The 71953-nt window shown below is 35.1% G+C and overlaps 4 protein-coding genes across 17 annotated transcripts in view; 2 read left to right on the top strand and 2 right to left on the bottom strand.

Annotated features, from left to right (window-relative positions):
- The first annotated feature begins 2115 nt into the window (after positions 1 to 2115).
- Positions 2116 to 3204, top strand: fabp10a (fatty acid binding protein 10a, liver basic). The gene is made up of 4 exons (XM_026283336.1): positions 2116 to 2266; positions 2433 to 2605; positions 2949 to 3038; positions 3115 to 3204. Exons 1-4 carry the CDS (start codon positions 2200 to 2202, stop codon positions 3163 to 3165), a joined length of 381 nt encoding a protein of 126 aa, XP_026139121.1. The 5' UTR covers positions 2116 to 2199; the 3' UTR covers positions 3166 to 3204.
- A 673-nt stretch (positions 3205 to 3877) lies between these two features.
- On the top strand, positions 3878 to 12689 carry srsf10a (serine and arginine rich splicing factor 10a). 2 transcript variants are annotated; one of them, XM_026283344.1, is made up of 6 exons: positions 3878 to 4048; positions 5411 to 5515; positions 7778 to 7881; positions 8045 to 8216; positions 10016 to 10066; positions 11957 to 12689. In XM_026283344.1, the coding sequence occupies exons 1-6, from the start codon at positions 3984 to 3986 to the stop codon at positions 12207 to 12209; spliced, it is 750 nt and encodes a 249-aa protein (XP_026139129.1). In that variant the 5' UTR covers positions 3878 to 3983; the 3' UTR covers positions 12210 to 12689. The 2 variants fall into 2 exon arrangements, with proteins under 2 accessions (XP_026139129.1, XP_026139130.1); XM_026283345.1 differs by lacking the exon at positions 5411 to 5515 and adding an exon at positions 5911 to 6178 and having other exon boundaries at positions 3885 to 4048; positions 7742 to 7881.
- A 939-nt stretch (positions 12690 to 13628) lies between these two features.
- Positions 13629 to 60625, bottom strand: ubr5 (ubiquitin protein ligase E3 component n-recognin 5). 6 transcript variants are annotated; one of them, XM_026283341.1, is made up of 58 exons: positions 60390 to 60625; positions 56503 to 56547; positions 56304 to 56385; positions 55600 to 55676; positions 54465 to 54584; positions 53289 to 53559; positions 51672 to 51831; positions 51431 to 51580; positions 50237 to 50430; positions 48855 to 48974; positions 48671 to 48781; positions 48380 to 48534; positions 48182 to 48299; positions 46857 to 47041; positions 46668 to 46777; positions 42031 to 42143; positions 41673 to 41816; positions 41382 to 41493; positions 41140 to 41294; positions 40863 to 41060; positions 39824 to 40034; positions 38801 to 38927; positions 37553 to 37704; positions 37372 to 37467; positions 37168 to 37291; positions 36987 to 37084; positions 35946 to 36100; positions 35764 to 35855; positions 34568 to 34714; positions 34342 to 34460; positions 32307 to 32433; positions 32087 to 32216; positions 31246 to 31406; positions 30415 to 30654; positions 29111 to 29234; positions 28913 to 29024; positions 28004 to 28135; positions 26778 to 27035; positions 25333 to 25601; positions 24935 to 25146; positions 23767 to 24000; positions 22862 to 22935; positions 22579 to 22751; positions 22383 to 22496; positions 20716 to 20933; positions 20516 to 20636; positions 19937 to 20282; positions 19705 to 19792; positions 18684 to 18828; positions 18459 to 18589; positions 17697 to 17757; positions 17404 to 17585; positions 17240 to 17324; positions 16080 to 16235; positions 15882 to 15995; positions 15566 to 15710; positions 14536 to 14621; positions 13629 to 14332 (listed from the first exon to the last, which is right to left on the bottom strand). In XM_026283341.1, the coding sequence occupies exons 1-58, from the start codon at positions 60449 to 60451 to the stop codon at positions 14120 to 14122; spliced, it is 8454 nt and encodes a 2817-aa protein (XP_026139126.1). In that variant the 5' UTR covers positions 60452 to 60625; the 3' UTR covers positions 13629 to 14119. The 6 variants fall into 6 exon arrangements, with proteins under 6 accessions (XP_026139126.1, XP_026139124.1, XP_026139127.1 ...); XM_026283339.1 differs by having other exon boundaries at positions 38801 to 38924; positions 50237 to 50448; XM_026283342.1 differs by having other exon boundaries at positions 29111 to 29201; positions 50237 to 50448.
- Positions 60626 to 66098: 5473 nt separating this feature from the next.
- Positions 66099 to 71953, bottom strand: part of azin1a (antizyme inhibitor 1a) — a 9678-nt gene continuing 3823 nt past the window's right edge. For 2 of the 8 annotated variants that reach the window (XM_026283353.1, XM_026283351.1), the window contains exons 2-12: positions 71034 to 71155; positions 70711 to 70829; positions 70462 to 70635; positions 70119 to 70291; positions 69836 to 69970; positions 69020 to 69101; positions 68799 to 68873; positions 68541 to 68706; positions 67354 to 67472; positions 66739 to 66938; positions 66099 to 66662 (exon numbers count right to left, since the gene is read on the bottom strand). In XM_026283353.1, coding sequence (XP_026139138.1) covers positions 66548 to 66662; positions 66739 to 66938; positions 67354 to 67472; positions 68541 to 68706; positions 68799 to 68873; positions 69020 to 69101; positions 69836 to 69970; positions 70119 to 70291; positions 70462 to 70635; positions 70711 to 70818 — 1347 coding nt within the window. In that variant the 5' untranslated portion in view covers positions 70819 to 70829; positions 71034 to 71155 and the 3' untranslated portion in view covers positions 66099 to 66547. Of the gene's footprint in view, positions 66663 to 66738; positions 66939 to 67353; positions 67473 to 68540; positions 68707 to 68798; positions 68874 to 69019; positions 69102 to 69835; positions 69971 to 70118; positions 70292 to 70461; positions 70636 to 70710; positions 70894 to 70992; positions 71156 to 71953 lie in introns of all 8 variants that reach the window. The other 6 variants (XM_026283347.1, XM_026283346.1, XM_026283350.1 and 3 more) reach the window with 4 other exon arrangements.

A 71953-nucleotide genomic window follows, 5' to 3' on the forward strand; every position in this document is an offset into this window, starting at 1 on the left:
TATATACATTTTAACCATGCTTTTTTAGAAATGAATTGTTATATAATTCTAGTCTAAAATTATATACAAAAACAAAATCAAAATATAGAAAGGAGTAAAACTGTGGATTTCGGTGTATGTTACACAACAACTAAAACATTGAATTAAAGTGACATTTTTAAGTAGAGAGACTAAAATGATATTGTATTGTAAAAAACTACTTGTTTACAGTATAAGTGCTGCTGAAGTGCAGACGTCTGATTCATTTTGAGAAAACTGCCTTTAAAGATACAGATTGTAATTTAATTAAACAGATGCAATTAGATGAAGTGCAAGAAAAGAAACACTTAAATGTGTATTTAGGGTGTTTTCTTCCTATGCTATGTGTTTATGATGTTTTTATCAGCTCTTATTCTGACGGCACCCATTCACTGCAGAGCATCCGTTGATGAGACACTGATGCAATGCTAGATTTCTACAAACCTGATGAAGAAACAAACTCATCTACATCATGGATGGCCTGAGGATGTATACATTTACAGCTAATTTTCATTTTTTGGATGAACTATTCCTTTATTATTTAGAAGGCAATGTCCTAAAACACAGTGTCCTGAAAGCCTGAAGACTGAGTTAATTTCTGGTTTGTTTCCTCTGAGTATCTAAAGTGCAAATGAAACCGTTTCCACACTATTTTTTCATTTTTGGCTAAATCTGAGCATCAGGGAATGCAAGAGTGTGGCAAACTTTGATGAAACAGACTGTGAACACACTTTCCAGCTGCATTATAACAGGGTCACGGTCGATTTTTAATGCTTGTACATGGATGGATGGGTGTTTTATCTGCTGATATTTCATAATCGAGATATCGAGGCCCGTTTCAAATATCATTATGCAACCCGAGGGTGACTCTTTTGAACAGATAGAAAGCAAACTCCACAGTCCACAGGGTCGTTCACCCCTCATGTGTTTAAACAGGATAGTATTACTTGTGCAAAACACAGCGAGAAAAGGATTTAGACCAGGATTTGGCAACCTTTTTGATATGAAGTGCCATATTTATTTTTTTGTGTTCACTTTCTGTACCACATCAGAATGTAGATTGCTAAACTGTGCATGCAACATAAATAAATTGTGCAAAATGTGTCTCGTGCATTATTTGCACTGGTATTGTCATGTTTGTTTTTGTTGATAACACAGTGCATCTCCTCTTTTAACGTTTTAATTTTAAACGTCATTTGAGCAACATCAGATAAAAATATTAATGCATTATATGTGTGTGTGTGTGTGTAGTAGTAGTAGTAATTTATTTAGTGCAGTTTGTTCCTTTTTTGAGCGTCTGGAAACTCATACATGCTCACAAACCCCATGATGCAATCCTTGTGTGTTCATTTATGAATTCATGAGTTTGGTTAATCTGTTTATGCATTCAGCTATTAATAAAGTGTTGTGTTTTCAGCAACACTGAACGATTAAATCCATCTCACAGAATCAACCACTAAATCAGTGCAGGACAAACCTGCAGATTTCAGCCTGTAAGATATTTTAATGTTTTTGAAAGACATCTCTTCTGCTCAACAAGGTTGCATTTATTTGATCAAATATACAGTATTTGTTTTATATATATTTTTGTCATTTAAATGAACTGTTTTCTGTGTGAATATCTATTAAAATATAATTTATTTATGTGATGCACAGCTGTATTTTCAGCATCATTCATCCAGTCTTCAGTGTCACATGATCTTCAGAAATCATGAAAATATGATGATTTACTGCTGAAGACCAATGTTGAAAACAGTTCCAATATTTTTATGAAAACAGATGCATTTTATTTTTGAAAGACTCTTTTGGGAATAGAAAATTCAACAGAGCAGCCTTAATTTGAAACACAAAGATTTTATAACAATATAAATGCCTTTACTGTCACTTCTGCTCCATTTAATGCATCCTTGCCGAATAATAAAAATGAATAAAAACAAAGTCTCTGCCTTCGCCGAACCTCACAGATTTCTAATTCTGTTTAAGATTTAATAAACGATGGGATGCAAGTCAAATGCTCTTTTTAAAAGAGAGGCACGACCCCACAAATGATGTTAGTGAACTCTGGGTTGTTCAAACAGCAGGGAAACAGCCAGAATGTGAATGATTAAACTCATAGAGAGTATAAGTAGTGGTCTGGGATGAACGTCTCCTCACATTGTGTTGAGCTCTTGCCAGCAAGACATGGCCTTCAGCGGAACGTGGCAGGTTTATGTGCAGGAGAACTACGAGGAGTTTCTGAGAGCCATCTGTGAGTTTCTGTCAAATGATAACAGTTGGATTTCCCAAAGCATTGCATATTTTTTATGCATGCAGTGCTTTCGGGAAATAAACTGAGAGACATCTGGAGTCATTTGAATTCCTTGCTATGTTTGTTGAGCGACCACTCACTATCTTTCTGCTTCTCTTCCTTTCAGCTCTGCCAGAAGATGTCATTAAAATGGCCAAGGATGTTAAACCAGTGACTGAAATCCATCAAAACGGCAACGACTTCACCATCACATCCAAAACCCCTGGAAAAACCGTCACAAACTCCTTCACTGTCGGCAAGGAAGCTGAAATCACCACCATGGACGGCAAGAAGCTCAAGGTAGAACATGTTTTTCAAAAATATTTTTATGATGTGGAACTGTTCAAGAAGAGTTGATTTAGAATACAGAAGCTCAGTTCTTAAAAAAAAAAAAAAAAAAAAATTATATATATATATATATATATATATATATATTTTTTTTTTTTTTTTTTTTTTTTTTTTTATATTTTTATTTACATATATGTATTTTTTTTTTTTTTATAAAGCTATTTATAAATGTTTTGTAATATTACATGCAAATAAAATTGTGAATATGAATGAATAATTATGAATAAATTGCATGCAAAATATATCATGAATAATATTTTCTTCTGGACGATGCATCTGTTGTTGTGTGTTTCAGTGCATTGTCAGACTGGAGGGAGGGAAGCTGGTGTGTCAGACCGATCGGTTCTCTCACATCCAGGAGATCAAGGGAGGAGAGATGGTGGAGGTTTGTGTTGCTCATCAGAGCTCAGACTGGTCTAGGTGTGTATTACATGTGAACATTTGCCATTTTCTCTTCCCAGACCCTGACAGTAGGAGGAACCACCATGATCAGGAGGAGCAAGAAGATGTGAAGAGTTACTATTTAAATAAAGCTCTGGTTTATCATCCTAGTGTGTGCTTCTTGTGATTTGGTTCATTGTATTATTCGCTCAAATAAACAAACATTTCCATAATATTTCCTGAAATATGAACAAAAATGTAAATGGTAGCATACAGAAATAACAAAACTTTAGGCCAGCATGTGCTGTAATTAATAAATCAACATACAAAACAGACATAACCTGCCCCAATCTGACATGTCAAATATTCTTGTTATGAGAAATCAAGAATCAAATGTTTTCAAATTGTAAGTAAAAAAATAAAAATAAAAATAACATAAATTTTTAATTTAACAGATTTCAGCCCATGTGTTGCTCTCCATGAATAAATGTTTGTTTGTTTTAAAGATATTCATTAAGATAAAATGAAAAATATAAATACTCAGTAATGTTTTTAGATATTATTAAACCTCTGCATTCATTACTTTAAAGGCTTATTTTCCCAAATATTGAACGTTTTTTATATAAAGTCCAACATAACGTGAACAACATAACGTGCGTAATGCGTCTGTAAACCATAGACAGTAAAAAAAAAACATGATTTTTTTAAAATAATTTTTCTAAAATAACAAAATATGTATATTTATATTCTCCACTAAATACAGGCCATTATAAAATAAAAAAGTTAAAACAATTATGCAAACAGAAATCTTTGTCTCTGCTCGGCGGTGACGTCATGGCGCGCATGCGCGTGTTCCAGTGTACGTGAGCACGTCGATCAGGACTGCGGCCTTCGCGCGCTTCGTGTTTCTCTCTGCGTTTGAGGAGCTAAAGATTGCTATCTTTTTAGCATGGCGAGATACATGCGACCTCCAAACACGTCTCTGTTCATCAGAAATATCTCCGATGACAGCAGGTTAGTGCGTTTAGTGGGTATCTTCAGTAGTTAGTGCAGCGGTCTGCGTCGGCCGCGTTTGCGTCGCAAAAATATCCCTCACTAGCAGAAATATATCGTGTGTAATATTAATAAACGTCAAAATTCGACGCTCATCTAAAGCTAAATTCATAATTGATATGTTTATCTGATATGTAGAATGTTTTTAGTCTGATATTTGCAGCAGGATTGGGTTTCTTCCTATTTTGGCTGGGATTAGATGTATGAATATTCATGAGGAACGCTGCATACGTAATGAGTGACGTTTCAAAGTCAAACTATCTTAATCACGGTATCTTTAGCCCAGGTTTAGTGTGAAACGCTTCAACTAATCGATTCGTGTTGAATCTAGTGAAGATTTTATTTTTTTGTTTGTTTATAATGTTGCTGCTCAAACTTTGGGCCTGTATATGTTTCCCAAATTACCAATAATAAGATCTACACCTTATACAGTATAGAACATAAAACAGAAATTATGTTTCAACAAAAGTAAACTGGTTATTTTTTCATTTCGTTCGTTTTTTACCATACGGAATTTTATTTTTTATACTATTCTAGTTTGTTTATATATATATATTTATACATGTATGTTAAAATATTACGGTTTAATTTGTAATACAATTATATTTAGTTTATTTTGGGAATGTATTTAATTATTTTTTATTAATGTAGAAATGTAATTTTTGGATGTTTTTTACTTATGGACAATTTTATTATTAAGTTTAATTTATTTTCAATTTGTAATTTTAGTGTTTCTAATGTTTACTGATATTTTATTTTTTATAATTAAATTTATGCTCCATCACTTGTTTATTAAGCTTTTGTTTATATATTTAAGTTTAAGTTATTTTAAGTGTGTTTATGGTTTTTTACGGAGTTTTTTTTTCTTCAAATATTAATATTTGTTTTATGCTTTTTTTGTCATTTATTTATAATTTCAGCTTTGGTTTTAATTTTTTTAGTTTATAAAAAGTTTATAAAATTTATTTATTAATGTTTTATTTGTTTTCATTAATTTTGTGTTGATTTGTATTATTATTATAAAAAAAAAATTTTTTAAATACCATTACCAAGTTTCATTTATTTATATATATTTTTTCAATGTTAGGTTTTATTTATTTCCAGTTGCTAATTTGAATGCTTCAGAACTTAACGAGAATTGTGAATGTTGGCTAAATCAGAAGGATTGGCGAGTCTCCTCGTGAATATGGGTCGTTTAATTCTTCATGAATTTGGGAATCAAGCATGATTTGAAGCAAATCTGAGAGCTTACATGGTGTGATTTTCCTCAAAGCTCTCAGAGAGACGAACGAATGAATGTCCTGTGATTTCATGGTACTTTAGGCCAGAGGATTTGCGTCGTGAGTTTGGTCGTTACGGACCTATAGTAGATGTCTACGTTCCTGTTGACTTCTATTCACGGCGACCAAGAGGATTTGCATACGTACAATATCCTTTATAGACAAATGTGTAAAAGAAAGAACAGATTGTGAACTCTTAAAGGGATGTTTCATTAAAAAAATCTGACTTTTTTTTTTCTTTTGTGTAAGCCAAAAAGAGATACTGAGCAGAATGTCCAAGCTGCTCTTTTCCATATAATGGAAGTGAATGGGGACTGGAGCAGAGCCAGTCTAAAAAAAATACTAAAACACCATAAAAATAAGTCTACATTGAAATAAGCGATTAAGGGAACTACCTACAACTCCGGTCCCCATTCACTTCCATTGTAATCGGACGAAAACGGTTGTGATTTTTGGGTGTAAAGTCTCTTTAAAGCTTGATTGGACCGTGGACGTGTCCGATGTTTGTCTCCTAACCTTATATTTCCTCTGTTGTTGTCTCAGAAAATGTAAAGACATACAGTTCTGGAGACCTTCCCTACAAAGAGTATATAAAAGGGCCGATGTAGAGTAGATTCAAGACAAAGACAATAAAGAGAGAGTTAAAGCTTGAAGATTCAAAGGGGACCAAAATTGGAGTCAAGGCCTCGTTCTGACCAAAGAAAGAGGAAAAGACTAAAGGTTATTGGGCACAGACATCCCCAAGTCCTTCTCGGAGGCGGTTAAAGACAATAAAGGTCAAGCTGAAGGTCAAAGGTCAAGCATGTTAAAGGTAACCCGTTTTAATGCTGTATCCTACCATCACAGAGCACATGATTTCTGTTTGTAATCAAAGGCAGTTTTACAATCCATCATATCTTTCCCTTTGATTCGCTCCTGTGTCCTTCAACGTTTCTGGGGTTTTCTGTAACTGCAGGAACTTTCTGAACTCGGTTCATTTTACTTGATTTTTATCTTGATGTTATTTTTTATTTATGTCCAGTTAGTCATTTTAGTGTGCATTCATATTTTTTATTTGTATTTAAATAGAAATTTGTATAAATAGAAAATTATATTTATTTATAAATTATTAAATAATTGTTCAGTTATTTATTATGCTATATATATATATATATAAGCATAATAAATAACTGAACAATATATGTACGTTTGTCATTTTTATTATTTATACATTAAATATTTTTATAAAAATGAGGGCTGCAAAATGATTGATGCCATTCAAAATAAGCTTGTTTACAAATATATGTTTGTGTGCTGTGTATATTATGTATATAAATATACACACAAGAATAAAATAAGGACAATTTTGTGTGTGTGTGTATATATATATATATATATATATATATATATATATATATATATATATATATATATATATATATATACACACACACACACACACACATTTTTATAATATATTATGCATATTTATTTTATAAATAACATGTATTTATATATACTTAATGTGCACAGTACATACAGTATGTAAACAAACTTTTATATTGAATGCGATTATTTGTTTTGCAACCTTAATAAAAATAATAAATTTTAGCTTTTATACATTTCTAGTAGGTTTAGTTTTTAATAATATTTTTGTATTAGTTTTTTAGTAAATTTGTCATTTTTATTATTTTAGTTATTTAATTTAGTGTTCATTTATTTTATTATGTTCGGTCTTAGTATTAAAATTTTATCAATTAGTAAATAATTCTCTATATAAGATCTTTTTATATAAAAAAAATAGTCAGTTGTGCTTTTGTCACTATTTCAATATTATATAAAAACTAATTATAAAAAAAGTTTAATTTTTATAATGTCAAATTTTTTTCTAGTTAGTTTTAATATTTTTATTAATTTAAATAATTTTGTGGTTCTGTCATTTTTTTATTATTATTAATTTTAGTATTAATTTTTGTTGTTTATTTTAATGCTTCTAGTGTTTATTAATATTTAATACGTTATTTTTTTATTTTCCATATTTCTATCCAACATACACAAACCAAAAAGTTATGAATAAAATGTATTAATACACGCAAATCATATTTTCACATCTTTTTTGCATGGACATGAAACCATTAGAATATTATTTACATTTTGTTCATGATTCTTTCACACAAAAGTGCCTGAAGTTGAAGAAACACCCTTAAATACACTTGTGTATGAATTTCTTCCATGATTTGAGAGTAATTTCATCCAACACCTTCCCCGTTGCCGTTTATCAGAATTAATTCAGATGATTATTTGTGTTTTGCTTTATGATCTGTAATGTTTTTGGTGAGATGGTGCGTTCAGTTTCTGTCATATGGATGTTCATCGGTGTGTGTGTGTGTGTCAGACCTGTAAAAATGCAAAGCCTTAACCGCATCAGCATGTTCGAGGACGTCCGAGACGCAGAGGATGCGCTGCACAACCTGGACAGGAAGTGGATCTGTGGACGGCAGATCGAGATTCAGTTTGCTCAAGGAGACAGGAAGAGTATGACGCTGGTTTTCTGCATGCCAAAAATTAATAAAACATTTTTGCAATGCAAAAATTTGATTTTTTTTATTTTTATAAATGCATTTAAATATGTTTTTCAATATATATATATAATAAAATATAACTAAGTTGCATGCATTTGTCTTTTTGTCATGTGCAGCTCCTGGTCAGATGAAATCCAAAGAGAAGCGCTCTCCTCGCAGCGACTCGCGGTATGATGATTATGAGCGCGACGGCCGGCGCAGACGCTCACGCAGCCGCAGTTATGGCAGAAGCAGATCTCGCAGTCCTTCATACGAACGCCGCCCGCGCAGATCCGGAAGCCCCAGAGAGTGAGAACAAACTTGTACTCATCTAGGCCCGTTTTATTTGAATGTTGCAATTAACATTTTTATTTTTAAACCTTTATTTGAATATGACAACGTAATATCGTGCTCTACAGTATTTCTATGTATAAAACTATGATAGAGACTGTCAGCCAATCACTGAGTGCATAGTTAGTAAGCATGCTGACATCATCCACAGCAACGAGGTTAGCCCCGCCCCTTACTCTCAGCTTCAGACTTCTCTCTTTACCTTAGTACAAGTTTGTCTCAGCAGCTTTGTAATTGGTTTTAAGAAAAAACTCTTAGCTAAAACTTTTACTGCTGTCTAGAAGAACGCTTAGTGGTAAAATAAAGATGGTCCAGATTTCAAATCAGTATAAGATACAGACAGAAAAAGTAAATTGTGTTCGATTCGAATTGTTCAGTAGAAAATCTATATTGTAACACTTTACAGTAAGGTCCTGTTAAGTCATGTGTTGTTTCATTAACTAATAATGAGCAATGCAACCCCCCCCCATATATTATATGTATTATAATATATAAAATTATCATTAATAAAAAATAGTTAATTCAAATTTTGCTGCCCATTAGCATTTTCTCTAACATATCCATAAACCACCCTCATTAAAGTTAAAGAGGCATTTATTTATTTATTTATACTTTTTTCACTTTTTAATTTTACAATAAAAAAAAACTTATGTTTTTCCTAATTTTGAACTTTTTTTTAAACTGCGCAAACTATAATGTATTATATATAATAGAAATGCACTATATTATTGGAGCAGTATCGTAATTGGCTGATAATGGCTTCAAAAATTTAAATATCGGTATCGGAACGATATGAAAACATGATTATATGTCTTGCCGATAAGAGAAATACATTAGCTCAGTAAGGAGTTTTAATTCCATAGGGGGCGCTGTTGGCCTACTTCTATTAAAAAGAATGCAAAACACAGAAATGTTTAGACTGTGTTTCTGATTAAATAAAGCATTAATTGATGCCATAAAATCATGAGTATGTTTTGATTTAAAGGTTAGAAGCTGTAGCTTAGATGAACAAAAAAAAATCACAAACATGACACTTTAATTATATTTAAAGTGATGTATTCATTAATGTGTAATGTTACTTTTTTTTTTAAACAAATTGAGCTCTAAAAGATTTTCTGAATTTTTACAACTCTTTTGCTTTTGACCATTTACAAATGTTAAATCTTAAAATAAATATTAAGTTACGACTGCATCTTTCTCAAAAATTAATACATAAATCCAGTGATTGAATACAGTTTTTGTAGTTATTTTAAAATCTTCAGTTTACTGTCATTATAAAATAACTTCATTATTGTTTAATTCTAACAAATAGCTCCTTGTTCAAAACTAACTAAAAATAAATAATAATTTGCTTATATCTGAACAGGAGAGATTTGGTGTTGTTTCAAAACAAAAGGAAATATATCTGTATCGGCCAAATTAGTTGAAAAATATCTGCATATCAGATATCGGCAAAATCCAATATCATCCCTAATATATAATATTAATATTTTAATTTGGAAAAAAAACACACCCTGATTTTCTTGACATTTAAAAAATATATATTTTTAATATTCTTATTATAATTTAATTATAAATAAAATGTATTTTTCATTTTAAACTTTATAAACCTAACTTATTTATTTTTTGTCAACCTTTTTTTTTTCCAAAGGATTTTTATTGAATTTTTTTATGTAGTGATTGACGAGTTACCCCACCATCCCCAAAGCATTGTTTCTTAACCACTGTTTGCTGATGTATTGCATGTTTTTGAACAGCTCTCGGTCGCACGGCAGACACCGGAGGAGCAGAAGTCGTGACAATGACAGGTAAAATTCACTGCATTCACATCAAGAGGTTGCGTTTTTCTCTTTCTAAAGGTCTATAGTTGGGATGCACGATATTATCGGAAAATTATCGGTATTGGCCGATAAAGGCTTAAAATGTAAACACAAAAAAAATAAGCCGATACTTAGAGGGCGCTGTTGGACTATTTGTAATATAATGAAAGTAAAATACACAAATATCGTTAAGATACTTGTGTTTCTGAATAAATAAAATTGTATCCATGTCACACAATCATGAGTCTGTATTGATTTAAAGGTCAGAAGCTAAAAGCTTACATTATTAAAAATCAGTCATTTTTAAAACTTTTTATGTACTTTCATTTTAATAAAGTTTATTACATCTAACAAACAAGTTTTTGCTCAAAAGCAAAAAGATTTATAATTTCTGCACAGGAAATATTGTAGCAATAGACAACAATACATTGTATAGGCAAGGCAAGTTTATTTATATAGCACATTTCGTACACAATGGTAATTCAAAGTGCTTTATAATTTTTAAAGCAAAAAAAAACTTTCTATTTTTATTAATGAATAAGCAATTTTAAAACTTTTAAAGTTATACAACAAATTTACTTATTTAAAATGAATTTAAAACAGTTAAAAAAAATTATTTTACGTAAAATAAAATAAAAAAACTGAAAATATAGTGCAATCAGTTCGGACATTGCACAGTGCTCATTCAATAAATGCACAGCTAAACAGATGAGTTTTAAGTCTAGATTTATAGGTCAAAATTATACATACATTTTCTACAGTAAATATATCAAAATCTTTGATTAGTCGAGTAAGAACTTAATTTGGACGACTTTAAAGCGATCACAAAAGTTACATTATTTGCATGTGCTTTAAAGCCTTACTAGTTAAATATTTCATTCTGATGTGCGCTCTTCTGAAAGTATACGCTCAAAGCATGCACTAAAAAGCTGGTGATTATTGAACTAAGTTATCTTTGCACTAATACTGTCAAAACACAATGTTTACATGTAGACTCAGTTGGTAATGTCTAAAGTAAAAGTAAAAAGTTAAGGAGAAAAACAGATGTGTGCAGTTCTTAAAGGGAAAGTATTAAACATGCAGCCGACTCATTAAAGGGATATTTCATTAATGTTCAGCAGAAGAAAGAAACCCATTCAGGTTTAAAACCACTTTTGAGTAAATAATGGTCTAAAAATAAAACATTGTGACAATTAACAGACTGATTTTTATTTTTGGATAAACGATTCATTTAATTTTAATAAAACTACACACAAAGAGAAAAATCACTCACTGCTCATGACTGAAGAACTTTAACACAGTTGCTTTAGGAATCAGTTCATATAGTGTTTTATTTTATTATATTTGTTAATTCGGTTACTTGATTGCTCTGCTAAATACACCTATTGTACCTGAAAATAAAGCACTGTGTGTTTTATTTGTATATTATGTGTAGTTGTAATATGTATCTTTTTTCTAATTTTTTTAAAATAACAGATAAATTTTTTTTAATTTTTTTAATATTAAATATACATTTTTATCTTAGCCCGTTTTGGCCTAAATATCCACCATACTTGAATTTTTTTTATTTTATTTTATTTTTTTACTTTGAAAGACTCAGTCTTTATTACAGGAAACTTAATTTGGCAGTACTGCTCGGACAACTTGACAAAATAGTTAAACCTACATGACGATGAATAGTTGTTAAAATCGTAAAACTTAAAAAACGCGATATTATATTTTTCCCATATCGCCCACCCCTTGCATATCGGATATCGGCAAAACTCTTAATATCGTGCATTCCTATTCTCGGCGCCAAAACAATAATGCATTGAGCTCAGCATTAAAGATGTTTTCCCACATTGGAAACAATCATTAAATCAAATGTTCTGTGTTCAGACACAGGTCACGTGATCACGGCCGCAGACGCCACCGATCAGCCTCGCGATCTCCTTCACGTGACTCCAAATACAAGTCCAAGAGCCGGCGCTCTCGCTCCCGGTCCAGATCGGCCAGTCCTCGGGCGGAAGAGCTGCAGGTGTCGACCGGATCCCGTGAGGAAGAGCCCCGCGTCCGCTCTGCCTCCCGCTCACCGTCCCGTTCCCGCTCGCGCTCCAGATCCTGGGCCGGACGCAAGTCTGGAGGCCGCTAGCATCGCTCTGCTCTTAAATACAGTCTCGTGCAGCTTTCATTCAATCTTTGTGTTTAATCATGACGGCGCAGTAGCTTCTGCTTGTTCTCCTTAATATTGGATCCCAAACAAACGATGCAACTCGCTTGAAACTTGATGTTGTCAATGCAGTTCTTTTGTAAGAAGTGTGCTTTGATGCCAGTGTAAAGATGGCTTTATTTTTATAGTCAAAAGATGAGCAGAGCACCAGCCGTTTTATTTCTTTCTATGTTTGTTTGTAGAAAGATGCATGCAGAAACACTGTTAATAATGGGGGGGGTTACCCATGACTTCTTTGTTTGGCGTTTGCTCGGAAAGATCGCAGTGTTAATGTTTTTGATTTTTCCAAGGTTATAATGTATTTGAAACTCAATTTGTATTTGTCAAGTCTTGATCGTAGCATCGGTTTATATTAAAGACGTAGTATTTTTTGTCATTGCAAAATAAACCTGATTCAAGCACTGTCTGCGTGATGCTTTATTTTCTTTATTGCATCTAGCCCAAAATGCACATTTTAGCTGATGTTTTTTTTTTAAACAGAAAATATGTATTTGTAGTTTTAGCAATAAACTATTTGTAGCCCCGCCCCTTTTTTAAGCTCTACGCTTGTTGCCTTCTTTTTAGTTTGTAGGCTATTTCCTCACCATTGTACGATTTTACGAATTAACTATTCTTTTAAAAATCTTCCCAGTCTACTTTATGATAACCGCTGCAAACATTACAATGCACGTGATTGTGCATTTTTCTATTTCTTGTAGTTAACTAAAGTTTCTTAGGTTAGCATTTACATCAGCATGTATGTTGCATATTTAATTATTTTGGACATACACTGCTACTTTGTATTTTCAATTAAATTTTGCATTGCACTTGGTGGTCTAGTCAAATGATGAATCATAATATTTAACACTACACAATTTACCACTGCATTTTAGTACAGGTCACCTGGATATTCAACACTAATAGAAGGGCCATGTATTTATACAAGACTATTTAAAAATGCATATATTTCTGTAGTAAATAGGTTTCTTGTGCACTGCATGTGGATTAATGTAAACGAGCTGCTTTAATTTCCTACTTATGAATTAAATGCACAGTATCTTATATAGCTAATGTGACCAGTGAGCGTAAAATGCAAGTTTTTTGCATCTTAGAGCATTTCTTAATGTAACTTTTTAATGTGCATTTTGCAAGTTGTCCAACTTCACTATTTATGGCAAAATATTCAAAACCAATTTAAAGCCTTTCAAGACAGTGAGGCAAATACGGTTACAAATGTTTATATAAAAAGTATTGGAAACAGTTAACAGGAACATAGCATTAAATGATTAATAAATGCATCGACAAATAAGACCTTTTTGTAAAGTGTTACTGAAGTACTCAAATAAAGAAGCAGCACAAGACTAGTTTGCATCCAAGTTTATTTCTGAAATTCCCTACTCCCTCTATACAAGAAAAAATGACTTTCCACGAAGGCAGCAGTGAACTCTCAGTGATAGTAATATTTATGTTTAGGGTCAGGGTTGGGGAAGAAATCAATCACAGTGTAAGCTTTTTTTCTTTAAATACTCCTGCTGTCATCTTTGGCTGGGTTTGGCGGACAGTTTAACGTCAGGCCAAAGTCACGGGAAGTTACGCTTCAAGCCAATAGAGCTGCAGGCTTCAACTTCGCAAAAGCCAATGCAGGAATGTAGCATTATACTCGGATAACGGAAATAAAAAAGAAAAGAAAATAAGAACAAGCCGTCCGGCGTTTGCAACGCAGACCAAAAACAAAAAGAAAAGACTGCCAGGGATGCGACAGCACTTTGTACATTTCATAAAACTGTATAGACAAAAAATAAATCTACAAAAATGGTACTAGTAATATTACACAACGATTAAACAGGGTTCATCTACACAAAACCGAAGTTCTTGGTCTTGATGGCTAGTAAAAGTTTCTGTTTGAGAATCTGTTTGGAAGAGTAGAGTGGCACGTAGAGGCGAGAGATGCAGGTGTTGGCGGTGGGCAGGTGCTGGTCGTCCGGCGGCCGGATGGTGATGGAGGGCATGGGCTGGAAGCCTTCTTCACTGGCCGGCAGAGACGGGCTGGACGTCCAGAAGTACACCTGCGGGCGGCACACACACACACCGATGCATTAACATCTGACACAGGTTTACACAGGGGAATCGAACCCGCAATGCTCTACCACTTGAGCTACAGGAACAAGAAATAATCTGAGAACGATGCAGAACAATTACTCAATTCACGATGCATCGATTTATTGTCCTAGCCTTAATATTGTGTAGAGAGAAAACGTTTTCTTTGTACCAGGTCCTGGCGCTCCGTCATGCTCATCTTCTCAACGATGGACCAGAACCAGCGCTTGAACTGAAGCAGCTTCTCTGCATTCTCACCTGGACGATCAAAACCACACGATTACCGATGAACAACAACATACACACTGCTCATGCTTCAGTTATGAACATTTCAACAAACAGATCGGATTTATTTCATTCCATAGGAGCTGAAAAAGTGATTTCATAATATCATTGAAAACAACAGGATATTCCAATAAAATATGCTTCATATTCTTACAAAAACAAAAAAACTCCAAATTATACACTTTAACAAAGATTAATTTTACAATGCATGTGTAATAATGAAAAACAGTGCTTTATATATATTCAACAGTTATGTTTCCATCCTAAAGTTGCAAATTAAACTGGAATATCACATTAAAGATAAGCAACGAAAGCTGGGTTTGCATCTCATGTGTCCCATCACGGTTATAGGTTTCTTATTTGATTTTTTTGCTATTCTGGTTTTTAATTTTAATTAGTTTTAGCAATTTTGTTGTGTGCTTGTCATTTTTATTAATTATAGTTTTTTATTCATTTTTATATCCGTTTTTTTCTTAACTAAATTAAGACATTGGCAACTTTACTTTTATTTCAGGTTTTCCAAATAACTAAATGTTGGGTGATTAGTTTGCAATTTCACAGAAAGATAGACTTCATTTTAGATGTTTATTTTTTTGCAGTGCATGCAACATTGAATATCAAGCCTTAATGAATTATGAGTTAAGACCTTAATTTTCTAAGTCCTGCAGAAAGATTGAGAAAGATTTATCCTGGCCCGAATTGTGCCTAAAAATACAAAGGATTAAAATGCTTGAAGTCTCACAAAAAAAATACTAACTGACTAATTGGAACTTTCAAAAAAGAAACAATGTTATAATTGTAACAAATGTAATGAAGATTCCAAACTGTCACATTTTCAAATGATTCTGAATTCAAGTTCTTAAAAGGCAAAGATGTATCAGTTTCATGCATCTTGGAGAAGCCCCAAAACAATGTACCTGACTCGTCATTGAAAGAGGTGAAACTGATGAGCATCTGGACGTTGACTTCTCCACAGCCGTTGACCAGCAGTCTGAAGTCCTCCGCCGTCAGGTCCTCCAGAGCGTTCTTAGGAAGCACATCCAGAAGACCCTTCCTCATGGCCTGCAAAACAACATCCTTACACTTACACTTCTGCATGCTTTTCCTCATTTTTGACAGAACTTTACAAAGCAATAGCACATGTTCTCGTATCCTTCCTCGAACAGTAAAAGTTGGCTTCAGTTCTCAAGGAGTGCATGCACTGAAAACCGTTAAAGTGTGAAGTGCACTCACATGCAGAGGCTGTTCTGCCACCACCAGCATGCGGTGCTCTGCGTATCTCCTCACGTACTCGTACACGTTCAGAGGCGTCACAGGCATGTTGACCCCGCCGGACAGGAGCTCCACCTGCAGAAGCAGCAGGAAACCTTCAGTCATGAGCACAGACGGAGAGCTCTAATGCCTGACGCAAAGGGAGAACGCAGCTGTTACCTGTCCGGATCCTTCCTCCTTGCAGAGGTCGATGGCGAAGGCCAGGTCCATCGCTGCAAACACAGCCTCCGCCTCCTCGGTCTGAGAGTGACGAATCAGCTGCCGCAAACTCTCGTACATCACTGGATCGAAGAACGCAAAGTCGTGCCAGTTGACCTGCAGACAAGAGAACGTGAGAATGCAAACCTCAGTATGATTTCTGTGATGGAGAACAGGATCCAGTCATACAAATGAAACTTACAGTAGAAGTATATAGATTTTGAAGAAAAACAACCCCCAGAAAACATTACATTTAATAATAAAAATTTTTTTTGGATTGCAACAATTTTGGAGAATAGATTAGAATTAAGTTCTAAATTCATAAAGGAGACATCAATTGTTAAAGTTGGATAAATGCAGCCGATTAGATAGGTTTTTATTACATTTATGCCATTTAAGCACAATACAGAAAATGTTTAAATCCAAAAAAAAAAAAAAAAAAAAATCTTCATATGGCCCTAAAACATTTTTTGTTCAACTTTATAAATTGTTAAACAAAAATTACCTTTTCAATTACATGAAATCATGAAAACTTATTTGAATAAACATGAATACGGAAAAATTAAAAAAATAAATGGGGGTGGCAGGGGGTACACTTAAATTAAAAAATAATGAACAGATTTCATAAGGCAGCGTTAAAAATAAATAAAGTGTTAAAAAAATGTATATTTAGTTTAAGTTTCATGAATTATTTTCTAAATTTAAACAATCTAGAAAAAATATTCATAGGGCCATAAAAACATTATTTTTGTTAAATCTTCTAATAAATTAATATTGAATTCAATAACAAAAATTACCCTTTTAGGGCTCTGTGAACTGAAATCAGTTTTATTTTTCCTAAAATTCTTTTTTTTATTTTCAAATTCTGTTTTCCGTTTTAAATTTTATTAATAAAAGATCCTGTCAAATTAATCGTAATGAAATGTACATAATTTATCTGTTTATTCAAAGTTTCATGAATTTAATCAGACATGCTTTTACTTAAACTTTAACCATTAAAATGGAATCAAAAAAAAAAAAATTGTATTCGATTTTTTTTTTTGATTCCATTTTAATGGTTAAAGTGATTTTGAAAATGATTTTATCACTATTAAAAAAATAATGAAGATTTAGATATTGACCTTCCTGCCGAGCAACACTTTGATGACGTGTCTGTTGAGGGTGATGGGGCAAAGTTCGTTCTGTAACAGACACAAGCCAAGTATCCTGGAGGCAGAAGAGTCAGGGTTACTGGAAGTTCATTCAGTGGTTCAGTCTCACACAGGTGCTCAGGTGTCTCTCGTACCTGCCGATGTTTCGGAAGCAGTTGAGCCTGGCCTCAGTGTTCTTGCCTGGACGGGGCGAGTAAAAGCCCCTCTTGCCGGGCTGGTAGAACAGAGGAGCGTTATCGTCTCCATCCTCTGGGTCGTCCAGCTCCATGTCAACCACACTGCGGGTCGAACCGTGCCTCTTTCGGTTCTCCTGCTGCTGGAATATATGCAAATTAATATTAAAATCAGATCACAGATAAAAAAAAATTAAATGCTGAACCGAACCTGATGCACAGGACCAGTCTTTAAAGTTTTATACAAAACATACCTGTGCTTTTTCAGGAGTGTCGAGGAGGCCGAGGTCCAGGATACTGTCAGCGCCGTTCTCCCTGTGCAAGAGAGAGAAGCTCATTAAACACACTAAAATATCCAGTGCACCATAAAATCAAATGCTTAACATTTAATGTTTTAAACAACAACAATAATTTAATTAGTTTATTTTTAATAGCATTAAGTATGTATTAAAAGGGTTTGTTAATTAAATGTTGCATGCATATAATGATGATTAAATACTATAATAATAATAAATAAAAACTAAATTATGTACATAGTTAAATGTAGATGATATAGATTATTTAATTAAAAAAAAAAAAAATTTTTTTTTCTATTTTTAATAATGTAAAGAATACATTTAATAACATTCAATAATGATGATTGAATATTATAGTATTAAAAATACACAAATTATTAACTACTATAATTACATAAGTTACATGGTTAGCTAGATAATTCTGGAATTTATTTTATGTAGTTATTATAGTTTTAATATTTCATTTTACTCAACACTACATACACTAATTGGTAAGAACTAAAATGGTAGATATGCATGAACATAATTATGCAATAATACAATAGTAATTTCATAATTATGCAGGCAGTTATTTAAGTAATTCTTCATGCCATTACTTACATTACGAATTAAATGCATGTCTTTTTTATTATATTTAGATGCTCCTATATTCATCATGGCTAGGGTTCTGTATGTGTGTATGTGAGGTGTTCCTGACAGAGGTGTGTGGAGATGACTGACCTTCCGTGAGTGATGAGGAGCTCCATGGCTTCTTCCACACGGGCTCTGAGCGAGTCCTCGCTGGCCAGGAGCAGCAGCAGCTGAGCGGGAGAGAGCTCCAGCAGCATCCCCGTGATCTTACTGGCAAAAGCCTGCAGAGAAACGCACACATAACACACTTAAACCGCTTCTCAAAGCCACATGTGTTCCTGTGATGTGAACGCTGATGGCTGCGCTGGTGTGTACCGGCTGCATGGCGTGCACTCGAGGGTAAAGTCTCTCTCCTAGAGCTTGTCTGTGAGCTGGCAGCGGCTCCGATTCATCAATCGGGTTTCCTTCTGATGCAGGTCTGAACGGCCGTGTGTCGATCGACAGCTGTCTCCTCGAGTCCCTGCAAGAAATCAGTAAGTAAATAAATCAATAATTATAAATAAACTAAATATTATGCATATATACATACATATATACATATATATACACACATATACATACACACACACACACACACACACACACACACACATATATATATATATACACATAGATACATATACACATATATAAATAAAAATAAAAATATGGACATGTATATTCATATATACATGTAAATATTTTTTAAATCCCCACCCAAACTAATAATATTTCTTTAAAAAAAAAAATTACTAAAAAAACATTTTGCCAGAAAAAAAAACATTTATATTATATTTAAAAAAAATAGTTAAACAGTTAAAAAAAAAGTATACATTTTAAATGGCAATAAAAAAAATACATGAATATATTATGAAAGATTATTTTATTTTAAATGATATAAATATATAATATGGATTGATTATCTAGGTGAAGGAGAAGTGCTCACTAACACAGATTTAGACAGATTTATGAAAAATATTTGAGAGAAATAGGCCTTTTGTGTACATAGAAAAAGGTCTTACATCTTTGAGTTCAGCTCATGAAAAATGGGGGCAAAAACAGAAGTGTTGCGTTTATAATTTTGTTCAGTGTGTATTATATATATATATATATATATATATGAAAATGCTTAAATTTATTTAGTCAGAAAATACATAAATATATCAATAAAGATTACTTTATTTTAAATAATTAAATAGTTTTAAATAATGGTATAAAAAAATTATAATAATAAAAAAAGATTATGTTTCCAGAAAATACATCAGATATATCAGATAGATTATAGATTACGACAGATTTTTACATTTTAAATAATTATTAAATGATTATTCCAAACAATGGTGTTTAAAAGCGTCACCTGTCACGGTCTCGTCTGGATGCAGCTCTCAGTCCTCCGCTCCTCCTCTCACGCTCACGGTCTCTGTTCCTCAGACGCTGCATGAGATCTGCACACACACAGACAACAGGAGCATCATGACTATCCTGGAAAAACATAACTATTTACGGATTAGAATTAGTAAAACATTTACTGAAGATGAAAAATATCAAATGAAATCAAAGGGCTAGAAACAAAGGAAATGGTGACATACTGCTAGCCTGCATTCCCTTGCTGACGCTCTGAACACAGTCCAGGTTGGGCAGCTTGTCGTTGGAGAGGAAGGCCTGAGCGATGGCCGTGTAAAAGCTGCGTGCCACTCCGCTGCCCTCTCCAGGTTCATCCTTGAAGGTCACTTTGACGCGATGCACTGCCATCGGTGTGGTGGTGCAGCGGCGGCCGAAGTGAGCGTTGATCTGCCGCATGGTCTGCTGGATGAGCTGCTCTCGGTCGCGGTCCACCTCCAGAGCCAGATCACGAGACTGCAGGTTCCTCAGCTTCTCCATCTCACGCCGAAACTTGGACTCCTTCACCTCGAAACCCCCCAGTTCAGTCAGGATCTGCACCGTTCAAAACAAGAGGTTTAGCACTCGTGGTGCAACGGATCACAAAACTCACCGTTCGCATCATATTGTGAAAAAAATGTGCTTTTCATTTGTTAATAAAAGCCTACTTTACATACTTCTATACATACGGTGGGATCTGGTCTCTACAGATCATCTATTATCACTGGGAATAAAATGCAGATAAAGTGCTTCCTTCTCAAGAAACTGCAAAAATGAGCTGTACTCACAGATCCTGGTTCTGCTCCGACGTCCTCCATGAAGACGCGTCCGAACAGCTCCAGGGAAAGCCGCCAGCGGCCGAGCAGCATGTCGTGGGAGATCACCATCCCCATGAAGCTGCAGTGAGGACTGGAGGAGACCGACCAGACGTGTCAGTAAAGGAGTCATTGGGAGCTGTTTGATTGAATCTGTGAGGGTGTTGACTCACATGAACGTGGGAAGCGGCGGGCCGTCGCTCTCGGTCAAACCGATCTCAGCGAGCAGGCTGCTCTTTAACTGAGCCGCCAGATCATGAGGGGAAGGGCCGGGTTTAGACACGTCCATGACCTGCTCTGCAGCCGTCTGCCCCTCGCCGACCCTCTGACGAGACTCCATACTCATCACGTTCTTCATGTTCGCCGAATACGACATCTTTGTGGGTAGAATCTGGGATGAGAATTACCCGTAGTAAAATATTGTAAAAGATATTGTTTTATTGCTGTTGAGAATTGCTCAGAGAAGCATTTTGGACCGCACTGAGAACCTAATTTTATATAAAACTTTATTTAAAATAAAATAATAAAAATAACTAATTTAAAAATAAAAATAGATACAATAGAGAGAAATAAACTAAACTAAATAAAAAAAAAAGAATAAAAAGACGAGATTAAAAAAGTATATGAAAGGTGATAAATGAATAAGATAAATTAAAAATGTAATAAAAAAAAATCGAAATGTTTCGAGAATAAAGTCGAAATGTTTCGAGAATAAAGTCGAAATGTTTACGAGAATAAAGTCTAAATGTTACGAGAATAAAGTCGAAATGTTTACGAGAATAAAGTCGAAATGTTTCGAGAATAAAGTCGAAATGTTTACGAGAATAAAGTCGAAATGTTTCGAGAATAAAGTCGAAATGTTTACGAGAATAAAGTCGAAATGTTTCGAGAATAAAGTCGAAATGTTTTGAGAATAAAGTCGAAATGTTTCGAGAATAAAGTCGAAATGTTTCGAGAATAAAGTCGAAATGTTTACGAGAATAAAGTCGAAATGTTTACGAGAATAAAGTCGAAATGTTTACGAGAATAAAGTCGAAATGTTTACGAGAATAAAGTCGAAATGTTTACGAGAATAAAGTCGAAATGTTTACGAGAATAAAGTCGAAATGTTTACGAGAATAAAGTCGAAATGTTTACGAGAATAAAGTCGAAATGTTACGAGAATAAAGTCGAAATGTTTACGAGAATAAAGTCGAAATGTTTACGAGAATAAAGTTGAAATGTTTCGAGATTAAAGTTGAAATATTACAAGAATAGTCTAAATGTTTAGAGAATAAAGTTTCAATGTTTTCGAAAAAAGAGTTATTCCTGTTCAGTCTGTTAATAAATACCATATTCTTGATATTGAGCCGTTTTCGCGAGTCCTTAAAACGGACTCTTCCTCATCCCAGTAAGATGCTGCAGCCGCTTGGACGCAACAATATTCAAATCAATTTTGGTGGCCTGCAACTTTGACTTTATTCGCAAAAACATTTCGACTTTATTCTCGTAATCTTAGATTTTTTTTTTTTCTCGTGGCACTAAAATGCCATCGTATAAACCTGATTAAAATTAATGGAATTTCTTTTAATTAAAAAACAAATATAAAATAAATATTTATCTTAAAATGATTATTTTTGACGAAATGAATTAATATATAAATAATATTTATTTAAATAAATACTTAAACTGAAATAAAATTTTGAAAAAATCTACATTAGCTTGACATGCCACTTGAGAGGACAATCTGTCTGACCATTTTTTTTTTTTTTACATTTACATTTACTTCAAATCACTTTGTACAAATGGAAAAGGCAGCAGTTATCAGTATTGTAAGCAAAAATGTGAGACCCATGTTAACCTGCAAGCAATTCATGTCCACACTCAGATCCGTCAGGCCTTTACTGGCCATGTACGAAGACGAATACAGACCCTGACTTGGCCGTCCAAACAAGTCCTCTTTTCTGGCATTGGGCTGTGAGATGAAGAAAAACAGAAGTGTTAAAGAGATACAAGCCTCTGGAATAACCTCTAATAGAGGAAAGGGCATCTCTGACCTGCAGGAGATGCGGCTGGTCAGCCAGAGGAATGGCCTCGGCGAGGGGCACTTCGAAAGGATTGGGAGGGATGCATCCCAGGAAGGTCATGGAGTCCGAGCGGCGGAAAAACGGATGGTGCTGTCCGGTCTCAGCAGGGAGCGACTCTTCGTCCTTGTCCTGCAGGGAGGAGCCTGTGGAGTAACAGAGCAATCATCTGAACCTGTGAGTTTCACTTCAGCTTGTGTGGAGCGTGCAGAGTGCGAACTGAAACAACTACAACAACAAAAATACAAATACTCACTCTGATTGGTGTCCTCGTCGTTCTCGTGCTCAGAGTCCTCATTGTCCAGACCCAGCTCCAGCAGCTCACGATTTCTGAAACAGGATGAAAAAAGTATTTAGAAATCACAACAGAGATAAACCGCTCTGGGCAATAAGTGCTATTTAAGTATCACTGAAATATTCAGTTTTTATTGGTTTTGAATCAGTTTGTATTTTTATATTGTGGGATCCATTTAAATTTGATCTAGTCTTTGTTGTCATTTTTAGTATAAGTCTTTGTTTATGTCTATACAGTTATTATTTTAGCTTTATTTTATTGTATTACATCAAGTTAAACTAAATTTAAAAGTGAAATGCGGCCTCTGAAACTAGCTGAAAAAATGTTATACCCTATTTTTTATGTATTTTTTTAAGTAATACATTTTTTTATGTTTTGTAACATAGTAATCCTGCAATATAAAAAAAGGCAAAAATAAAAGACAACAATAAAATGAGTTTTAAATAAAAAGTATAAATAAAAAAAAAATAATATAAATAAAACAAGCTGACTACTGTAAACCAGTTCACTCTTTTAAACCAGTTAAAAAAAAAAAAATTATATCTCAAATATATTTTTTCTCCATTGTTAACAAATGATTTCATTAAATTAAACCAAATAGTAAATTAATAAAAATTATTAAAATGACTAAAAAAGGAAATATAATTATTTTTTAATAATTAAAAAAAAATGTCAAACAAACTAAAATTCTTAAAATAAAAACGAATTCAAAGTATTTAAATCTAATAATATATTAAATATTATACATAAAATATCCCTGTCAAATATCAACAAAAAAGGCTAAAACATTTCTTTAAGACATTAATTATCCACACTAAAAACAACTGCTCATATTAGCACTTAAGAACATGATTTTAGTAGTTTACCTCTTCCTGTCAATCTGAGTGGTGTCGAGGGTCGTCTGCAGATTCATGGCTTTAATCCAGTAGATGAGGGCCTGGAACACATACGCCACGTGTTTGAGCGAACACACATCCAGCACAGGAAGAACGTCTGAATGCTCGTCATTATGGGAACGCATCAGAGACAGAGCGTAGTTCAGGAAGTCTCCTCGAGCTGACATCATGCCCTGACGAGCCGTCAGAAGAGTTGCAGCGCGCCTGGGACACAGAGAACATAATTCATCTATAATCAAGTGCTGCAGGAATTGTGTGTTTTTGTAGACCAAAACCCGTAAAGGAGTTTGCATCTTAGCGCTTCCAGATAAATCATCCCAAAGTCACTGGTTTTTATTGAATGGGTTTTTTGGTTGAAAGACTGAAATAAGATCGGTGGAGAACACAATCTTACGATATTTGACATTTTATTCTACAACAAAATACTTCACATAAAAAAATAAAATAAAAAAAAAATCTAATTAAAGTTAAATCCAAATAAACTAAAAAATAAAAAAATAAGTTTACAAAAATAAAATATTTTATATGTATGTGTTTAATTAAATTTTTGATATATTAGTTTAAATATCTGTGGTGTTAACAAGTGGTTAAATGGCAATATTAAAAAAAGTACAAATTAAAGCTAAATAATTATATATATATATATATATATATATATATATATATATATATATATATATATATATATATAAAAACAAAACAAGAAATCTAAAAATCTAACTTAAAATAACCAAAAAATGTAAACTAAATAAAATAATGACTGAACAAGCAAAAATGAAACCAAAGACAACAAAAAATGTAAAAAAAAAAAAAAAAAAAAAAATTATATTACATATAAAAATTATAAAATATATATAAGAATAAAAAAACTAAAACAAATAAAGCTAAATTCATTTATTTTATTTCTGCGGGAATGAGCAAGGGCTAAATGGCACTAGAGAGGTTGTCTGAACTCATCTAAACTCATCTACTTTCACAATTGTCACTTCTGTGAAGGCTTGAAATCTAAGAAATCAATTTTCTGCAATATTTCATTAGCCAACGGAAAATTCCTATTGGGTTTTTGTTGAGGGAATCACAGAAATGAGAAAACGGAGGGGTGAATTTTCATCAAATTTTAACTGCTCGGGCATCTTACCTTCGTCCTTCAAGGGTGCGGAGACTGGCCTCCTCTCGCGGCGTCATGCGCTCCCTGCGTCCCGTGTGCTGTGAAGCGTGCAGCGGGTGACTCGGGTGTCCAGGATCCCCGGCTGAGGACAGAGCAGAGCCGTAACGCAGCTGCGCTTCAGTCGAATCCATGATGGACACCATCCAGTTCCAGGTGGGGATCAACTTATCCTCCACGAAGTTCTGCAAAACCAACAACAGAGGTCTCAGACTCTCTCTGTGTGTGTGTGTGTGTTTGTGTGTTTGCATTAATCTAAGCAGTGCATTAATAAGGAACGGTGAAGACTTGGAGCTACCGGTGCATTAAACGGTTTCAGCCAATCAGAAACGAGTATTCAGACAGACCATGGTATAATTCTCAGTTCTGACCTGCAGACTGACGGCGTCCTGATAGGTGAGTTTGACGGCAGCGGGGTACTGCGTGTAGACCAGGTGGTTGTATTTGGGGATGAGGCTCATGAGGTCAGAGATCTGGCGGATGACGATGCTGTAGGCTCGAGCCAGGCTGCTGGCGGAGGTCAGGTAGCTGCTGGAGTTACTGGCCTCCAGAGCTGCTGCTGCGGCGGCTGCGCTGGTGCTGATGGCACTGCTGCGGCGCAGGTTTGAAGGATCGATGTAGATCAGGCCTGTGGAGCTCGCTGGAGGGAGACGCCACAATTAATGCCACTATTAATAATATAAGTTGTTTTTATCAACTGAAACATGATGTTGTAAATTATGGTGAATAAGTTTGTATTTGTAAGTTTGGAAGATGGCCATGTATCTTTTCAACAAGAAAAAGACAACATTTTTAAATCAAGAAAAATGGGAAAAAATAGTGTCACCATTTGTCAAGGTTAACTAAAACGAATCAAAACGAATTACTTTTTAATTAAAAAAAATAAAATCATCAATAACAAAAATAAATAAAAGATGACAATTTTAATTTTAAACAAATTAATTTAGGTTTGGTGTTTATAACGAATAATGTTTATATCAAATACCACTATAATTTGTGTTTATTTTATATGATTTCTTTTTTGTATATCATGTAAATGTTTTGTTGTGGAGTGACGGCAACTAAAATGCATGGTCAGTGTTTATAATGTTTGTGAACATTATATATATGATTTTATTTTCCTGGAACTTTACATCATTTCTGAATGCAATCTTAAAATTTTGACATGTACCGTATTTTTCATCTATAAGTCGCACCTGAGTATTAGTCGCATCAGTCCAAAAATACGTCATGATGAGGAAAAAAAACATATATAAGCCGCACTGGACTATAAGTCGCATTTATTTAGAAGCAAGAGAAAACATTACCGTCTCCAGCCGCCAGAGGGCGCTCTATGTGTTCAGTGTAGACTACAGGAGAAGTGAGCAGCATAGAGCGCCCTCTGGCGACTGGAGACGGTAATGTGAACTCTTGGTTCATGTCAAATTAATTTTGATAAATAAGTCGCACCTGACTATAAGTCGCAGGACCAGCCAAACTATGAAAAAAAGTGCGACTTATAGTCCGGAAAATACGGTACACTAATAAGACTTACCTGTGTTCTATTTAGTTTATTTTCAACAATGCAATTTTGAGTTGGTTCGACTAGGGCTGGGCAAAAATAATTTATTTTATTAATTCACCATTTGTAAACTGAGAAATATCAATAGTACTTGTATTAAAACTTTATTCACCGAATGTAATAAAATCGAATCAAGAGCTTGCAAATCTAAATCGAATTGGGAAATCTGAATCAATACCCAGCCCTAGGTGTGACACAGTCGGGAGTGACTTGTTTTGATTATTTGTTTTTGTACAGGTGGAGTGAGATACTGACCAGCGGGTGTGGAGGAGCTGGACGGGGCGCCGCCGGAGGAACGCTGGCTGGGTGTCGTGCGTACGGCCCACTGCATGGACCGCGGCGCCTGGGCCGCACTGTTAGCATGCGCTGAGCCCGTGGTTCTCTCTAGAGGCTCGTCCAACAGGAAAGTCTCCTGATCCACATCGTCGCTCTGACTGCTGCTGCTGTCCGAGTCACTGGAGTCATTCGACTGGGAGTCGTCCTCGGAGAAGAAAGCAGGAACGCTGCTGGCACCTGCAGGAAAAAACAGAGTGGAAGGTTTAAAAGGTGAAGAGTTTGTTTTTCTGCACCATAGTGGCATCAAACAATTACATCAGAGTTGGTTTGAGTGACATGTGCTCAACCAATGGTGTGAGGTTTGGGCGGGGCTACCTATTGCAAATGGGAGGAGTCACAAAAATGTTTGAAAATACATTTTTTGCTAATTTATTTGATGACACTCCAGGTATAAGAATTAAAAAAAAATTGTCCCTCTATTTTGCTTTTTTTTTTTTAAATAAAATGAAAAATATATTTAGGGTAAATTAATCAAAAGTAAAAAAAAAAAAAAAAAAAAAAAAAAAATCCAGATTTGTGGACCACAAAACCAATCATAAGGGTCAATTTTGTGAATTTGAAAATATAAATAAATAATATTTCTATTGATGTATGGTCTGTAATAATTGGAGACAACTATCTGAAAATCTGGGTGCAAAAAAAAAAAAAATCTAAAAATAGAAAGTGTATATTACTAAACAAAAATTAAGTTTAGGTATATTTACGGTAAGAAATATACAAAATATCTTTATGGAACATGATCTTTACTTAATATCCTAACGACTTTTGGTGTAAAAGAAAAAACGATCGATACAATGATTTATAAATAAAGAGAAGAATGTATTGTTGGCTATTGCTACAAATATACCTGTGCAACTTATGACTGCTTTTGTGCTCCAGGGTCAAACTTAGACACACTAGTTAGACTAGTATAGACTGGTTAGTCTGTAATTTCCACCAATATTAGATAAACAAAAGGCACCTAACTTGATAGAATAAAAATACAAAATAGACTGTTTGACCCACTAAATAGAATTCTACGATTGTCACAGGAACAAATTCAAAACGAAATGCATTTATAGCTTCCTGTGTGCTCAGAAGGTCATGTGGAGAGCAAAACAAAACACAATCGCAGTAATTTCTGTAGCTTTGATGAAGTGATGCACCTGCTTCAGATCCGGCGGTGGCTGCGGTCACTACGCTCCTGCGGCCGCTGGCATTGTCCTGATTGCTGTGATTACTCTCGCTGTCACTCTCAGTCTCCGCAGCAGCCAACAGATCCAGCTCCATGTCACTCCCTGTGAGAAACACGACTAGCAATCATTTGTGACCTCAGAATTATCTTTTATAAAAAAGGACAACGAGCAATAGTGTTTCTAACACATTTGTGTTTTTCTGGTAATACCGAAATTCTGAATAGTGCAGAATGTAATGCAATATGAGCAAAAATAAAAAAGTTTTTTTTTTTTACCATTTTATTCGATATCAATATTTATCGCGATATTCATTTCATACCATTTACGGGAAGGAAATACATCTCTCATGTTGGTTAGATGTGAAGAATGAATGTAAAAATAAGTCGTCTGTTTACAAGTGAAATCAACACAGTAAGCTAATAATTTAGGGCCCCATGAAATCAAACCATTTTTCCCCAACAAATTCTTTTTTTTCCATTTTATTTTTTAGGATTTCATGTTGAATTACCACAATTATATAATTGAAAATTGTCTAATTAAACATAAATAAAAATTAAACAAATTAATTACTATTACAAATTAAAATAAAAATTCACAAAATATTTTATTTTTGGTGAAATAAGACGCTGCAAAACAGAACTTGAACATCACAAATTAATTGTCAAAAATATCTTGGGTTGCAGAATATTCCTTTTTTTAATAATTTATATTATATATATATATATATATATATATATATATATATATATATATATATATATATATACACACACGTTTAACTATTAAATAGGTCATACTATTCTAGATGAAACAAATTTCTGTCTCTCATTGGCGAGTCCTGTTAAGCGTATTATAGTCTCTGTGCGATCTTGTGTTTACCGTCTTCATCGTGCTCATCATGCTGCCCTTCGACCTCTGCGTTCTCCTCGCCCTGCTCCTCCTGGTCATCATGATGATCCTCCTCACCTGCAACACCCTCCACCACCTCCACCTGAACAGGTGAACATCCAGGAGCATTGAGACAAAGAGCTTCAGGCGAAACGCACAAGTGATAGAACTAACTATACAGCCTCGCACCTCTTCTACGTCGGCAGAAACGATATCGTCCTGCTCCTCGTCGCGGCCTCGGGTCGTTTGGGACTGACTGCTGCGGCGGGGCTGAGGGTTCCTGATGATGTAAGAAGAGGCTGACTGACTGGAGCTGAGAGGCACAAGACAGCAGACAACACCTGTATTAATGACAACTTCTGAGTGCTCTCAAACAGCTTCAGTGTATTCTTTATAGGATGAAGAAAAAGAGCTGTACCGTAACTTAAATCTGACAACACATCTGTAATATGGTCTGTTTTAAATAAACTTCCAAGGTGGTGTTATGATGATTTTTTTTTTTTTAAATAAGCTTAAAAATTGCTTTAAAAAAAAATGGTAAAACAATTTTTTATTCACCCCCTCAAGTCGTCTTTGAAAAATGTCTATGAAACCTATAAATGTGATTTCTAGACCTGAAAACTCACGTACATGCATTAATCCATATTTTGATTATACATTTTTCTAGTTATGCCAAGCTATAAAATTATTTATTGGGAAGAAAAAGCTCCGTAGTTTTAATTTTGGGGGGCAAAATATAATATAATCCAATAGAATGATGATTTGGAGACGAAAAAACATTTATAATTTTTTATTTTTGATCTTTAATTTTTATCCAGTAAAGCACAAATGACTGAAAACATGTAAATTCACTGGTTAAAAAGAGAAGAAACCCTAAGAAGATTCTGCTCTTAAAATTTCTGCTTGTGATAATTATTATATTTTAGTTACAAATCTATTGCAGGGCATAGTTCGCTCTTTTGCGACTAACTTTCTCAGTTGGTCGCATGAACACATGATTTGGTCACAAGCTTTTTTTTTTTTTAATGCATGCTGATTAACTTCTATCATCGTTTATAGTTATATGGAAATGAAAGTGGTTAACATTAAACTCGTTCTTTTCCATCAGTACTATCTGTGATTTGAATTTTGTGAACGGGAGTTCCTCTTTTGCTGTGTTATAAGCAGGGCTTCGGGTGCTTTCGAATTCGAGATCTTGTCATGTTTTGTCTGTTTTGCTAACATCTACAACACCTTGATGGAGCTTGCATGCATTTTTCCCCAACATGTTCAGAAACAAGAACGGTTTCCTCATATGCAACAGAAATGGCATAAATCGCGCCAGTTTGACCACACACAAAATCTAGTTGCACGGGCAGCTTTGAAATTAAACTTTGTGATTGCAGCAGACGTACCAGAGGAAACCTAAAGAGTCCACATTTTAGTCTGGGAGTTAAAAACGTTGAAAACCACTGAGATGCAGGAAGCTACAGGTATATTTTGGGTCGACTCACCTGCTGGACTGATCTGGAGAGGGTCGTGGCGGCAGCGGCTCCACGGAGAAGAGCTCCTCGCTGCCCTGTACGGCGTCGATGCTGGTGCTGGCCAGAGTGAAGGGCGCGGTGGGGCGAGCGATGCCCATCCGAACCGGCACGATCAGAGACTCGGCCACATTACAGAGCTCTTCCACTGCGTACGGCAACAGAGCCTGGAAAACACGTCTGCACTTCCCGATGGGCTGCGGGATGAAGTTACTGAAGGAACAACAAAAGAGAGAGAGAGATCGTGAGCATGACGATGTGATTATTATTTATTTTATTTATTAACATTAAACATGAAAGACCACCATATTAGCGTGTTTTGATTTTGCTGATATGTTTTCTTAAGACAGACAGACAGACATGTATAGTGATGCATGTCAAAATATTAGATAGATGAGTAATCCACTGTTTTGTAGATGGTGGTCAAAATGGCAATTTTCACAATTTTTTTTTTCAAAATGGAGATTCAGAGCCAAATTATAAGGGAGTAAAAATTTGTTTAGAAAGATGCCAGCATCATAATGTCATTTTTACACAGAGATGAGTTAGTAAAATCTGTTATGTGCCAATGGTGACCATTCAAAAATGGGGAAAACGCACTTTTCAAGATTTTGTCCAAAGATTGCATGCCTGTAAATCAAAAAGTATTAAAGATATTTTAATGCCCTTTTAGATTTGGGGTCTTAAACTTTCATTTTGGTATCTTCAATTTTAAGGCCCTATCTGGTTCGGTTCCTGAGATGTTGGAATTTCAATATGGCTCCAAGAAAAAAAAAAAGACAGCTTTTCTATGTCAGCACATACTTTTTCTTCTTGGAAGATGCCATCTCCACACTGAGAATGACAAACACTCGGGCCACAGAGCGCAGGAACCTGCGTGTGACGATGATGGCCTCCTCCCTGCGGCCTGGAGTGTATTTATTCTGCAGCTCCTTCACCAAGGTCCCCAAAAGAGTGTCAATAAACTGGAGATCAACAAGAACAAGAGGAGACGGTTGGCAAAACTACTGCTATTACACTGAAATGATCATGTAGATATAAACAAACATAGCCTGCTATTTTTCAGCATCCTTTTATCACTTCCTGCAATATCAACTGGCAATCTCTCAAGTCTAATGGAGTCACCAGGCTGTACCAGTTAACTAAGGCAAACACACCACATATATGTTAATTTAAAGAGATTTGGCTACAAAATGATCACTTTCAAACTGAGTGTTAAAAGTAGATGACAAAAGCAAAAACTAAACGAATGAATGGTGAACTTAAATGTCAAAACAGAGAGTTTAACCCCCTGAAAGCATAAACACCATAAATTAATTTCTGTAGAAATAGTACAGAAAAATATCAAAGTGCATTTAATAGGTAAATGCAATAAAAAGAAAAAATAATGTTTATATGCGTTTAACTTGAAAAAGTAAATAAAGTTTGCAAATGGATAGGCTTGAAATTCTGTCTATGGTTGGTTTTTTCTACTCTGTGCTAAGCACAACAGCAGCCTGTTTTTTTTTGTTAATAACAGGTCATTGAATTTCAGCTTTTTAGTCCGTGAAAGTCAGGAAATTTGACATTTGGCTTAGAGTGGGAACCCTGAAAGTAATGAAATATTCATTCATGTAAAAGCACAACTGCAGTTTCTTTGACTCACAGTGATGTCTGGTGCACATTTGACGATGAGGCAGTGTGTGAAACAGTCCAGCCTGATGGTGCCGCTCTGCTGGTTCAGGTACATCTGCTCCTCTGGCAAAAGGTGAGCGATTCTGCTGCTGGCGCTCAGTCTGAAACAATACGACACGTTATGACCGATAATATGTCTTGAAAGTTGAAAGTTGAATATGACATTTGCCAGTGTTCAATGTTCTACTCACGGGTCTTTGTTTTCTTGAGAGCCAAACATTATCATGGACTTCAGCGCGTTCCAGTCCTGCAACACACGCTCTAGAGCCAGCTGGGCGAAGCGAGGAGGCTCCAGGTCATGATCCGGCATATCAGAGTCTGAGAGAGAGACGGACACACATTAAAGAACACTAAACAAAAAAAAAAATCAATGTTCTCAATACATTAACTAATCAACCATGCATAATAAAACCATGAACGTGTTAAGTTGTAATGGTCCAACTGGCCCGGTTAAGGGTCTTAAATTACATTTCTCTTGACAGATTCAGGGAAACCCATGGCTCTTGTCCTCTTAGACCTAAGTGCTAACATTCTTCTGTCACACCTGGAGTCTTGTGTAGGACATTGTGGTATGGTTTTACAGTGGTTGTGCTCTTATTTGTTTACAGGTGTATTACTGTTCGATTAGGGCCAATACTCTTCTTCCCACATTCTTCTTGGTTGTGGTGTTCTGCAAGGTTCAATCCTAGGCCCGTTGTTGTTTTACAAGTTTTTGCTCCCCTTGGATATTTTTTTTTTATATATATATATATATATATGGCGTCTCTTTTCATCTACACACTGACGATAACCAGCTTTATCTTCCCTTAAGTTATGGCTTTCAAACCTTTCTTAAACCTGAATGAAAAGAAATCAGAAATTATCTTCCAGAAATGATCCTAAGGAAAATGCTTTTTATTTTGATCTTGGCTTCCTCACTCCGTATTATACAGTGTGCATTAAACTAAGGCACTCTAGTTTAAAGTTTGATAAGCAGATATCAGCTGTAATCAAGTTTTTTTTTTTTTTACCAACTTTATCTTCCCAGTAAGCCCTTTCTATCTAGGAAAAACCTTTAAACAGCTATCCATACCTTTGCAATAGGGCTGTGCGATGTGGACAAAAAAAACCTATTGCCATTTTGTCATTTCGATTTTAATCACGATTTTGACAAACACAGACATGCTTTATAGTCATAAATGCATTCAGTATGAATTTGAAACATAAAAAAATAGAAAACCAATAAGAGTTTTATCAAAAGTTAGTACGTTATCGAAACATGAAAGCACATTAAAATAATGCGCGTGCGCGAATCTCTCTGCTCGCACGCAGATTTCCTTTGCTTCGTCACAAAATACAAGTGCTCACGCCCGGAGAGAGTGCGAGCACTTAAGACGTGTTTCCTCTCACTCAAACTGCGTCCTGTGCACTCACAACTCTCTCTATGATCATGTGCTAGATATTCTTTTTGCACGTTTCTTTTTCTAGCCTTTTACCCCATGCGGTGTCAATGCTCTGATCCGTTAACAAGGGCTCGAAAAAAAGACGCATCACAAACAGTGTGTGAACCAGGAGTTACGTAGGCATATGCCCAGTCCATTGAGTTCTCGCGCTAGGCGCATTTCATTCTGATTAGTTCGGATAGCATACTGCGGCAGGTCAGCGATTTAGAAATAGTGCACTCTCAAATCGTGATTTTATGATGATTTCGATTAATCGCACAACCCATTTCTTTGCAGCAAAAGTTTAAAGCATTGCAAACACGTTGCTCCAATTAATCCAAGCACCATATTTATAAACATTCTTAAAAATAAAAACTGCTTTCTTGCCACTTCAGAGAAAAAAAAATTAAGAATATTTTGTATTCCCAAAAAAAAAGCTATGACATTTTTTTTGTGTGTGATTTGTTCTCTTTATACATTTTTTTGTTATCGTTTCTGCTCAATTGTTGTAATTTAGCCTTACAACACAACACTACATATACCTTTTACTATCAAGAACTATTCACAATCACTCTGAAGTGAGATGAATGATTGATAATGTCAACAATGATAATGCATGACAGTTTTGACTGAATTCTAAATGCAGTAACAATACAATAACAAATTGGGCAAAAGAAAAGTCAAGCCTATAATTTTCTTCTTAAGATTATATATAATAACTTAAGAATTTCGCAACAATTGCCCTTAAAATAAGTTAAAGATGTTTTAAAGAAATGTCTTAATCCGTCCCTACTAAAAGACACACCTTCAGCGCTGGCAGCCTTCCGGTTCCTGTCCTCTCGAATGCGAGGTGGTCGATACTGGCAATGCTCCACGCTCTGCCTTGCAACAGTCTGCACCAGGAACAGCAAGATGTGCTCTCCCCTTTCAGACACACACAGAGTTCATGACACAGAACACTGACTGGACACTCACATGGTTTGACAACAGAAGATAGCTGAGGACTTAAAGCACTCATTCCTTGAACATACCTGCTGTTAGGAGTGGTCACTAGATTAGTGGTGGTCAGCAGCCTGTAGAGCAGATCTAAACGAGCTGCTTTCTGGCCGGCGATGAGGGTCTTGCATTTACACTTCTCCCAGCAATCACAGTATGCAGTGGGAGACGTTCGCTTCAGTCTGGAGATGAAACAAGAGAGATTACGGTTTTACGACATAGTAAATATTATTATAGCAGAAACAATCATGTAAGTAACAGTTTTGGAAAACTTCAGTAAGGATATGCGAGTCAGATCCACATTACATTCAGCATAGGCAGCTCTTAAAGAAACAGCAGCCAAAAAACCTAATGACCAACTGATGTGAATCAAATTAATCAATTTTGTAGCTTTAAGGATTCATCAATATTTAATTTAGAATTCAGTGTTTCATAAATGTATTCAATTTCTGCAGATTTCCTAAGGGCACACAGGTAAATGACATTATAATGGGTTTAAGTTTTTAAGTTCACTTAAATTAGAACTTATTTTAAGTAGTTTAATAAACGCTGAGATTGCTAGCTTTGTAACGTTGATTGGCTAATCACTGGTTAACTAATAGGGAAAAAAACTTTCATAGAGACACTTAGAGTGAAAAAAAATATTAATAATATATTATACAAATATTAAAAATGTACCGTCTTTATGTTGATTCTATGTTAATTTAAAGATTGAATGTGAAATAATTTCAATGTAGATTTATTTAAAAAAAAAAAAACTTTAATGTTAAGTAGGATTAATCGCGATTAATTTCAGTAAAAAAAAAAAGTCTAAATTTTTTAATCGACTGACAGCACTAATCAAAAATCTTATTTTTGTATTAATTCTACCATACTTCTATAATTATTTATTTTTAATTACCTTATTTTTTATAGCATTTTATAGTATACATATTTAATGTTTTCATTTTAATTTTAGTAATTGTTACAAGTGTGTCATTTTTAATACATATCTTTTTAGTTTTAATAATTTTAGTACTTAAACTGATTTTATTTCAGTTAGTTGCCAAGACAAGATTTCTAATATTAATTAGTTTTACATTAAACATATATTTTCTTTCAACTTTTTTTCAATTAATAAGCTATGTGTAATAGGTTGGTTTAGTCACAATGCATTCAAGGTTTGTGACTAATGAGGTAATGTAGAAAATTAGGTGTCAAGTTTAAATGGTTTTACAGCAGATGCACTCACTTGCAGTCGTGACCCTTGTGACAAACTCTGGCGCATTCAGTGCAGCAGCACAGAGACTCCAGCAGGCCACAAGTTCTGCACTCAAAGATGTCCTGCAAACAGACAAGTTCAGTTAAAATCACACTAATTCTATAATAATGTGTATATATGTATATATATATATATATAGCTGAAGTTTGTACCTGGTTGATGTGTTCAGCTCCCGTCCAGGTGAAGCTGCAGGTGTCGTTACAGCACAGGACGTAGAGAGGAGAGTCATCTGGGTTTGTTCCTGAAGGACAGATCATCTCCATGAACACAGACGCTGCATCCTCCTTCTCTCCGAGACTTGGTTCACCTAAACCATATAGGAGATCCAGAAAAGATTTATAAACAAATAGGAGAGGAATGAAGGAAGGAAAGGACATGAGTCCAAGTACGGTGTCCCATACAATCCCTTCCAGACCAGAGACTCGAACCTGTGACTTTTGGGTTACGACTCTCTAATCATTAGGCCACATAATGGTCTCTAAACATGTTAAACCAAGGCTGTTAAAAATATCTTAACCCATTAAAAAATGTGTTACTTGAAATAAAATCATATTAACAGAAATTAAATAAAATATTGAAAAAAAAAAAAAAAAAAAGTTACATTTTAACAATTTTTAAAACAATTTTTATTTTCATTTAGTTAAACTTGATGTCCTAAAATAAAACCAAAATAAATACAAACTATGTAGAAAATGTAAAAAACAAAATAAATTGTCATAAAAAACATTAACTGAAATAAATATTGAAAAAAAGGCTAAAATTTTAATTTTTCATTTAGTTTAACTTGATGTCCTAAAATAAAACAAAATTAAATGCAAACTATCTAGATGAAAAAACTAAAACATAACCGCAAAATTAAAATTAAAAACATGAAAAACAAAAAACATTTAATTGTAATTTTTCATTAAGTTTAACTTGAAATCCTAAAACAAAAATAAAATTAATACAAACTACGTAGGCATAAAAAAATAAAAATCTAAAGACACAAAAACCCAAAATTATAATAAAATCATAATATAGCTTAAATAAATACTGAAAATACAAATAAAAGTACAATTTTGTAATTTTTCATGTTCATTTAGTTTAACTTGGAATAAAAAATTATTTTATTTAATTTTATTTCAATCTAATCAAAAACTATACTGTACATTATTAATACTAAAATAACAGTTAAACTGCAGCCGTATTCTCACCTTTGGCTATTTTCTGTGCTGCTTCTAGAACAGTAATGGCTGCTGGGTAAGTTCTCCCGCTCACAGCCAACATGAATGGAGTCATCCCACGAGCATCCCTATCAAACAACAGCAAAACCATCACTCAAGCTCTGCTAAAGAGAGGCACGCTATCATTCAGAGCGGCAGGAGTGTGACGTACTTGGCAGAGAGCAGCTCTCTTAAGTGAGGTCTCAGGACGACGCTGTCACACATGAGCTTCAGAATCAGATGTGCGTTAGCCTTCCGGTCTTTAGTTTCCACTACTGATGGTTCAGAAGAAGGTCCTTGAGAAGACATGGGAAATATTGAAAACATGCTACAAGAGAAAATTCAGGGTCACATGAAATAATATATAAAAATGTACCTGGGATGGTGGAAGTGCTGGGTCCTTGGTTAGTGCCTGTGGAGGCGGTGGTAAGGGAGCCCACTGCAGGGGCCAGGATGAAATCAATGTCACCGTCTGGCAGAGAAGATGGTTTTGTAAGACATCAGGCAATCACATGCATGCAATGCATCTGTTACGACCCAAAAACCACTGAACTCACCAGGATCCATTGGTGGAGGGTCTGGTACCCAGCTGGGAGGTGCAATAGGGGGTGAAACAGGGTCTTGGTGGTCGCTGGAGGAAGGGCCAGATTCGTGACGGCCCAAACCTGCAGCGCGGAGGGAGCGTCTCATCATCTCCCTCAAACGCAAGCTACAGAAACGAGAACACAGAACGTGAAACAACTGTACAACAAGTACAGAAGCAGAAAAACATTCAGTCATGTTGCAGAGCTACAGACTTTGACCATTTGTATAAAGTTAAAATTTGACGTTGTCACATTTGTGCAAGTGCATGGTCAGCTCTACTCCATAACATCTGCTATGTATTATTAAAGAAATGCATAAACTGATCAAATGCATAATATGTTAAGACCAAGATCAAAATAAAAAATAAAATGTATAATGCATGGATTTATAACAAACCCATAATCTCAAAATAAATGTTTAAATACACAATCCAATGTTTTATTCAAAATATACACGTATTCAAAATTGGTGAATGTACTGATTTAAATCAATGGATATGAATTACAGGTTGACTGCTATTGGCTTTTGTTCAAATTATAATGTGTTTAAAGAAAGGCAATTAAAAGTCTGTCACTGAAATCAATAGAATGAATGAAAAATTATTTACAGTTTACATTAAATTAAATGTCCTTCTGCCCTCAATTATTCCTTTTACCTTAAATCTTTGTTGTTTGTATAAATTGCCTAATTGTTAATTTTAAATAGTGGTTGACAGATATTGTTTTTGACAACTGATACTGTTGTATCTTGGAAAGCATGGTGCCCCAATGCAAATATAACGATTTTAATTAATATTTAAGAAATTTGAAATAATTTAAAAATGGATATAAAAAATACATTTTAAAAATAAACAGTTATTTGTTAGATGACAAAATTACATGAATATGGCAGTGGGCAAACGCATAAAGCGCAGCACAATTTGAAATCACAAATGTAAATGCTTAAATCATTTAATTCGCATCGATCGTCAAAACATCACAAGATTTGGATTTGACTAAGTTTGCAAGGTTTGTAAAATTAAATGTTCATTAGTAATTCAAAGATTTGTTTAAATGATATAAATGCATATCTGCGCAAAAAACAAAACAAAAAAAAAAGGTATCCGCTAATGCCGATAATGAAAAAATTTCAAATATCGGCCGATATATCGGTCGACCACGTGTTTTAAATGCTCTTCAGGTGAAATGTTTTTCTGTATGCCAGTGGATCTGAACACTGACCCGCGGCTGCTGGACGATCCTGTGCGGTTCCCAGAGCTGTTGCTGGACACCACTGAAATGGCATTAGCGATGGCCTCCACAGCAGACAGCCTCTCAGCGAACGTGTTCCTTTCAGACCGCTCTGCTTCTGAAACACAGCGCACAGCACTCAAGTCATCTCAGACCGGGTTTGGAGAAACATCAAACATCGGCTGCGTTGCAAATCCTAGTGAGCTGCCTCACTTGTCATCACCGAAGACAAGTACATGATTGTCTATACAGCTCCATCTTAAAGTGATTTCATCAATTTTGTTACTTAAAAATAGAAATGCTGCCTTTAACTATTAACTGAATTAAAATGAACTGAAGTCCATTTAATTTTAAATAAACTACACTTAAAATAAACCATACATAAAAACAAAACGACAAACTGACTAAAACTTAAGAAAACTAAAAATTAAAAACTAAAAATATTAAACAGATGGTACACAAAAATGAAAATTCTCAAGTTGTTCCAAACCGGTTTGAAATTTCTTTCAATCAATATGTAATTTATGTATATAGTGTTTTATTATTAATTTCTTAAATGCTGCTGGTAAATACATCTACTGTGGCCCACTGTTTGTTTTATTTGTATGTGTATCTGTAAAGTGTATCTTTCTCCTTTTTTTTAAACCGATAAAATTGACAGATTTTTTATCTCTGCCCACTTTGGCCTAAATCTCTGCCATTCTTTTTCATTTGACATTTTGTAACACTTAAAATAGGGCAATTAATTTGACAGTACTGCTCTGACCTCTTGCAAAATAGTAGAACCAACATGACAAAGAATTGTGATCAAATCGTGTAGTGTGATATTTTTTAAAAAAAATAATAATAATTTCGCCGTATTTCCCAGCTTTATTATGTGATTAAAAAAATAATAAAGATTAATAAACTAATATACAGGTTTGGAACAAGTGGAGGGTGAGTAAATGATGACCTTTACATTTTTTGGGCAAACTATCCCTTAACGAAACTCTATGATCCTAAAACAACACTTACCTTCCTCCTCCTTGGTCTCCTTGTTGCTGACGGGGAAGCAGACGGAGACGCAGGCGTGGAGGATGTTGCGGTTGCCGTCGCAGCGGTGTCCCAGCAGAGCGTCCAGAGCGAGAGGGTTCTGCTCCAGCAGCACGGCCTGCTCCAGATTGATCAGGTACTGTCTGCACGCCTCGTAATCACAGCGCAGCACGTGCTGCATCAGCGTCTGCTTCTGAAACACAGAGACACAGCATACATCAACCAGAAACATTTCACTTGCATCGGAGACTAAAAACGTGCAAACTGCTAAATGTATTTAGTAGTGTTGTCAGATCCAAGGTAAGTGTTAAGCATTACATCCACAGGTTTTTAAAGTAAAAACATAGCAGGCTTGTCGTTTCAGAGCAATTCACAATCACTGAACATGCATATTTTATGCCAACAGATTGCTTGTGATAGAAAGGAATCTTCCTCTGATGGGTGTTTACATATAAGAAGCAGACATTTCAAAATGTTTAATTGAAAACTCTTTTTTTGGTCATTATTGGCATTTACGTTACTCTGTGTATTTGGCATGTAGTTGAAAACTTAGGAGCGTATTAAAAAACTTTAGGGGTGCAATGAAAATGTGTAAAATATTTATCTTAATAAAGGCATAAAATTAGATATTTACAAGCAAAAACATTGTAACAAAAAATTATATTTATATAAAAAAAATGTAATACAGATAATATAAATGATACTCTGGGTTTTCAAATATTTGCTTAAAACTGTATTTAATAAATTATGCAATTTTATATATAAAGTGCTTTAGTTTGCTTTTACTTAATTATATAATTATTGAATAAATGCAGTTTGCCGTAAAGTTTGTGTACATTTTGTATTCATAAAAACCATGTAACTTTGCGTGCATATCTTGTCTTGTATCCTTTAATCACTGAAAAAAACTTATTTTTGATGCATTTAATTTTTCGAATTAGAAGCACATATGCTCCTTGAGGAAAAACAGTAAGTGAGCAGTAACTGAAAGTCTAATGTTTAGCAGGTTGGTGCATCATACCTCCACAGCCATGATGATGATGGCTGCTTTCTTTTTGATTGTGGAGTTACTGGGAAGGTTGGCGAGCGAATGGACTCCCATGCCTAGGCTAGCAATCGGCGGGAGGTCGAGCCAATCAGGGTCACGTATTCCACCCATACAGTCTTTAGCCATGGGATAAATAGTGCCATTACCGTCCCTCAAAATGATAGGGCTCTCCTGAAGACGCAAAGACGAGAGAGTTAAAACAGGTGTACAGAGAAACGCATGGAGGGCATCAGACTGTGTGTTGTCTGACCTGGCCAGCAGTGAAGATGGCCACGTTACGCTCACTCTGACCCAGAAAAGCCAGATTACTGGTGGGGAAGTGGTTCTCCTGCTCAGCTTTGCCGGTGGCCAAGTCAAAGACACAGTAGCGTACCCAGCTGCCTGTTTTCAACACAGCATGAACTCCTGCAGGACGCAAGACAACAGAGGAGTCAAGCAGATGCACAGGGGAAATTCACAACAAGATGTGAGAGAGATCTAAGCCATAGTCACCTTTGGAGTCAACATTCACAGCTAAAATTTCAGCTTTTTCTGGGACACAAAGTTTTTTAGGAGTGCGCTGAAAACAGTCTGGAACTTTTGGTGTTCCACCAGTTTTAACAACCTGTTAAAAGAAAAGAGAAATGTCTCCGCTACAAAATACAGCAATATTTGTTTTTATCTTTACCATTAATTATAGACAAGGGGTTTACAAGCAAGGAAATGCAATTAAGTGTTCTCAACTTTAATACATTTTAGGAAGGATTTCTTCATCTAAAATGGCATTTTTACTTTTGTGTTTACCTGTAGCTCATCTATTCGGAGCAGTCGACAGTCTTGCAGCAGTGAGGACGGGTCAGAGTCAGTGGGAGCTGCGCTCTGGCTGCTCACGCTGCTCGACGTCCCTGGAAATTTCACAGCAACATATGCACCATCGACTTTTAGCACCTTGAGTTCAAAAGAGAGAGCTGTTGCAAATGAGGTGTCCTAGCAAAGCATCACACACAGACAGCAACATCACACCTCAAGTAAAACACAGTACGCTTGCATCAAATCTCATCCATCACTGGTGATTCTTATTATATTAGGAGGTTGCAAACGTGATGAAAATATGCTTGTAGTTTCAGTCTCCACTGGATCGACGTTGTAGACCTGCACCCACCTTTCCCACAGGGACGTTTTTAACGTCCTCCACGAAAACAACCTCTCGCAGAGGCCACTGCTCCTCATTGACTTTCTCCTCCTCTTTTGGAGCCGGCGTCGAGCGCCTTCGCTCTGTAGCACAGCAGGTAATAGGTTAGCAATGGCAAAACACTGCAGCCACATCTCACACACACAAAAAATGGATGTTTAAACTGTTCTAATTTAAGTCAGCTACTCAGAGACTACATATTTAATAACATAGATATGAGGATGTTGGCGTTTTAACACCGTATTTGCGTCCTTGTTTTTTTTTCATGGTGATTAACAAAGCTGAAACAGAATAAAAATGGAAAGGTTTTGCTTTTGGATGAAAACTCAACTAAAGAATGAGTGTTTTTGTTTTTGCGCAGAGTAATGTAGAGAAAGTAAACCATGCAGAGTTTAATAAAATGTTACGAAGATGTGAGAAAGCAAAACAAACAACAGGTTTCACAAACAAACAAACCGAATCATTCAACGCAGCACATGTCAATGTCAACTTTATTTATATAGCACCGTTAAAAACAACAACTGTTGAACAAGGTGCTAAACAAAAAAAAAGCCTTCAATAAATACAACAACATACAGATAATACACATTTAAAAATCACTCAATACACAAATTAACTGAATGCTAAAGAAAATAAACATGTTTTGAGTTTTCCTTTGAAATCATGTACCATAGGCGCAGTTTAACCCTCTGGAGTCTAAGGGTATTTTTGGGGCCTGGAGAAATTTTGTCATGCCCTGATATTTGTGCTTTTTTCAGTTTCTTATAAATATCTAAATGGGTAAAGTCTAATATCACTGTAATCAGCACAAACTGGGCTATAATAATATGTGAAATGCATGCATGTACATGATTGTATTTTTGAGAAAAAAAATGTTATGCATGGTTAGTGAAAAACTAAAAATGTTAAATCACTTGAATAAGGCAATAAAACACATACATAAAATTGGTTGCCGAAAAAGTTGAGAACTGGAGCTTGTAGTCTAGAATTTTTCTTTCTAAATTATGTGAAAATCATCTTGTTTACTCATTCACAGAAAACAATATATTGATTTAAATTTTCTAAGACACTTTTTGTTGGTAAAAGTCATATGCGAGTAGGCGTCAACTATCATGAATATCATTGTGATTTACACCTGAGAAGACAAAGGCCTGCATAATGAGCTGCATAATGAGCCTTTCAGTCAGCTGTGTCACTGAGAGGGAGGAGTTACAAGAAAGAATGTGAGAACAAAATAAAAGTATGTAATTTTATGTTTGTAGTTTATTAAGAATATATTTAATTATCCCACAACATAATTTAATATCCACTTGGGGGAGCAGTTAAACAGTTTATTAGGAACAATCAAAGCTTACTTTCAAACAAATTTTTTGGCATCCTTACTCCAGTCACACAATCCTTCAGAAATCCTTTCAACAATCTTATTTTCTACCAAATAAACCCCATTTATTATTATCATCATCATTATTATTATTATTATTAATGTTGAAAAGAGCTGAGAATATTTTTCAGGTTTTTTTTAGGGGGAATAAATCGAAAGAACTGCATTGTTTTTAGATTTGTTAGAGTTATCTCTATTTGTCACATTTATATTATTTACATCAAGCTTTTGAATGGTATAGTATTGTGTATTGTTATTGAAACTTCATAATGTTTCACTTGATTATACATTTAGTCAGGAATTATAGTTTGGAAAAAGTATTTGGAAAAAGTCTGACTAGTAAAATGTTTACACTTTATGTGAAAACTAGTACAAATAAATAAAAAGAGACTTACTCATGTTTATGATCTCTGCTGAATAAAGTGCTTCATTCTTTTTTCTGAGGAAATCCATTTCTCAAATCCTCAACCACATCACATCTTTTTGGGGTGAATTATGTCTTAGTCCTCTCATCGCGAAGCAAACAGTAAAATAAAATAAAAACTTGAAGCACAGTCTGGGTGCTTTTTCTTCTGTGTGGGCGTATTCAAGCCGCACGCTTCAGTTTGAATCTGAATAGCGCGTTCAGCGCGGGGGCGTGGTCACATTAGATATAATGAGCGGAGTTATGAAAAACAGACATCGCGTTGTTTTCATATGGATTACTCTAACTCAGAATAAAGTAATTTCGGCAGCACTTGTTTAGTTTAAAAGTAGACATTCCAGGCTTTCTATAGATATCTCTCTCATGTCTCTTCGTTGAGTATTCACGGCGTTACAGTCCGTTTTAATGAAATGTTTGTACATGACGATCAGCGGAGACAAAAACTGTAGACAGCGCACCTTGTTTGTTATCTTTATTTTATAAGTGCACAAAGGTTTTTTGTTATTATGTCTGTATCCAAAAAAAAGTAGACCCTTTACAGATTCGATTGATGCATTGCTCTTATCTGTACGATTAAAACTGAGAGTGTAATTTAAGTTCTTTTCGGGGTTATCAGGAGAAAATGACTCAAAACGCATATATGCGTTAATCGACTCGAAAGGGTTAATGTACACAGGTAAACTGTTGCAGAGATTCAGTGCAGCAATGGGAAAAGCACGATCACCTTAGTTTCAACCTGGCCCTCAGAACATTTAGTCGTCTCTGATTGGATGACCTCAGAGACCTAACTGGATAGTAAATCAGCCAAATATGCAGGTGCTAGACCATTCAAACACTTAAAGATCAGTTGCAGCACTTTAAAATGGACTGGGAGCCAGTGCAAGGAAATTAAAACGTTCTCGTTTCTGAACACCTGTAAGAAGCCTGGCAGCGGCAATCTGTACCATCTGAAGACGGGGCTGATTAATGCCCATGTAAAGGGAGTTACTGTAGTCTAATCTTGTTGAGACGAAAGCATAAATCACGTTTTCAAAGTTCTTAAACGATAGAAATGGCTTTACCTTGGCTAGGATTCTTAAGATAAACAAAACAAATGGTTTTAACCAGTTTGTCAAATTTGAGAAATTATTATTATTATTATTATTTTTTTTTAATAAACACACCCATATTCTTTACTAATAGTTTGACAAATTCAGACATCGGACCAAAATCTAAACAAGAGGAGCTAAAGGCTTCTGAGTATTCAAAAATTGTAATTCTCAGTTTTGTTTTCCTTGAGATGAAGAAATGTATGGACATCAAAGCCTTAGAGGAAGCATATACAGTGAAAATAAAACCGGAGCAAGGATAGAGCCTTGCAGGACACCACAAGTAATAGGGCTGTGCATTGCCAAGAATCTGACGATTCGATACGCATCACGATACCGTGCATGCAATACTATAAGCAAGGCGATATAGTGGGATATTTCAAATTTTAGGAATAGTATATATTGTTTGGAAAGCTGTCATTAACTGAACTACATCAAAAGAGTCAATACGGCTCAAAAAAGAATTGACTGGACCGCACACGTGAACATTAAAAACACCTAAAATTTAAAGCCTACAAAGTTAGGAATAATTCCCCCTAAAAAAAGACAAAAAAATGGGAGAACTCATAAATAAAATCTTTGTGTAGTTTAGGTGGAGAAAATGTACCAGATCAGTGAACGGACTCAGATCCCCCGAAGTAAGCCAAGTTTCAGTGACAAACAAATCAAGGTTGAAAGAAGTCAAAAAACAAAAAACAAGTCGTTAAGGATAAACGTCTTGTTTACCATTGATCTATCGACGATCAGAGCCATCCTGATCTGCAGCGAGTCCACGGTCGACTGTGGTGTCTGGCGTAGTGAGCAAAGTTGGCTGGAATATACTCCACCTTGGCGTAGACGAGGTGAACGAAGCACTGGAGGTTGATCTGGCCGATCCGACACAATTGGTAAAATCCACGTATATTCTGGCTCCAGTGAACATCGCACCAAGAAACGATTGAAACAAGCCTCATAAGTGTGTAGGCCCACGCAAAACCTGGATCCCAATTTAAACGACAGAAGCCGATTGAGCTCGACTGCGATACATCCTCGTCGTCCCCGTCTCCTGCGACGCTTCCATGGTAAAAGGCATGGCGCGCATTACAAATAATCAGGTTAAGCCGTCAATGATGGCGGTGGAAGAAACGGAGTACCACTTTGGACATGATTAAGTAGCTCTTTGGTGATATATTTAATGTCAAGCAGAGTTTGTCTATCATACGTTAAAAGCGACAAAGAATTTAGTAAAATATCAAACATAAAACATAATAAAATAAACAAACGAGAAAAAAAACAGGCAGTAAACGGCAAGCCACATACATTGGCGCCATCACCAAATCCATTAGGTAAATGACTGCTTCAATTACACACTGATCGCAGGCCATCTTTATCGTTGCATCATGACTAAGACACTTATTTTATAGGAATATGTTTTATAGAAATCCAGGAGAAATCAAAATATACAAATTTCACTCAGAAAAACGGTTTCCACTTGAATTTTAACAAATTTGATTTAGAAAGACTAAATAGTCTTTGTTTTATTTACAATTTTGAAGAATCTGTTTTACAGTGAAGGTTAGTTGTAAATTACTTTCATTTTACAAGAAAGCACTAATTTCATATTTCGTACAACCTATTTCTTTGTAATTCTGAGTGAAAATTCTTTCTACGTCAAATTTTAGGTCAATATAAACCCTGCATAACTGTGGATGGGTTAGTGGTCCAGTGTACATACTGTAGGGCAGAGAAGCACTGCTGGCGATGGAGGAAGTGTCACTGCATGTGGATGCTGGTGAGGGTGGAGGGCCCATTTCAGTCTTCACCAGCTCTGGTTTGCTCTCAGTTCTGACAATAAGATCAAACACAATTGTTAGAATAAATACTTGCATGCATGTGTCTGGCCACAGAAGAACAGTCATCTTACTTGATCTCCTGTGTCTTGGTGTTCTTCTCCATGTTCTTCAGGCTCTCGGGCGAGCGGAGCTGGAAGCGGCAGCTGTCGTTCATGTTCCACACAGACTCCAACAGGACGCCCACTTTAGGGATCCCGGCATTTACCGAGAAGGCCACGGCACCAGCGTGATATAGAGGGTTATTCCTCAGGCACACCTACGGGAAAACGTGACGTCATCACTGTGATCCTCAATTGGGGTGGGCGTTAAAGCAAAAATATATTTTTTCATGATCTTTAATAACTTATGTAAAATAGTCTTATGAACTAACAGAATTGTGATGTTTCTGAACCACACCAAACTAACTACGCCATTTAAAAGAAGGAACAGATCATATTTGACACATCAGGGATGGGTGATGTGATCCTCAACATGACCAAAATATACCCAATTCACTTTCAATGATTGAATAATTCACTGAATGATAGAATAATGATTGAAACCTTAACAATAATTAAGTTATTAGAAATAAGATAAAAAATACAAATAAAAAAAATTAGGGTTGGATATTGTTTACATTTTTCAACTCCATTTAATCAAAAACCAATTCTCATCAAATTTGGTTTTAATTACAACAGGTTTTATGATATATAAAACAATAAAACTCAGGTCTATTTAACTTTAGCATTCAAAGTCTTCACTGTGTGACTAACAGTATGCAATGTTTGGTCACACTTTATTTTAGGGTCCAGTTCTCACTATTAACTAACCATTAACTATGACTTCTGCCTCAATTAACTCCTTAATTTGCTGCTTATTAATAGTTTATAAGGTAGTTGTTAAGTTTAGGGTATTGGGTAGGATTATGAATGTCATGCATTATATGTACTTTTTAAGCACTAATAAACAGCCAATATGTTAATAATAGACATGCTAATAAGCAACTAGTTATTAGTGTGAATTGGACCCTATACTAAAGTGTTACCCAATGTTTTTTATTTTTATTTTATTAAAGCAGCTTAAGTTATTCAGTCAATGAGTGATCTTTGGTTGTTTAATTAACATTAATGACAGACAGCAGAAGATATTACGCTGCTGTCACTTTAAGACCAAAAGTGCAAATCTAATATATTGACACTCATCTGATTTCTTTCCCAACTGTTAATATGTTCAATTAAGACAAAACCGATTGCGTTTTTGTGAATACTTCGCAAGTCAGGCGAAGTTATTTTGTGTGCATCTGGTTTCAAGCCCATTCACACTTCTTATAGCAACAGCAATATATCATAAGATCACCCAGCCCTAATAATCAAATAAAATAAAAAAAATCTGCAAACAACAATAGCATGTTCCTCACCTGAGTTCCTACTGTGATGTTGGGTATAGAAGAGATGCCTGCACTGGACTTTGGCTTTTTATTCTTGGCTCTGGCCTTTTCAAGCATCTTTTTCCGCTGACTAAAAGGCACAACACCCCTAAAGGGAAAAAAACTCAATTTATTCACGGATCACAAGCAGAATGGCTCAAACTATCATGCATGCTCCTGCCTGCTCACCACCAGTAAAGACTGCTCTCCAGCTGGGCGCAGGTGTACAGAGCACAACAGTGCAGAGAGATGATACGCTCTCCCTGCAGCTCCGGGAACATCTGTGCACCATGTTCTAGTTTAGCAGCAACAGTGCTAAGAGTTTCATCCACCCATGTCGCCACCTACACAACACAGGTTAACAGAAAACTGAGATCTGAGGACATTTTTTGGTGCATACTGATATTAATGTTTCTGCCAAATCCGATCCAATGATTAGTTTCTCACCCACTCCCATGTAAATAAATAAATGTCTTCTACCTTGTTGCTTTCGGTGGCCACAGTGGCTCGGATACTGTTGGCAGACAGGTGGGTGATCTTTTCATTGGTCAAGCCAAGGAAAGGGACACGAGGGTGATGTATAGAAGGATTCTACGAAAGCGCAAAGATTCATGAGATTCAATTCAATCAAATCAAAGTGACAGGAATTCTTTGGAAATCTTACTTGTGCGTTTCTGTAAGGTTCAGGCTCATTCCACTTCCACTGGTACAGTTCACCTTTGGTACTGACAGCAACCATCTCAGAGTACAAAGCCCCAATGCTGACAAACTTGGTTACATAGTCCTAAAGAATCACAGAACCAAGGATATATTGTATAGAAACTATACAAATAGAATTATAAAATATTAGTGTCTGAAACTTGTTCAGAACACTTAAAAGTTGGTTGAATGACTCTAAAAATCATAGTTAATTTTAATTTCAGTTAACAAAAATAACAAAAAAAAAAAAGCATTTTGTTACTTCTACTTAAACAACATACATTTAAAAGTTGGCTGCTTTATATCAGTTAGGCGCCAATAATAATAATGTAATATTTCTAATTTTCGTTTAAGCTGGGGAACTAGAATAACTCAAACTGAAATAAAAATTTTATGCTTTTAAAAATAAGACAACATTACTAACATTAAAATTAATTGACGACAAATTTTATATAAATTAAAGAAAATATATTTTTTACATAATGTGATTACAAAAAAAAAAAAGTAAAACTGAACTAATCTTGCAATCTCATAAAAAGCAAAAAAAAAAAAAAAAAAAAGGTTTTCTTGACATCCAGTTAGGAAAGAGGAAAGAGGGCATGCACCAAATGTTTGGCAACCGAGATTATTCGACTAAAAATTTTTTTAAAAATGTTTTTTAAAAAAAAAGCACAAAAAAAAAAAACAGTTTGGCCGAAAAATTTGAAGAGACCAAATAAGTTGTACCAAACAATGACGTGAATTGATCAAATTAAGGGTATGCTAATGCAGCAAACATGTCGGCAGTGTGGAGAATTTCAAAATGTCTGAGAAAGACACAAAAATCAATACATCGAAAGACAAAGGGGTGATTGTTGCTGGTTACTGTATGATGACTGAAATTGTGAAATGGCCTTAAACAATTAGGAAATACATTTTTTTGTGCTTTCGCTTTACAACCTGCACTCATTTAAAACACAGGTACGCATTCAGTTTCTCTCTGAACGGTTTACTTTCATTTGAGACATAACCAATTGGATGTGCCCATGTGATATGTTCAACAAACATCTGCTGCCAACAAAAAGTAGAACTGAGGAATATTAATAATTAAAACAGCTATATTAATACATTATTACATTCACAGATAGCATTCAAATTTGTAACAGATTTGAATTGGCGGGATCTGAAATATTTTCTGACAGAACTGTAAAAACAGCAAACATTTGGTATTTCATTAATGTAATGGTGTAAAGCATTGACAAAATAAACGTGTTCGGCCCTGTGTTTTTAATTTTGCAGAATTTTCATTTTGGTGCATCCCTAATCTGAAGTTTCCCATTTTAGGACACGGAAGGCTTAAAGTTTCACCTTATCAGGCCACCACTGGAGCTCTTCGCCCAGAGTGACAGGGCTCTGCAGCGGCACGCTCTTCTTGTCAAGGCTGGGCTCTCCCTCACGGCTGGTGGAGCCACGCTCCGCATCGAAGGAGGCTCCATCCAGCCACCTCCTCTCACGCAGCCTCAGGACCGACTCTCGCTCGCGGAGCAGCTCAGAGTCTCGCTCTAGGGGGAGAAGGAGAACTGGTATGCAATGGGGTCACACCAGTGGGATAACAGTAAGCCACTCTCTGGGAAAGACCCTCGGAATAGTGAGATTTCATACAAATTACAATTAATAAGACTGTGTTAGTTAAGTCTAATCCTAGTGTACTTCTGTGACACCAACACTGTGACACTGTAAACAACTGATCGTGTCGAAAAATACGGGTGAAAAGGATACATGACCATTTTAGGTAATGATCCAGAATTTATTAGAAGTAAAATAGGGCTACATATGGACGCTGTACAGGCTGGCTTTATCAGTTGGTAGCTTGCAATAGCAGCGAAACATCTTGTTATAAGGGGTGTCCAGAATGTACGGGTATAAACTGCAGTGTCTTATGGGTAACTGTCTGCACTGCAGGGCCTTTCGCAGAGAGCTCTCTAGGGTGAAACGACGACTTTGACCATACAGGACAACTGGACACACTCTCAAAAGCAAGGAAACACTCACACACAACACAAACATGCAGCAAGGCATCTCAAAGGATTTGATATCCAGAGAACTCGGTACACAGAGGCTGGTTTATGAACATGTAATTTGAAATGAAATTAAAGCAGATTTCTGTACTGCGATATTTGCATGTGATACGACGCAGGGCCTAACCCAAACTTGTTATTAAGTTCTGTAATTAACAGTTGTATAGCAACATTGTAACCTGGTGCATTATTGTAAAACTCTGGTTTCGATCAATAATTAGTTTTACCGTTTTGGTTAAAGTGTTGCATAACGTGCATCTGAATTCGCAAGGATTAATTTGTTATGATACATTTTTTTGTTTGACTTCAGATTTAAATCAACAGCATCTTTCGCATATGCCTGAATGTGTTGCGAGTTGTGACTTTTTTTTAAAACGGTGTTAACGATGTACGTAGTGGTTGTGGCACAAGCATTTCCACAAATCTTGCTAAATGGCTTCATGACACCAAGTGTGTGCAGGCATGACTGTGTTTCAGCCTTTACCTCGTGAAGAGCCGAGACGGGACAAGGAAGAGCGTCGGAAAGAGGGGTAGCCGAAGTAGCTGATGTCCTCAGAAAACATGGCGTCCGCGTCAATGATCACACTGGGGTGTGCAGAGTGAATGTCTGCGTCTAGCAGTGACATCAAGTCTTCTGTGAAAGTATGAAAGGTATTGTCAGAAAGGTTTGTTAAAATGTCAGTCTTGAGCATCATAACTGTGACCCATCGTCTGCATCTGTTTACCTCCAGGTAAGTAGGACTCGCTGGCCGTGTCATCTCCATCATCACCGTCCTCGTCGTCTCTACTCAGCAAGTTGTTCACAGCCAAGTTAACGTCAAGGTTTGTTCGCTGCAGCTCTCGAATGATGACACTCCTGGACTTTCCCTGAAGAACCACCTGGGCCTAATTGGGGAAGCAAAACCAATCAGTAACAAAATTACAAAGCAGGTCTGGGTCACAAAATGAATTCAATATTAACAAGATATATTAATATAAAAAATATAGTATTAGTTTTGCATATTCTATTTTTATTTTTTTTTGTTAAATGCATAAAGCCCAATTTTATTATCTGCATTCTATTGAAAACTATCTTTAGCAATTAATAATTATAAAAGCATGAAATCAATTTTGAAACAAGGTTTGTAGTATGAACACAATATTTTACATTTAGTCATTTAGCAAATGCTTTTATACAAAGCAATTTACATATGAAGACAATGGAAGCAATCAAAATCAACTATTTTTTATTTCGCTTTATAATGTAAACTATCATGTTTCAAAAATTGTATTAACATGAAAAGCTATATTAATTGTTTTGTAGTAATGTTTCGCATGTATTTTTATTTAATATATTTTATTAATATTATATACTGCACCATTTACATTTAAAACTCTCACACAATGATTAGCAAAATAGATTACAAAATATTAAAATACATTTGTTTACTATATTGTACATTATATAATACACATTACGTAATATTGCAGTAAATATATTTCAACCTTTTGAATGCATTTATTTTTGTCAATAATTTTTAATATTTTAATGAATGCAGGCAATAATCATGAAAATAATTGTTAGTTGCAGCCCTAGGGGTATTGATAAATGACCAAAAAATTATTTCAGCTTTTGTTTATTTTATTATTTCAGTTTAATTGTATGTCTAAAGCTTAAAATGGTATGATATTCTCAAATGAGAATTAAGTTCTGTTCAAGGTTATAATTGTTAACGAAAACTAACGAAAAAAATAAAAACTAGGTGGGAAAAAACATTGTCGTTAACCGAAATAAAAATAAAAACAAGGCATTACAAAAACAAAAATGAACTAAAACTAATGCGTGTTTGGCAAAAATAACAAAAACAAAATAAAATTCTAGATTAAATGTCCTTAGATTTCATCTTTGTCATTTTCTTTCATAGAGCATGTTTGTACTGGTTTTAGTTTTGAATTAATATTTTCTAAAATTGTATGATGTTTTTGTTGAGTTATCACACAATACTTTTTTTTTTTTTACCTTTTTGAATATTGCCCATGACAAATAACCCAAACTACAAAAAAAAAAACGATTAAAACCAACACTAATAAAAACTTAAACTAAGCATTTTCAACAGATAACAACTAAACTAGCAAACCCACTTTATAAACTAATTAAAATTAAACTGAATTTAAAAACAAAAAGTCAAAACTAATGGAAAATGCAAAACTATAAAAACCTTGGTTCTGTTCTATAAAAAGCTGAATAATATACATATACAAACATTACATGGAAGTTATTAAGCAGAGCTGTTGCCAGGGCTTCCAACTTAAAACAGTAAATAAATCAGGAATGTGGAGGAGGCCCCTGAAGCGAGTGCTACCTGAGAGATGAGCTCCTCTGGGATGACGGAGGCTGGAATTACGGGCTGTGGCTGACTGCCCAGAAGGCCGGAGCCTCGATCTCTGCCAGTGCGGATCACACGGGTCTGTCTGCGTGAATCACGGGCTGCTGTGGAGGATCGACCTGAAGATCCTCCTCCTCCAGCGGCTCCTCCAGCGCCTCCTCCGCTCCCGCTGCCTCCTCCTGCGCCTCCACCACTGCTGGCTCCGCCTCCACTGCTGCCTCCATTAACTCCTGAACTCCAGCGGCTCCTGTCAGACACAGCGACTGTCAGGATCAGTGTAAGGCCAACAAGATCCTCTCAGCATCTGATACTAAACTCCAACAGCCCACTTCTAAAGACTATACATTCATATTATTTGTCTTGTGACCATGAGAGAATTAAGATTGATGTTTTAATATTGAATTAATCAGTTTAAAACTCTAGCTAATTATGCATTCATATATTTAAATGTAATACATTGCATCTTAAAAGAAGTTTGATTCCTGTGCATATATTTAAATGTTTTGGTAATACTGTATAATGATAAATATTATATAACATACATAACATATAGTATTGTTATATATAATTATAAAACTACATAATGTATAAATATTTCTGTTCGATACTGTGCATAATCAGTGATTCATTAAATGCAAATTATTAAATATTTTTCCCTGTTCATTCAGCTAAAAACTAATGATAATCTACTTTTTTCTTTATTTTTCTTTAAAGATTTTCAATGGCTAATATAAAGCTACAATGGCTAATAAAATATAGATTATCTAAATTATTGTAATTATAGAATATACAATATGTACATAATATTCTTGTTTATGACTTTTTGTATCTTGACTCATATGAAAATACTTAATACAGATTTCTCTCTCTATCTATCTATATCTATCCATCTATATAAATCTATCCACCTATATATGTGTGTGTGTGTGTGTGTGTGTGTGTGTGTGTGTGTGTGTATGTATGTATGTATGTATAGCACAGCTCTGAAAATGGGTTTGAAGTGTGAATATTTTCAGGTGGGGATTTTATTGCATGCAAACAAAACAGCAAAATCATCTTTTAAAAGGCTGTTTATACCTAAAGGCAGCAATGCACATGTGCCTGCCGACGTTACCTGATGGCTGCATTTCTGATAGCCCTGGCACAACTTACCCAAGGGTGTTGCCTGCCAGTCTGCCCAGTGTGTCAGAACCAGACAGGAACCAGGGCGGATCACTAGTCCTGCCTGGCCTGGAGCTCCTTCCTGCCCCTGAGACACTGCTCAACTTTGAACTGGAAACAAAAGATGGGAGATCAGTTACAAACCTATAATCCCACATGTGGGACCATCACAGAGCCTGGAGAGCCCAGGCCTACGAGCCAAAAATGGGGCGACTAACATGGCAACACCCTTGGGAATCAGAACTGACTGCAGCTCATTCCTCAGGCAAGAGCTGTAGGAAAGGCTGGCAGGGAACTGCTAAAGATTTCCCCTAAATCATGTGCCATCATGCCCGCAAAGTATTAGGTTCTATACAAACACCAAGGATTTCTTGAGGCTCACAAAAGGGGATTTGCAATGCTGCAACATGGCTTCGATCCCAAAAAACAACATGACAAGAAAAACTAGCCCACCTTCTCAGTTCAAACAAAAATGCACAAACAAACCAATGCAATGAGCATTCATCGTGAGCATAATTTATTTTTTGCAGTTTACTTTCAATAAATGGTCTTTTGGTACTTAGAAGCTTTGAATTTTATGTGTTACAATATATTTTTAGGTCTTAAAATTAAACTTATGCACCACCAAATATTAAAGTGTTTATAAAGTAGTGTTGCAACATGCTTGCATGTGTATTTGGTTTGCCACATTTCAGTAATAAAACACCACCGCTGATAAAACCAGACGACATGAGCTGGCCACAACTAATCTACAGGCTTCAGACTGACTGAGTTCCTTCCATTTGATCTACTTCATAAAATTCCCTCGCTACCATCACTAAGAATATAATGCAAGCTTTCCATGCAACTGTAAGGCTACATCTTTGTAGTGTTCACATTTAAGTGCATTTAAACTACGTGAACAAAAAACCGTCAGTGTGTCCTCACACCAGCACCCCACAACACAACCTTTAATCATATAAGGAGAGTAATGGCGGTGAAAATTCAGCAATTTAAACAGAATTAAGAAAAACTTAATGTATAAACCCAGAGTAATTATAACAAGAAGGGACAGATCTAGAGTTATTCTGCATGCCAGCTCATACATGCATTTTCCATGCATCTATCAGGGGTATTAATTTCTCACCCATCATTGCCATCGGGCTTGCTGAGCTCCAGTCGGTCGGGCTGGACGGCAAAGTTGATCCTGCAGATACGTCCATCCTGAAATAAAAGATTGTTTTTTTTTCCCTGCATTGCTTTGTTTTCAATAAACAAAAAAACATTTTCATATTTTCGTTTTTTTTTTTTTTTTTTAATGCAACATAAAAGGAGGATTTTGGAAGAAATTGTGCATTGCTCTTATATACAACAGTACATAGTGAACTGATAAATTTCAAACTCACACACAAAAAAAAGCATTATCGAAACAGTTTCTAATTCAATGCAAGTCACTCTGGACAAAAAGATCTGGCAAATGCATAAATGTAAATATAATGGATAAGAGCAAAAAGATCTAATGCATTGGCTCATGGTTTGTCTAAAACACCACATATACAAATAAACAACACTAAATTGATTTTCACTACGGGGGACTTTAAATACAAAACTTGGTAAAATAATTATGTTTTTGAACATTTTCAGCACATTTTAACAATACCGAGATCATTTAGATATTTTAGACTATAATCATAAGATATTGTCATACCGTGACATCTCTAATTCATATTTAGAGTAAATTACTGCTCTAAAATATAATGACTCGAATGAAAAAACAAAACACTTCAGGTTTATGAGAAAGCCTGAAATAATGCATGATATAAAGTAACAGTGCTGCATAATAAAGGTTACCTCAAGGAGAAATCCGGCATGATTTGGTCCAACCACACACTGCTTTAGTTTGGCCTGCTCCAATGGAATAAGGTGTGGATGACTGCCGTGTGGACAGAGAAATATAAGTCAAGTGTTTTCACAAAACTCAATACTTCATTGATGTGGAAAGAACTATAAAACCACTGGGCTTAAAACACAAATGCTTGGTAAAACATACCTGTTACAGTTGTATTTGTTAAGCTTTTCTGACACTTCACGGAGCCTGTAAGAAACAAAGGCATATGATGCACTGGGCTTACAAAACAGAGTTAATGTCCACAGTGAATACAATTCATCAATATATAAAGTAATAATGTTCATGCCGCATTATCAATGGCGCAGCTGAATGTAGAGAGTCATCATTTATATTGGCTTGAGCAATGGCCAACACCTCTGAAGCGAAACATGCCAAAACCTTGGCAGGAGAGAGGATGACTATTACGGTTTGAATAGAGGAAAACTGTAGGAGATGGAAGAAAAAAAACTATTGCTCTTGTGGGTCATTTTACCATTCACTTTATTCTAGGCATTTTACACTCATCTCTGTCATGTTTAAATACTAATAATTAGTGGTGGGCGGTATAACCAAAAACTAATATCACTGTATTTTTCTAAATTATACCGGTTTCATGGTATATGACGGTATTTTTTGTTTTGTTTTTATGCATTACCACATGTAAACCAATTTTTTTTACTGATTGAGAGAGGAAATAAGCTACTGTAGTAGATTGACTTAGAAAATTACACTTAAAATTTTAACGAAATACCCGTTAATACATTTGGAAAATGCAATTTAAAAAACAAAATCCATCCATCAGAATAATGAAGGTTCAAATAAACCTGGAGGCCTAGTTTGTTCACAAACAAGTGATCAAACATTTGTAATAAACGTGCAAAGATTTGTAATGCTTTCAACTCACTATAATGATTTCACAGTTCATCTGTAAAATAATTAGGCTAAATTAGTTATTACTTGCTAAATTCAGGCAGTGTTAATTACAGTTATTCATAAAAATACCACAGAAAGGAAGTTAGTCAATATCACATGAAGAGTGCCAGTTTTCACCTCTAAAAGTCAGCATGATTACAAATGTGATACCGATTTAATGCAACAATAAATACATTGTTAATATTGAGAGACTTACGTTTTAGACACCATATTGCCTGTAGCCATTTTTGCTTGATTATGCCAACGAAAATTATTTTCCAAACACAGCCACAGCACTGTTTTGCGTCTCTGAGCAACATGACCCGGTTTCGTTCCTGAATCAATCAACCATTAAATAATTTGGTTCAATCGCAATGACTCACTTATTAACAGTGACTTGCTGCCACCTACTGGCGGTTTTAATAACACATCTTCTTCATTCGAAACCGCAGGTTAAATGCATTCATGTTCCTCTTTGAGCTGAATTATATCGTGTACACAGGCCTACATCTAAATGCCTCTTCAGACACAGCTTCTGTGTTTCCTCTGCATTTCAAAAATGAATTTTGATGACAAAATTATTATTTTAAATTAAATTATTATTTTAATTATTTATTTGGTATCAGTCCCAATGTCTTATTATTCAAACTGACTGATTAAACATAAGAATTGGACTCAAAGAAGATTCAAACTTTTAGAAAAAAAAAAAAATGTTTTTATAAAAGGTAAAAATGCCTAGAAAATGTAAAAAAATATGGTGTAGAAAAATCTGTTCAGAAATTGTGTATGGACTCTTGTTATCGTTCCAAGTTACACAACTTTTCATGCCACGAGATAAAAGCCCTTAAAACCAATGACTGGGTATGAAAATAAAGAGATTTTTTAGGTCAAACAATCAAATATAAAAACAAACGCATACAATTTCCACCAGGGAACCTTGTGTATGAGTGCCTCGGGGACAAAAGAGCACTTGCAAGGCCGCATGGTGTGCCATAGCTTTCATGAGTAAATGCAGATGCACAGCAGACAGTGACATATGAGGAAAGCAAACAGCTCCAAATTGGCCGAGGAAAAAAGATCTCTCTCGGATGTTGGCCAACTTTAGTCCTTCAAGCTCATGGACAAAAAGTGTGTCATAAACCAGCTGTAAAACAGTAAAAATGGCTGCATACCAAAATCTAGTACGGCACCATACAATTTTTGTCTAGAAATAATTTAAAAGACACAGGGCTGCTGTCCATGTATCACATTCCAAATATGTCCCTTATGAGGTTTCATTTCAGTTAGGATGCTCACTTAGTAGGAAGCTCACTAGGTTTTGGAACAGAGCCAATGTTTTGCTTGGCATACTTGGCACACTAGTACAGCATCATCTGAACAATGATAAACGATAGAGACACCATGATGTTTACAAACGATAAGTCATTTTTCAAATTACATAGTCAAATTATTACATTTAAATCACCTAAACCTATCAGTAAGGGCTTCAGATTCTCGTCACATTTCAATATGAACTCAGTATGAAAACATGTGTAAAGTCAGGAAAGCAGCTGACGCAAAAGACCTGTGTCCAAGTACTTTAAAAACAAACCAAAGGCAACATATAAATACCATAATGCACTGCACAGCATATAATATAAGTATACAATCCAAGTATAAAAATTTGGCACAAGGTAAACACATGCATACACAAGCTTTTCAAAGCATGCACTTCATGATACAGACTAAAAAGCCTAAGATCAGCGACATCTTACTGAAATGAGCACAGAGAATATCTTTGCACAGCAGCAGTCTAAGCTACTGAGATCATGCTGAATCTAGTATGAAGGGGACACGTGTGCAGAAAGGTCCCTATAGTTTCCAGTCAACGCAGCGCAAAAGAAAAGCCTTCAAGTCACGGCTCATTATTGCAAGACATATTGGAGGACAGTGAAGGATGGAGGTCTCCCTGTACACACTGAAACGTTAATGACTAGTGCAAGTATACATCCGCTCTGGGATGACAGATAGTAATGAACAAGACACCCTATGGTGGAGAGAAATGCAAGAACTTGATAAACATGTAGGGCACTAAGAATTTAATCTTGATGCAAGGCATGTTTTCCCCTTTGTTGGAAATGATAACATTTTGATGCATGACTGAAATATTTTAAAAGCCATAAAGTCATTTTCCATGCACTAATTAAATAAATGGCTTAAAATTCTTTATTATCTAGACTATCAATTGCACTATTTACAATAAGGAATAGCACCAAAAATATGCTGCATACTAAGATACTGTACTTCTGACAGTGATTCAGCATGCCACGGTCTTATCTGAGAGTTTCTGAACCAGAAATATTGTTACACTTCTATAAATCAATATAAAAGACCAACATATTTTCATTATGCAGCTGTCATCAGACAAAATCAACTCCATCTGAAACCATTTTGACTAGTCAACTTAACGAAATGTAGTTTGTTTATAACATTTCAAGAAATGAGACGTCACTGAAAGAGACTATTGAGGTTGTATTATGACCACAGCCTTTGGAATTTGATTTTTTTTTACGTCATGAAAAACGAAAAACAAACAAAGCGTAACATTAAACTGAAACAATCCGTTATCTATATCATCTTCGGTTCAAAATATCGCAAAATAAGTGTTAAAATCAATTGTTCAGCCATTGAAATGAAATAAACAAATGAAGGGGAAACGTCTAAACACTGTTCACACTAGTTTTGATGTGATTTCCACCGACTTTATGAGGATAAATTAATTAAACGGATGAGCTCGCGCAGTGCTAAGGGCTAACCGGCTAACCTGAGGGGATTTTTAATCAGCGAATCTCTTCGCATACACTCGGCGTATCATAAAAAACATAAATTTAATGTAATAAATAAGTCGTAGATTTAAAATAAAAGTCTTGATTTGACGTGTAAAGGCATTTATTTATCGCAGTTCCCTCTCTTTTTTCACCTCCCCATCCCCCAACCCGCATTGTGTCTCCAGTCAGACGGGCCTCGGTATTTTTAGCCCCGAATGTCCAACCTTGAGACATAAAATGCCACATATGTTTTATTAACAACATTTGAATGCGCTTTCACCTCTTTCAGAGGTGAATATAGATCGCAAACTGCTTCTTTCACACAAATACCTGTCATTTAGCTGGTCTTCGGTCCCGGGTAACGGGTGAACCACGAAGTGAATGGACGTCATGGGCTCGGTCCCGGGTAGATTATTGTGTGTTGGGCTTTTCTCTTTACTTTAAGGGTTAAGTTTGAGAATGTGTGATTTCTTCGCTGAAAGCAACCTAAGAGCTGAAATATACACCCTCTTCATCCACATGCCGCCATCTTAACTCTGTTTAAGCTTCTTTGGGTCTGTTGGGGAGGATGCGCGTGTTACGGCGATCCTGATTGGTTGAGAGAGAGCATGTGTCGGCGAAGCGGATTGGTTAGAAGGGATAAAGGAACGGAAGGGGGCGGTGCTCACGGGTCATTTCCCATGTGTTGTCATTGTGTTGGCGAGGAATGATCTGTGTGTCATTGTAGTAAATAAACGACTGTTATCTGCGTTCAGGCTTGATACAAAGCTGTTATTTGGCTGCTTTACAGATTTAACTGTATGAGCCAGATCGATCAGGAATTCAATACTTATCAGATAGAAGATCTAAATCTAGATTGAGCCCCTGAGACATGATGCTTTGTGGCGCATGTTGGCACCCATAGGAATAAGGCAATGATGTCATGCACACCTGCCTTAAAAACACACACCTTTTCCACCTGTAACTGTGCTTTTCATGGATTCAATGTTAAGAAATTATGTTAATGTGAAATGTACTGTCAGAAATTCACTCAGATGCCAAAATTGATGTTCTGTATAGGCAAAAAAAAAAAAGATTAGATCAAATTTGGCTATCATAAAAAATAATATATATAGTATTGACTATTTGCATCTATGTGACAAAAAACTTTTTTTTTGGCCCGTTGTATGTACATTAATAACTAGTGAATCTAAATCTTTTAATTTTAATATATCGTCCAGCAGGTGGCAGGGTTTGCTTCATTTCAGAAGTATATAAGTATATCTATATTTATATCTATCTATCTATCTATCTATCTATCTATCTATCTATCTATCTATCTATCTAGCTATCTATCTATCTATCTATCTATCTATCTATATATATATATATATATATATATATATATATATATATATATATATATATATATATATGATTTATTTCACCTCTATTACAATACAAATGAAGAAAAGGCTCTTATCTAACCAAAACATCTCTTTTCTTTTGAATCTTTGGCATCATTCTTAAATAATTTTTTTAAAATCTTTATGATCAAATAATAATTTTCTATTTATTTATATTTCATTTGATGCACTTTCAGTTGCCATTGAAATAAAATGTACCAACTGATTTTTAAAGTCATTTTTCTACTGGATATTAGCTTTAGGACAGTGACCTCTGTGTGAGTTTCAACTCTCTGAAGGACACTCAGTGGAGGTTGAAGTTATTTTTAACCAGAACTCTGTTTAATGAGTTAAAGAGTGCCCTTCTGTAAACTCATCCCATCACACTGGGAATCATGGGAGCTCGGGTTTAGTGCACTCTGTGTTCGGATGAGAATCTGCAAACAGGAAAGATTCAGAGAGCTAAAAATAGTGAACAGCTCCTGATGAAATGTGCTTCTGATGCAGGATTGGTCGAACACTGGATCTGCAGTCCAATATTATTGTTTGATTGAGCATTGACTTAAAATAATGCTATAACTTAAAAGAAAAAAAATCATTATTTAGCATCACTGAATCAACCTAAAATAATCAAATGCATAACAACAAAACTCGTTTTATTCGGTTTAATCAAATGAAATAATTTGTCTCAGGCATCTGCTTACTAATAAAGTAAAATAAATAACATTTAAATTGATTCATAAATGTTACCTAACTTGAAAACTGTATTTTTAACAAACAACAACTAAAAAATAACTTCAAAGTAATTAATTTACGTCTTGAGAAGACACAAATGATGAATAAAGAAATGCAGTTGTTTTTTTAAAGTCGTCAAATAATCAAAAATCAATAAATAAATACATTTTTAAAACAAAAAGAGAAGTCACTTAGAAAATAAAATTGGACAAACATAAAAAAATCAAACTAAATCTCTCTGTAAGTGCATTGCCCAATCAAATAAATGAAGTCTTCAGCAGAAGGACAAATACTGCAATTCACTTCAATGTCTGTCGTATATTTCCTTAAAGCGGCTTTAGTCGGGAAACTTTTTTACAGTGCATGGCATTTATTTTAATGCTTATTAACATCGGTTGTTTGTGTGATTGAAACACGGAAGATGTGAGCAGGGTAATAACTCTGACTCATTCTCTACAGATCAACGTTATGCGGCTGAATCATGTAAAGCACATCGTGCTCATGCTCTCATATAAATCTAGGGCAAAGGTTCAGTCCGGGGATTCAGGCCAGTGCTGCAAAGTGAACAGTCTCATGAAAGATGATCAGAGTTTAAGAGAGAGAGAATAAACGCACGTCTCTGATAGACTGTCTGCTACATGGACTTCGACTTATTGCTTATTTAACATTTACTGAACTGACGAGTATGTAGCCAAAATAAACGGGGAGAGTTAATGCAAAGGTTTAACAGTCAACCGCATACAGATGAAGCACTTCTCTGAATGCTGGAAATCATCTGTGATTCTCTTAAGGTTTGCAATTTTTTAATTGAAGGTAGTTGTTTTTTTACAATTACAAATATTTAATTTAATTCTCTCTCTTGCTCTTTCTCTAATTTACGTTATATATATATATATATATATTTTTTTTTTACTATATTTTCTCTTTTTAAGTGCTGTATCTCTCTCTCTCTCTCTCTATATATATATATATTTGATAGCCTGAATGCACTGTAAGTCGCTTTGGATAAAAATGTCTGTATATAAAATATTAATATTTTGTTAGAACCTTTACAGTGCGTATATATAAATATATATATACATACATACATATATATGAAAAAAATGACATACTATTTAAACTGTAACGTATTTATGCATATGTTTTTGTATTGCATTTAATTTAAGATTTAGGCAAGACATTTGCCAACATTTTATTCCTTATAACTGGATAAAAAAATGTGTGTACATATATATATATATATATATATATATATATATATATTTTTTTTTTTTTTTTGATGATCAGAGCTTACAGCTCATAAAAATCAGAAATCCAGTATATCAAAATATTAGAATATTTACATTTGAATGTCGTTAAATGTCTGTCCTTACAGTATAAATTGTGGGTATCTCTTGTTCTTTGAAAAACCACAATAACGGGGAAAACTGCCAACTTGGAAATGGTCCAGAAGACAATCATTGGCTTTTCACAGAGTGCTGTATCAAAGCATATTAAATGCAAAGTTGACTGGAAGGACGATATTGGGAGGAAAAGGTGCCCAAGCAACAAGGATGACTGAAAAATTGAGAATACTGTCAAGCAAAGCAGATTCAAACACTTGGGAGAGCTTCACAAGGAGTGGACTGAAGCTGGAGTCAGTGCATTGAGAGTTTTATCAAATAAAATAAAACAAAAAATAAACCTGGACGTAAAATAACATTTTATGAATTCAGTAAAGAAAACTGAAAAAAATTATAAAAACATCTATATAGACATATTATAGACATTATAAAATATTGTGAAAATATTATTCAAAATAATATAAACTACAAATATCCAAGTGAATAAAAGACCCTGATAAATATTCAGATTTATGTTCTGGAAATCTTTGCAAATAAATTAGATGCCTCATTAATGATTTAATTGCTCATTTGCATATTTAAAAGTCATTGTAGTGCAGTAATACAATAAATACAGTAATAAAAAGACTGCATTTCAGCACTCTAATTAGATTCCCATTGAAATTGCAAAAACTAAAACATCAAGGACACAATAATAAGAGTTGCATGAAATTAATGGTACAATATGGCATGAAGATGTTTTAGAGACTGACCCATACATTTATAAAACTAATCTAGCTAAACCGGTTTCAGTTCAAAAACAGATTATTGTTTGCACTGATTTTACACTGCAGTTTATGAAATGTTAGACATTCCTTGAAATTATTCCAAGTTCAAGGAATAAATATAAGAAAAAGTGATACATCAATATGTTTTCTAAATGTAGTCTACGCTATGAGTTGTTTTAGCATTGCTTAAACCTTAAAAAATACAACTTTAAACTGATCTCCATTGCTTTTTATTTTACAAATAAAAACGAATTAATTAATAAAATAAATAGCTTAATCCTTGAATACCTCAGCTTACAACTACTAAACAGTATTATGTTTGAATCATTGATATACTATAATAAATAAAAAAATATTAGGTTTTAGTATCTTTTTTATTTTTTTCAGTTTTGGAAGTAAATATGTTTATATAGTTTTTATTTATTAGTTTTAGTTATTTTAGATATATTATATAGATATATACTACTGCTCCAATGTTTGGAATCATTAGGATTTTTTAATGTTAAAAAAATTAGTCTCATAAAAAAAATATATTAAAAAATACAGTAAAATCAGTATTGTGAAATATTATTATATTTTTAAAAAGTTTTTTTCTATGTCAATATATTTGAATATAAATTTTTTTTTTTTTGCATATATAAATAAGCCTTTTTTTTAACATCTTTCTTTTACATTACTATGGAAAAAAATATGGGCTTTAGATTCAGTAATCAATTCCAAACCAAAACCAATCAAGAAATTAGTTTCCAGTTGTTTGCAGACTCATGTTTAATTGTGAACTCTCACAGTAAAGCCGATGCTTTACCAGACACTAAAATGCAAAATGAATCCACAAGGCCATTAAAACCATTTTATTGACAGCTGATCTTTGTCAAGAAGGTAAATGCTGTAAACGGCAAACAGTCAATTATTTATGCTCCGACACTGAACAAACGTTTCATTTGTCTAACTCCTGTTCGGTGTTGCACAGTCCATTGCTTTCTCTTGCAGGTAAAGAGCATTATAACAGCTTCCTCTCGCTTCAACCAGCAGCACTTGCTCCGACCGTCTTCAGCACATTCTCAGACAAACTTACACAACACCAGGACATCCTGGACAGAGCACACGTGTGATGCTGAGATAATGCACAGCACGACACGAATACACTACTGCTTACAAAAGGCCTGAAACAAGCAAGACACTTCCTAATTTTGTGTAATACTGCTTTAAAAAATGCAGCCACACACGTCTTTTCATTTCAATGTAGGAACTTGCTTGTCACGGCAATGCAAGCATGTGAACAACTAGACACTTTGTGTCCACATTTGCATACCTAAAAAGGAATAGTTCAAAAGCAATGCATCAGTGTCTCATCAATGGATGCTCTGCAGTGAATGGGTGCCGTCAGAATGAGAGCTGATAAAAACATCACAATAATCCAGCAAAACATTAAAATGTTTTAACTTTCAACTGTTGTTTCTGGCTAAAATACCAGTCCTCTGCATACATTTTTTTTTAAAGTTTGTTTTGTCTGAATCAGGAGAGAAATCTGCACAGATCAAAATGTCTTTGTTTCATCTTTTGTCTTCTCCTTCACTGATGGACTGGAGTGCTGTGGATTATTGTGATGTTTTTATCAGACTCTCATTCTGACGGCACCCATTCACTGCAGAGCATCCACTGATGAGACACTGATGCAATGCTACATTTCTCCAAACCTGAGGAAGAAATATCAGTCGAGTACATGTGCAGCAAATTTTCATTTCTGGGTGAACTATTCCTTAAAAGTGCGTTTCAGGCCTAAGATTTCAACAGTTTCGAAAGTTTCCCTTGTATTTTGTCCATATCACAGTGCTCTTCCTGAACTATTCCCGCAAAAGTTTCAAACAGGACAAAGATCACAATTTTCCAGTTCATTAATACAAATAACAAAAAACAAGTGCATGTCTCTTTAAAAGCGTCTAATGGCGTCATGAAACCAGACTTTAGTTTTAATAAATAACTTCGCCTTTTGGGTACATGACTGATTCCTTTAGTAAGTGGAAATACTGTGTGTGTATACATATTCATAAAACGGATTGAATATAATTAAGTGTATCTGTAAACACCGACAGTGCCATTTGTTAAAGCTAATCGCATCTATCTGCTGTATATCCATCAGTTATTGTTAAGATCTGGTCGCAGTTAAACTTCTTCAAAGCAACTGAAGCTTCTTAGAAGATTCCAGGTTCGTAAGTGCATAAACTCAGTCAAAATAATGACTTTTAAGAGGCTTTACGTCACGCCGGGGTGGAAAGGGATGCTTCAGATATGTTTGCTTGCAGGCAGCATGGTACCAGAGAGAAATTCTTCATCCTCACGTCCAACGTGATTCCACAATTATGAAGCTCTTGCCTGCAGAGAGGAAAGACAGCTTGATTAAACCACCAAAACAAATGCAGTGGGCATCACACTGAGATTCACTCCGTACCAGTCGGATTCAGTGATGCTGTAGAAGACGGGTGGGTTGTGTTCCTCTCCGTTACTGAATGTGGCCCCGGCGTTGCTGAAGAGCAGCCAGTCTCCGACACTGAGCTCCGGCAGCAGACATCGCTCCAGGACCTGATCCAGATCATCATCAGACGGACCCCACAGACTGCTGGAGAACAGCGGCTCTTCTGCGCTCACCTCCTGACCAAACACCACATGATCACATCAGTCTAACAGCTTGTGATGGACTCAATCACATAACTGTAGAACACTGTGTGCTTTTATTCAGAGGACAAATAACGGCTCCGTGCAACTCACATCGTCAGTGTCACACTGGGGTTTTTATAACATACATGTAATATATGTGCAAGCTTGTATTTTTGAGCTTTAGTGAAGTATTATCTGTTACTATTTAACATCTTTAATATAAAAAAAAAATCTTTCTACTTCACAATGCATTTCAGTTTAGCACTTATTAAAACGTTCACTATAAAAGAGATCTACTGAAGAAAACGGTGCATGCATGAAATGTCTTTTCATGCATACAAAAAAAAAAAGTTAATTGTAAAAGTTTGCTGATGTTTGTACATTGCATCAAGGTCACAAAAATATTTACCTTGTGTGCCAAAGGCATTGGTATTGAATCTTCACACAGTAGCTTACTGGAAAAAGACCCATAAACCCCATCGTTCATGTAGTAGAGAAACTCAGGCTCATCGTTTGCAGACAGTGCATCTGAAAAAAACACAAACTTGAGTTCAATAAACACATTATGATCACTATATCACCTATTAAACATTGAAGGCTGGGCAATATTGCTATATACACAGTACAGACCAAAAGTTTGGAAACATTACTATTGTTAATGTTTTTGAAAGAAGTTTCTTCTGCTCATCAAGCCTGCATTTATTTGATCAGTAATACAGAAAAAACAGTAATATTGTGATATATTACTACAATTTAAAATAATAGTTTTTAAATGTATTATACTTTAAATGATCATTTATTTCTGTGATGCGAAGCTGAATTTTTTGGATAATTATCACATGATCCTTTAGAAATCATTCTAATATGATGATTCATGATCAAAGATGGAAACAGTTCTGCTGCTTAATATTTTTTCAGATCATGTGACACTTTTTTAGGATACTTTGATAAATAAAAAGTAAAAAAAAAGAGAATAAAAAAAAAGAATATATGTTTTAAAATATAAATATTTTGTAATAACAATATACAATACTGGTCAGTAATTTGGGGTCAGTAATTATTTTTCTCTTTTTTTTTTAAATAAAAGCAATACTTTTATTCAGCAAGGATGTGTTAAATTGATAAAAAGTGATAGTAAAGAAAATATATTATTAGAATTTATTTATTTATTTTGATTAAATGCAGTTCTATTTAACCTTTTATTGATCAAATATATTCGACAGCAGAACTGTTTCCAACACTCATAATAAATCAGAATATAAGAATGATTTCTAAATGATCATGTGATCGACTGATGTTACATGTGACACTGAAGCTGGAGGAGTGATGCTGAAAATTCAGCTTTGCATCACAGGAATAAATTATTTATTTTAAGTATATTCAAATAGAAAACTATTATTTTAAGTTGTAATAATATTTCACAATATTACAGTTTTTTCTGTATTTTTGATCAAATAAATGCAGGCTTGATGAGCAGAAGAAACTTCTTTCAAAAACATAAAAAATAGTGATGTTTCCAAACTTTTGGTCTGTACTGTGTGTATATACACACACACTTTTGATGATTCTGAACATGATATGATGACTAGCACTCACTGTGTGGTTGACCACTGAAATCACGAGCCACTGTTTTCTTGGCGATTATATTCACGGCCAGCGTGAAGGCAGAAGACACATAATAAGCTCCGGGTTCAGCGATGATGGTCAATCCGGTCGAAAGAGGGAAATACATGTCCAGCATGGGCTTCAGCATCTGGTTGACCTGCACAAAAAAACAACACCAGAAGCTGAGCGTCAGGGGTGATGCATAGAAATGAAAAAACAATCTTACAAATGTACAGCAGAATACAGTACCTCGTCTAACTGCGCCTCACTTCCATCAAAGCCACCTCCGACGTCCAGAACACTCATCTCAAAGCCCAGCTCCTCCTAAGATCACATTCATTTCCAACACGTTACCAAGAGGGAAATAAATACTGGAAGTGACATTTAGATGAATAAAGATCATTCAGCAGGGAAGCTCGTGTCATGATCGGATCTGAATTCGATCCAAGACTGCATGAGTGATGACTCACCGCCATATCAAAGACACAGCGGGCGTCAGAAACCGCACGAGAGAACGCTTGTGCATCCTGACAACAACTGGGAATGTTGAATCTGTGAGCAGAGCATGAAATTAAAACTCAATCACTTCCTGCATAAATGTCATAAATTGTTTACCCACTAGCTTTGATATCTAATGCATGACATAGAATTATACTTGCCCTTAAACTGATTTTAAGAAGCATTTGACAGTTCTTATTAGATCTATGCATCATCTTCTGTGTCAAATGTTTACATTTAAACAATAAATTCAATTAGAATTAAAAACACTGTTACCAATCAAAAGAAATCATTATCAACAAAACTCATTTTTCCATTACAGAAGAGGCACAGAAACTATTTTTTTAAAAAAAATAAAACAATTCTTAAAATATTGTAAAACTAAAACTGCCAGTAGGTGGCAGCAAGTCTCCGTCTTAATAAGAGAGTCATTTACTAAAGCGATTTGTTCACAGGCTAATTCGTTCATTAACAAATCGATTATCTTAATGAATGAGATTTCATATGGAAACTAGATGTTTTGAGACCATTATAATTTGCAAAACTGAATAAAAACTTTGTTCGATGTTCTCTTCTTATTTACTCCTCAATGCATGTCTTTTTGTTTTTGCAAAGTGAGAGACATACTTGATAATGCCAACTCGTCACGTTGTAAAACAATTGCATGCCTCTACTGTACTGCGACATCAGAAACTGTGATGTCCAAATAATCTTTGAGGTCACTTTAACTTCTAAATGATAACTTCCAGGCTTCTTCTGTATTCTCTCCAGTCTCGAGAGAGACTCACTTGACTCCTGTAACGTGCAAGCTGAGCTCTCTGGCACGCTCCAGCAGATGTCTGCAGTCCTTTAGTGTGGAGCCGAACGGTAGGGCCGTCTCCTCTCGATCGCAGCACCTCTCCGATGTCAACAGCAGCAACACCCTATTGCGAAAAAACCAGTTCAAGAAGAGAAGATTCAGTATTGAAACAATCCAGTGCATTAGTGTGAATCCAGCCAATCAGAGCTGCCTCTGTCTATGACATCATCAGTGATCAGTCTAGTCACTGCAAGTGTGATGACGTGACGAACTTTGCTTTGGGATGGCATCGTGCAATCTTCCTCAGCTCCACCTCGTTATCACAAACCAGGAGGGGGATGTTGTGTTTGGCTGCGTATTTGATATGGGAGAGCTGTTTGCACGTGCCGCCGAGAATGATGTCCTGAGACGGGACGCCAAAGTCTTTCACCAAGTCCAGCTCATGCTGAAAGACAAGCACAGCATTCAGAGATGACGACACACATAAAGCAGCAAACAGAAGTAATAATACATTTCAAAAATAGCTTTAGAGAGACAGAGAGTGTAGAAGCAAACTGTTATTTCAGGATGATGAATAGTCTGTTTTTAGTGAGAGAGAGGAGACTTTATATTTACTTTGTTTGAACAAACGAAGCCCGTGCCGAGAGCCGCCAGGATTTCTACGACCACAGGGCTGCTGTTGCTCCTGATTGTGTAGAACGGCCGAATCTGGTCCATTTTAGTTCTCCAGCGAACTTGCTGCCGCACAATCACCCCTAAGTCGGCAACCAAAAATGCACTCTTCAGTGCCTAAAGAAAAAAACAACATGCATCACGCTTTGGTACAACAAAAAAAGGCACAATAAATGCACATTAAAAACTTACAAGAGTTTGATCGTGGATGTGTTTATCGATCACATCTCGGAGAGCTGCGTTTCCTTCCAGCAGCTCAACAGAAAAGTACGGATCATCCGGCGTTCCCTTCATACTCATCCGTAATCTGACTGGCATAAAACAGGTCACCTATTTATGAGAACACTCAGAGCTCTTGGGTCCTAGCGATATTCACTGCAAACACAAGACATGCAATAATAAAGCAAGCTTATAGCTACAGACTGAGGGTGATTTGTAAGGGAAATCATAACTTCCTCCTGCATGAATACATACAGTAACACACCAGAAGTGAGGGTACAGCAATGTGAACCTACAGGGACAGGTCAGAGGTCGACCTCTCCAGCTATCAGCTAGGATCCCAAGGGGGCTCTGCGTTGAAATCGAACCGCTCTCGGTGGACACAAGCCCCTGAGCTGTTCTCGCAGTTCACGTACACCTGCAAAAGACAATAACAATCATAAATGAGGTGTGTCAAAGAATAGTAAACAATGAGTAGAACAATCAGCGTCACTGATAAAGCATACAGAACTAGAAATTATAGGATAGTTTATATTATTAAGTGTATATGAAAAATGTGGAGAATATATATGTACACACACATATTGTTAATATATATATATATATATATATATATATATATATATATATATATATATTTTATAGATATATTTTTATTATATTTAATATAATTTAATTGACAGAAAATAATTTTTATATAATATAAATCACAGAAACGACAAAAAAAAAGTGTTTTTCATTCTCAAACAAATTATTTTAACTGGTTATACATACATTTTCAAGCGGTTTATTTTCTGAAAAATAATTATATATTTTTTTTTTTTCACACACACACACACAAGTAATTTATACAATACTTATCGAAATTAGACGCCCGGAAATGAATGAGGCGCCAACTTCACAAGTATTTTTCATCGATATGTTACAAAAATATATATATACACCTTTCTTTTAGCGGTTAACAAAAACTCCTTGGTTTATCAAATGATTATGACAACATTAGTGTTCATTTGTGATGATTACACAGCCGACATTCACGATAAGATTTAAATTACAGTGTACTTTATTGCTAGCCGTCACTTAGCCAGCTAACGTTAGCAGCTACCGGTGTTCAAGTCTTACGCTATTTATCTTAATAACACTCAAACATAACGAGTTAATTCAGACCGAAAGCAGTCAAGTGATAATAAACAACTCGAATATCGTCGTCAAACAT

This window comes from Carassius auratus, chromosome 16 (genome assembly GCF_003368295.1).
Source record: "Carassius auratus strain Wakin chromosome 16, ASM336829v1, whole genome shotgun sequence".
In the NCBI taxonomy this organism is placed as follows: domain Eukaryota; kingdom Metazoa; phylum Chordata; class Actinopteri; order Cypriniformes; family Cyprinidae; genus Carassius; species Carassius auratus.

Bases quoted from the DNA above. Each gene is read 5' to 3' on its own strand.
- fabp10a (XM_026283336.1), top strand. From the start codon at position 2,200: ATGGCCTTCAGCGGAACGTGGCAGGTTTATGTGCAGGAGAACTACGAG. The intron at 2,267-2,432 runs GTGAGTTTCTGT...TCTTCCTTTCAG, and splicing joins GGAGTTTCTGAGAGCCATCT to CTCTGCCAGAAGATGTCATT. The intron at 3,039-3,114 runs GTTTGTGTTGCT...TTCTCTTCCCAG, and splicing joins AGGGAGGAGAGATGGTGGAG to ACCCTGACAGTAGGAGGAAC.
- srsf10a (XM_026283344.1), top strand. From the start codon at position 3,984: ATGGCGAGATACATGCGACCTCCAAACACGTCTCTGTTCATCAGAAAT. The intron at 5,516-7,777 runs ATATCCTTTATA...CCGCATCAGCAT, and splicing joins AGAGGATTTGCATACGTACA to GTTCGAGGACGTCCGAGACG. The intron at 10,067-11,956 runs GTAAAATTCACT...TTCTGTGTTCAG, and splicing joins AGAAGTCGTGACAATGACAG to ACACAGGTCACGTGATCACG.
- ubr5 (XM_026283337.1), bottom strand. From the start codon at position 60,451: ATGACGTCCATTCACTTCGTGGTTCACCCGTTACCCGGGACCGAAGAC. The intron at 37,292-37,371 runs GTACATTTTTAT...TGTCTTCTCAAG, and splicing joins CAGCACTTCCACCATCCCAG to GACCTTCTTCTGAACCATCA. The intron at 37,085-37,167 runs GTACGTCACACT...GTTGTTTGATAG, and splicing joins AGAGAGCTGCTCTCTGCCAA to GGATGCTCGTGGGATGACTC.